Raw genomic sequence first — 70,169 nt, forward strand, 5'->3', positions numbered from 1 at the left:
GGCCTCCCCGTCAGCGTCTGGGCCGTTCAGTCTGCGGAGAGCCCCCGCCTCCCCTTCCTTGTAGCCTCAGCTTCTCTGCTGTACCCGGGACTCTGCCCCAGCACAGGCTGAGCTGCCCCTGGTGGCCCTGTCTGAGTACAGCCACTGCCTGCGGGGCGAGGGGTGGCCTCCAGCAGCCCACATCACCAACACCCCGGCGGTGCAGACAGAAATCTGTGGGCTTCTAGCTCGCCAGGAATGACGTGCTCTGTGCTCTCGCACAGCTGCACGGAAACACACCCTCACTCCTGTCGTGTCTCCACGAGTGGAGCTGACCAGCAGCGTGGACCGCGCCGGCACCAGTGTAAGCGGAAGGCACTCACTGGTGTTACTGGAGCACCGAGCCGACTAAGTCCTTCATGACTCTTGCTTATTGAGTGCCTGTTCCAGCTGGGCCAGTGTTACAAGGTGTCTGTGCTCCCTGACCTGCACAATGTGCAGGGCATGTGTGCACAGCAGGTGGGAAGTCCTAGGTGCTTAAACCCTGCTCGTTGTTGTTACAGCAAAGGCACCTGGAGAGGCCTGGATATCCAGGAGGGACCTCGTGAGCAGTTTTAGTTGAGTTCCCAACATTGTAGTCTGAGTCTCATTGTGTGTGGATGCTGCATCAGAAATACAGCCTTCGTCCTCTTTCCTGTGGGTGTCAGACGCCGTCCCTGGAAAGAGGCCTGGTTTGTAGAAACTCTGTGCCCTGCTCTAAAAGGCACCGACCACGGCACTGGCTCTTTGGCTGAATTCATCCACCTCAAACCCAGGGCAGTGTTTACACAACAGAAGATTTTCTCCTCCACGTCCTGTTCCTGCAGCTCATGGCCTCTTGCCCAGGACAGTGGTGCTGAGGGCAGGGAGGTGCTCGGAGCCGGGCTGGAGAAAGGACGGGCACTCCTGACACCCTGCTGGTCAGAGGGGCGGTGAGCTGGCGGGTGGCCCCTGAGACCTGGCCCTGGGGTGGAGGGTGTCCTTCTCTGCACCCTGGGACCCTAAGGAGGCTGCTGAGATGAGGATTTCCCAAAATCAAGGTGAGAGCTGGTCTGTAGAGGCCTTTCCCAGCCAAGTACAGGGCCAGCCTCTATGTGAGTTATTTCCGTAATTATTACAGCAGCCAAGGGCGTTAGTCCCTGTTTCCAGTAAGGACGTTGTGGTTTAGGGGTGTGAAGGGGCCTGCCCAAGGTCACCGGGTCATAAGAGCTGGGATGCAAACTCTGGAGTCGAGGCCTCAACTGGACCTTGGCCACAACTTTATTTTGCCTCTCATGGGACATTAGCTCTGGAAGGTTCTAGAAGGTTCCTCACGACTCAAGGTGTGGTCCCAGGACCAGTAGCACCCTCATCACCTGGGCGCTCATTAGAAATGCAGAGTCTCAGGCCCCACTCCAGATTTTCTTCACCAGAATCTGCATTTTAGCAAAATCCCAGGTGACTCACACACACCTCAAGTTTGGGAAGCGCTGACTTAGTCCAGTCTTCACACCTGATAGATGTGGAACCAGGCCCGGGAAGCTGGGCTAGAATTCTGGCCCCAACTCCTGCCTGGGTCCTGCCCGCTCTGACCTCCTGTCTGGCCCAAGCCACTGGCTTGGGTGCATCTTAAAAGGAAATTTAAAGTAATGCTTTGGGTTTGGAGCTAAATTTGATTAGACAGATATTTGTTTTGCTCTTAGAAAGATGAGTAAGGCACAGCTTCTGCCTGCACGGGGTTATAACTTGTATGTAAATAACAAATTACAAGGTACAAAATGCCAGAGTCCTAAGAGGGAACTCAGAGGGGAAATGGTGCCCAAGGCGGAGCCAGGACCCAGGAAGGCTCTCCTGACGTCATGACACTGGAAGATGGTGACGGGTGATGGAGGGAGGTGGGTGTGGGCCAGGAATCAGCAGAGCTGGACATGAGCAGGCCCGGGGCTCTGAGGGCGGGGCTGTGTGTGCAGGTGGGGGGCAGAGGGGTCAGGGAGAGTCTGGGGGCTTTGGGGATGAGGTGAGGAAGATGGCCACGTGCGGGGTCCCCTGGATGATGGGTGGGACGCGGTGCATGTGGGGATGCGGGGTTAGGAGGGAGGAGCCGGCACAGGTGAGCCATAGATTGGCATCTGGACAGTCTGGGGGGCTGGAAGGGCCGTGGGGAGGGGTGAGAGGCTGCACTGGGAAGGAGACTCCGGGCACACGTGGCCCCGCGGCTGGGGAGTTTGCCTTGACCGTTGGCTTAAGGTGGAGTTCAGAGGGCAGGTGCCCAGAGGGCAGGTGGAGGTTGTGTGAGAGGAGGGGACGGGACAGGGGAGGCTTTGCTGACTGTGAGTTTTGAGAATTTGGGAGGCTCGGGGACAGAAGCTGGGGCTGCGGGAGGCCAAGAGCAGGGGGCCCAGTGCAATGGAGGTGTAGGCTGCGGCTGTGAGGGCGCCCTCGACCTGGGTGCGAGCCCTGGGGATGGTGACCAGCAGATTCCAAGGCCCACCAAGCCGGGTTCAGCGGTCGGGGGCTTGCGTCTGTCACAGCATCACTGTGTCTGAGCGTTTCCGGTGGTGCCCACCCGTCTCATGGTCTGTATGGTGCCAGCTTCTCTGTGGGTGACACTGCCTGTCACACGTCCACGTGGCGGGAATTCTGGTCCCTGGGTGAGCTGCTCAGGCCGATGGCCTACCTGAGCACACAGTTGTATCTATGCCTCCACTACATCTGCATCTACATACATGATGTTTATTTCACCAGGTGCTTGAGAGCTTCCGACTCACCAGGATGCAGGTCTCAGAGGCTGTGGCTCTGGTGAGTGGCTGAAGCTGGAAGCTGTTTTTGCCCCCAGACGAGAATGAGGTGCAGTGACGGAAGAGGCTCTAAGCTGGTGGGTGCTCGTGCCCCTGGGGTGCTTCCCCGCCTCTCCCGGTCATGCTGGTCTCAGGCCTTCAAGGGCCTCGGGCCTCGGGCAAGTCTGGCACCACCGCCCGCCTGCCTGGCGCCCTGGGCAGGACCCTCCGGAGGACAGGAGAGGTTGCTGTTCCTGGGGTGGGAGTGGGGTTCTTGGTTTGCAAAAGCATGTTTATCATTAGGCATTATTCCGTATTGGGGAAAAAGGGCAAAAATCAACTTTTTCGAAGGAAACAACAAAAAGCTCTTGGCTGTTTTGAGATTTCCAGGAAATAGGGATCCCCAGGGCTCAGAGCAGAGCCTTCTGGGTTATCCTCACAGGCTTGTGCTCAGGGAAGAGACCCCGGCCTGGGAGGAGGACCCTCAAGTCTGATAGAGGTGAAACCCATGGGGACATCATTGCAAAACTGTACTTCCTGCAGTGAAGTCAGCCTCTAAGAGATGGGCTTTGCTGGTAATATTTCGCTGACCACACCTGTCTCTGCCGTCGGGCACCTCTGGCTGGGCCCCATACACACCGGGGGCAGCTACCCAGCAGGGAGCCCCTCATCACCATCCCCTCCCCAGCCACCTGCTTGCAGGGCTGTTGATGGCAGCTCCGCAGGCAGCCTGTGCTGGAGCCTGGTAGTCCCGGGTGGGCGGCCGTCTCCTGCTGACCAGGAGGACGGGAATTTGCCCCCGCTCTTAGCTTGTCTCGACCGTGCCTTTAAACCAAGTGTATTAATTGACGTCACAAAGCCAGTTTTTCCTCTAATTTGCCTGCAGACTCTTAAATAACTTGATTGCAAACACAACAGGTCCTATCTCAGGCCTCTCTGCTCACACAATACACCTTTCTCCCCGCTGCTGCTGCCGCCGGGGGGGGGGAATTTGGATCCTTCCGAGGCTGCCCTGGAATGCTTGCCCGGGGTGATGAGAGGGATCGGGGTCACTACAGCTGCCCCTTTCCGGGGGGCGGGGTAGAGAATAGGTAAGCCCAATCTGCATGCCCTCTAATCAGCAACAGCCCGGCTGCAGGGGCTGCGTAGATTTGTGCTGGGTTCCACATCTGTGTGCGCCCTGTAGGCCCCGGCCCCACCAGCCCTTCCGCTGACTCTCCCCGCCCTCGGCAGACCACTTGCCCCTCCAGTTGGAAGTCGCCGCGCTGTCATAGGAGCGCTTACGGGTTTTCCTGCAGGTCCAATAGGAGGCGTCTCCGAATACGGGTATGGAGCGTTTCATTGTCTCCGTGTGCCATCTCCTTCGACAGCTGAGGAGAGGATGTGTCCTCTGCACCCGGCTGGAGGCCAGACAGAGGGTGAAGTCAGCCCGGCCATCCTCTAGTTTTCTAGAGGTTTGATCTGTAGGTGGGTCTGGTGCTGTTTTGAAGGAGCCTCTCAATCCTCGGACAGATGCTTGGGTGGGCAGGGCTCCCGGTGCTTTTGCTTGAATCTTCATTACCTGAGTCCTCCCCTTGGCTGCTTGTGACCCGGGGCAAATCATTTGTGCCCTCCACTTCCTAACCGGTAGGATGACAGGTATGTGCTCCCTCGGGGCTGCTGCGCTAGTGAAACGAGGCCCTGGTTCCCAAAAGATAGTCCAAACGGGCCGTAGAGGTGTTAGATGTACGACTGGTCCCAGCACTTCAGGCTGAGGCAGTGATCAGTGGTCAAGTAGAGCCATTCGAATAAAAACGACCTTAAATTCCACTTTTCTAGAGCAAAGGAAAGGTGAGCAAGGGGGCGGGTGTGGGGCGGGGAGTGTGCCAGGGCGTCCGCCTCCGGATCTCCTCCTGCGGTACCGCCGGCGCGCGCTGCTCCTTCCAGGGTGTCGCGGGTGCTGCCCTGTCATCCCTGCAGCTGCGTGTGTGTCCCGATCCACCGGCTCCGACGGGAGCTGGGTCAGCAAGCAACAGCAGCAGGGAGCCCCGTCCCCGCTCTCGGCGTGTGGCGGCCACCTGACTCCCGCCCAGCGAGGCCCTCCGAGCGGGGTTGCTGCCCGGCAGCCAAGGTGGACACGCCGTCCCGACTCCAGGTCCAGGGCCCTTTCCCTTGGACCCTCCCCTCCGACCAAACCATGACCTCGGGGGCCCTGCAAGAGGAAACACTCAGGGCGCGGTTCTACGATAAAACCCACTGGGCTCCTGCCCTCCTGGAGGTGAGCGTCTTCCTTGCTAAGACAAGCGTGCAAACGGCAGTGCCGGGAGAGGCCAGGGGCTCACCACCTCCGCTGTGCAGGAGAGGGCACCGGGCCGTTGAGCGGTCAGCTGGAAGACCGACGGCACGTGGGTGGCCAGTCCGCGTGCCCGGTATCCGTCCACTGGTCTGGGCCATCCTGGCTGCGTACCTGGTGGGGTTAGCTCCAGCCCAGCGGTGCCCGGGAGCTCGCTAAGTAAGAAGCAGCAGCAAGTGTCCAATGGGGACACCAGGGCAGGGAAATAGAGTGGTCCAGCTCTGGCACTGGCTCACGCCCAAGGACCCCCTCACACTGCGGCCACCTGTGCTGTTCTCAGGTGAGGCGGCCGCTGCAGGGACCAGGGCCGGAGGACCAAGGCCCTGGGTGTGGTCAAGGCGCAGAGCCGGGGCCGGAGGGAGCACTGCCTGCTGGTGTTTGCGGTTGTGTGTGATGGAGCTGCAGGCTCGCGCTTGTTCCTTCTGCCCTGGGCGCACAGCCTACCATGGGGTGAATTAGCATCTCAGGTACCTTTGTGTGTGCACCCACCTTCGTCGGGGGTTAACTCTTCTTCAGATCCCTTTACTTTTGCTTTCTCAGGCTGGCTTAAGTTGTTTTTCTGTAACCCACAACCCAAACTCCCTAATTAACGCGCCATGTAATCTGTAACATGTTAACAAGTCTCCAGCACGATGGCTTTTTGCCGACTCTCAACGTCCTGGTCCTTCTTGGGCAGGACCTGTTTGTGACTATTACCTGCAGATAGAACACTATTTGCAGACCCTGCCCTGAGTGTACACAGAGGAGCTCCTTCACACCTACATGTATTTCCTGTCAATTCAAGCCTGTGGCCAGGGGCTGGGGATTCAGGAGCAGTCGGGTAGGCGGAGCGGGTGCCTGCTGCCCACTCCGCAGCACAGGTGGGCTGTGAAGAGGTACATTTTAGTTGGTCTTTATTTTTGTTTGCTCTCAGTGTGTGGTGACCTTACTGCACTGGGCACGGTTCTGGTATTGTTGCAGAGAAGATGGCACTCAGTATGACTTTTAACTACTGAAAAGCACAAGAAGAAGAGAAAAGTATGGATGTGAGGGACCAAAGATGGTGAGAAACCAGAGGGAAACAGCACTGCTGCGTGTATTGGGGTGGCTGGGGAGGGGCTGGGGGCAGGGCCGTTCGCCTTGGCTTCTCCCCAAATGGCCGGTGAACACCACTGCCTGTTTCCATTGCCTTGGAATTGGGCAGCTTACGCCTGGTGCTGTGGGGCTGTCAGTCACCTCTCCCCTCCCCACCTGCCCTCCTGAGTGGTACACGTGGCCCTGGAGGAGTACCTCCTGGCCGTGATGCTTCTGAGTTCAGAAGCCACGTCTCCACCCAGGGAGCTCCTTGGGGGACGGGCAGCCCAGGTGGTGGCTAAGCTGGACCCAGCCCCTCTCCTTTCTTTACCTCCTTGTTGGGGGCGTGGTCTACGGCTGGCCCTGGCTCTGCTCCAGCGGCTTCACCTGAAGGGTAGCCGATGCCCTTGAGGGAATATGAGGTCACAGGCCGAGAGAGCTGAACTCCCCACAAGCACAGCTACCAGGAAAGGATGCCAAGTTGAACAACACGTACATGTGGGACGCTGCCAGACAGACAGGCTCACAGTTAAAAAGCATGGGAGGGCTTCCCTGGTGGCGCAGTGGTTAAGAATCCACCTGCCAACGCAGGGGACACGGGTTCGAGCCCTGGTCCGGGAAGATCCCACATGCCGCAGAGCAACTAAGCCCGTGCACCACAACTCCTGAGCCTGCACTCTAGAGCCCGTGAGCCACAACTACTGAGCCCACGTGCCACAACTACTGAAGCCCACGCACCTAGAGCACATGCTTCACAACAGGAGAAGCCACCGCAATGAGGAGCCCACACACCGCAGCGAAGAGTAGTAGCCCCAGCTCACCACAACCAGAGAAAAGCCTGCGCACAGCAACCAAGACCCAACGCAGCCAAAAATAAAATAAATAAAATAAATAAATTTATTTTTAAAAAAAGCATAGGACCCTCCAGGAGGTAAGCAGTAAAATAAAGAGTAAATACCCTCAAAGAGGAAAGGAAAGATATAAGTGGAATGAAGTCATAAAAATGAATCAAGTAGAATCATTAGGGGTGAAATAATGGTAGTAAACGTGACAAAGACAGGAAATGGGATAAAGAGCAAAATACTCGAACGCTTGCTTAGAAAGTTAGTAGATGGAAGATCAAATCGAAGAACTCTCTGACATGGCAGCACAAAGAGAAAGACTTAGAAATGTGTGTGTGAGAGACAGAGGGAATTTTATATGTATACACACACACACACACATTGTGGAATACAGCTTAAGTTATACCTAGAAATGCATTGCTGTAAATACCTTTATCTGGAAACAGGCATGGTGGGAAAATATAAACTAAGCAATCAATTTTGAAAAAAAATCAGTAGAGCAAATCCAAAGGACAAGAAGGCAAGCAGTTAGTAAAGGTAAAAGAGAAACCAAAGAAATAGAGAACAGAGCAACAAAAACAATAGAAAAAGATTAATGAAAACAAGCCCTCTATTCTGTTCAGCTGATGTATGTCTGTTCTTTTGCCAGCACCACACTGTCGTGATTAGTGTGCATTTATAGTGAGTCTTGAGTTGGGCAGTGTAATCCTCCAGCTGTGTTCTTCTCCTTCACTACTGAAGTGTTGGTTAGTCTGGGTCTTCTGCCTCTTCATTTAAACTTTAGAATCAGTTTGTCAATATCCACAAAATAAATTGCTGGGATCTTGGTTTGGATTGCACTGAATTTAGAGATCAAGTTGAGAAGAACTGATGTCTTGAGAATATTGAGACTTCCTATCCACGAAAGGTCTTTCTCAGAGACATTACATCCCTCAATTTATAATAATTGAACAGCGAACCCAGCTAACAGTGGTGCAGCCCATGAGCAGTTTCAGAGCATGAGCTTTAAAGAGATGCAGCCCCACGCAGCAGGAAACACCTTAGCAAGCCCGGGGACCGTGGCTGACCTTGAAAACTCAACAGAGGCCAGAGGATATCACAGGCTGCTTTCTTTTCAAGAGTCGCTCTCCCCATGGGGCTTCCTCTCCAGTCACCGAGCTCTGTGGTTGACTGCAGGGCAGGTGGGTGAACATGGGGGCAGCAGTGCCGGTCTGACCAGAAGTTCCCCCATGTCCCCTCCCACACCATCTCTGTTCAACCCCCCTCGATTTGTTTCTCTCATAGATTCATCTTCTCTTGCAGTAATGTGGAAACGTAGCGTGAGTGGTCTTAGGTGTGAGAGCTCCACGTTGTTGCCGGCCGTGGCTGGCCGTCTTCACTGCCAGGCAGTGTCTGTTGCACGGACGTACCACAGCTTACCTTCGCAGAGAGATGGCCATAGGGGCTCTTTCCAGTTTGGGGCTACTATGAATAAAGCTGTTATAACGTCCTTCTACAAGTCTTTTTGTGGCCACGTATTTTTCTTTCTCTTGGGTAAACATCTCGGATTGGAATTGTGGGTCGTAGGGCAGGTGTGTCTTTATTTTGTAAGAAATCGCCGAGCTTTTCTTCAATGTACTTGTATCACATATGGTTCCACCAAGATGTGTGAGAGTTTCTGTTGCTCCACGTCGTTGCCAATATTTGGAATTGTTCACATTTACCTTTTTGAAGAACTGTACACACCTTACATCGGTGACCCTCCCTCACCCAACCTACTTCCGGAGCCACTGACCGATGGCCGAGTAGTCGGTGGCCGCGTTCCTGTCCCCGCCCCCCGGTCACGCTGGTCGGAGGCAAACCCTTCACTCGCACGGGGAGGAGGATGGCCGATCACAAGCTGGGGGCGTGAGACCCTCAAGGACAAACAAGCGGATCTGTGTTAGAGAATCCCGCGCAGGGACCAGTGTGGGCTCTGGAGTCGAGTCTTGCGAACCTGGATCCTGAGTCCTGCACTCGCTGGCCGGCGGTCTCTCTAGTCCTCACAGGAGGCCAGGGAAGGACGTGGAAGCGGGGGTTCGGCGGTTCGCGGCCTGGCGAGTTCGGTCCAGCGTCCGGCGCCAGCAGGGCTCAGCTGCCGGAAGCTGCCGTCTTCCTCTCACCAGGGCCCGCGGTGGGGAGGCCTGGCACGTCGGGGCGCGGGCCTTTCTGGGTGGCCTGGGGCCCCGAGGGCCTCGCCCTGGGACGTGGGGGCTGAGCTGAACGATTTTTGAGGGTTTTGAAAGTTTGAGGCGCCCTTGAGACGTCTGCAGGCCCCGGACGCCTTCGCGGCGCCGTCGCCTGCTCTCAAGAGACTCCCTCGTGCGGGTGCCGAGCCGCGGCTCCGCCGCCCGGCCCTGCAGGCCTCCCCGCGGCCCGGGCGGGAGCGCGGTCTGCACCCCGAGGCCGCGCCGCGTGGAGCCCAGGGCCCGCCCCTTGCGTGCGCGCTCCTCGCTCCTCGCTCCTCGGCCTGCGCGCGGCGGGCGCCTCCCGCCCCGGCGTGGGGACGGGCCCGGGCCCGGGCCCGGGCCGCCTGTCCGCCGGCGCCAGCGGCTGCTGAGCGGCTGCCGCGGGCTCCCCGGGACCCCTCCCCGGCCTCCCGCCGCGCCGCCGCGCCCCTCGGCTCCTCCCGTCGGCTTCCGAGGCCGCGCCCCCGGGCCGCGGGCTGGAGCTCCTCGGCGTCCGCGCCCTTCCGCTCCCCCTCCCGCCGGAGCGCGGGGGCCGGAGGACAGGGTTTTTGCGGTTCACACTCTTGTTTATTGACCCGGGAACAAAGGCAAAGGGCAGCCTGTGAACAATGGGATCAAAGCCGGTCCTTGACCCGAGAGTGGTCCCAGGGTCCCTGCATGCCCCACGTCCCTCCCCCAGCGTCTTCGTCCTTTCTCTCGATCCTCATGGAAACTCAGCTTTATCTCAGCATATCGTACTGTACTCTCTCAGCAATTATGCACGAAATTGGCTTTGTACATGATTTACATTTTTACTTCTTTCTGTGGCTGGTAAACCAGCTTTGCTGCTTTTGCGGCAACTCCCCCGCCTTTCATGCCCGTCCCAATCACTTAACACGTGCTTTTTGAGATTTCCTAGGTGTATGTCTTTCTCTTCAAGGAATTTACAATCTAAATGGGGAGTGAGAGCAATCATTAAATGAGGAAAGATGACATGTAATGAGGAGCGAAATTCAATGATTCCTGAATCCAAGTGCTCCAGCCATCAGGGCAGGGAGGACCAGGAGGGAGTTGGGTAGGGAAGCCACCAGCAGGCGGGCAAGCCACACGGGCGCTTCAGGAGTGGGCCGGACCTGGATGGTTGCAGAAGAGGAGGGAGGCGTTCCCATACTCCTTAGCGAAGGGTAACGAATGAAATGCATCAGTGATGGCGGGCAGAGGGGAGCTCTGAAGGGTTTTGAGAAGACAAACAAGGCGATACATCGATGTCGAACTTACGGAAGGTAAGTCCGGCCTGGACTCGCAGGGTGGGGTGGGTGAAGGAGGGGGCTCAGTGCCAGCGGCACAGGTGGGCGGGTGCCTGTGACCCCGACGTGACTTGAGATGGTCCGAAGTCAGCTGGTGACAGCCGACCGGAGGGACACTTTTACAGCAGAGTGAGCTGGATCAGCTAAGCGGGAGGAGGGCAGGTCTGCCGCAGTGTCAGGATGGGAGCAGGAGGGGCCGATGGACAGAGCAAGGGTGACAGTGGGGTGTGGACATCAGGGCCTCCCTTCTTGTCCCCTTCTTCCTCCCCCTCTTTCCTCAAACCCTTCACAGAAGTTACAGGGCGGTTGTAAGTTGTCTTAGTCAAATTCCGGGTGGTATTTCCACCACTTGTTAATATTCCTAGGATTTCTCAGTAAAGTACTTATTTTCCCCCCTTCTGTCTTCAGGGAAATGTCTCCTAAATTCTGGGGCTATGATTCTGTGATTAGCTAAAACTGTTGGCGCTTGGGCAATGAGCCGTTGGAAATGGAAGAACAATCTCGGCGTTTCTGTCCAGGAAGGCGGGCGACCGGCAGGGGAGCTCAGGAGACGCCGACCTTCTGCCGAGGCTACAGGCCAGCCGTGACCGTGCTTCTGAGGTCAGAACCCTGATGATGCCTGTCTCAGAGAACATAAGAAAAACTGGAAAAAGCAGGATTTCCTGAGTGACTACAGCGTAGTTGACAACTGTAACCAACTCTTTGTCGAGCTATTTCTTCAGGGTGGACCATGGAATCTGCCCACCAGCTGCAAAAGGGGGTGAGGTGCTCAGCTGCTTGGGGCCATCGCGGAGTCTTTGTGTGAGAACAACCTTCTGTCTTTGAAGACATTCACCTATTTACCTAGTTCTTCCAGAAATGATGCATTTTCTTATACTTTACTAGCATATACAATATAGATAAGCAAAAGATAAATGCTAGAAATCGCTACAAAACCCATTTCCCCAAATAATTACTGTTCTCATTTTGTTTTGTTTCCTGTGCTTGCATATACACTCCTCTCTCTCCTCTCTCCAAAGTGGAAACCTGTTGTATAAACTTGTAACCTATTTTTTTTACTTCAGAGTATATTTTTATTACTTTTCCAGGCTGTTAAACACACTTCTACAATATGCTTTTTAATGACATATATGTGTCTAAGAGTTCATCGCGAGGGCACAACTGAGTTCCTTTAACCACACAGCACCCTTTGCTGTGCCTTCAGATCATTTCCCATTTCACTACAGTGCTGAAAACAACAATCTGATGAGCATCTTGGTGTTGACAGACAGTTCTCGGTGGGTCTTGCGAGCAGAAGCTCTGACTGCCTTTCTTTTCAAGGAAGTTGTGTAATGAACAGGCTTGGCAGGCGTGTTTCTCCCTGGGGAGAAGGGGACGGGACAAGTGTGTTATAAAGGACCCAGCTTCCTTACAGGTATGTATGTGCAGGTGTGGCCTCTGCATCGTTGATGGGGACAGGGCTTGGGGAAGCCCGACAAGTAAAGGCCAACCTCTCAGCACGAGGATTCTTTGTATCTGACCCGGACTCTTGAGCTCTCCACCGACATCCACGGGGCCATGGCAGCCCCTCCAGTTTTCGAGGAGGGTGGAAACTCGTAGAGACGCCTGATGTTCCAGGACGGGTGGGAAGAGCCAGAGGGGCCCCAGATCCCCACTGATGCCTCTGAGTGAGACCCTGCATGCTGTGGGTGAGACCCTGCATGCTGTGGGTGAGACCCTGCATGCTCTGGGTGAGACCCTGCGTGCTCTGGGTGAGAAGACCCTGCATGCTCTGGGTGAGACCCTGTATGCTCTGGGTGAGACCCTCCATGCTCTGGGTGAGACCCTCCGTGCTCTGGGTGAGACCCTGCATGCTCTGGGTGAGAAGACCCTCCGTGCTCTGGGTGAGAAGACCCTGCATGCTCTGGGTGAGACCCTGCGTGCTCTGGGTGAGACCCTGCGTGCTCTGGGTGAGAAGACCCTGCGTGCTCTGGGTGAGACCCTGCATGCTCTGGGTGAGACCCTCCGTGCTCTGGGTGAGACCCTCCATGCTCTGGGTGAGAAGACCCTGCATGCTCTGGGTGAGACCCTGCGTGCTCTGGGTGAGACCCTGCATGCTCTGGGTGAGACCCTCCGTGCTCTGGGTGAGACCCTCCATGCTCTGGGTGAGAAGACCCTGCATGCTCTGGGTGAGACCCTGCGTGCTCTGGGTGAGAAGACCCTGCATGCTCTGGGTGAGACCCTCCATGCTCTGGGTGAGAAGACCCTGCATGTTCTGGGTGAGACCCTCCGTGCTCTGGGTGAGACCCTGCGTGCTCTGGGTGAGACCCTCCGTGCTCTGGGTGAGAAGACCCTGCATGCTCTGGGTGAGACCCTCCGTGCTCTGGGTGAGACCCTGCATGCTCTGGGTGAGAAGACCCTCTGTGCTCTGGGTGAGAAGACCCTGCATGCTCTGGGTGAGACCCTGCATGCTCTGGGTGAGACCCTCCGTGCTCTGGGTGAGACCCTCCGTGCTCTGGGTGAGACCCTGCGTGCTCTGGGTAAGAAGACCCTGCATGCTCTGGGTGAGACCCTGCATGCTCTGGGTGAGACCCTGCATGCTCTGGGTGAGACCCTCCGTGCTCTGGGTGAGACCCTCCGTGCTCTGGGTGAGACCCTCCGTGCTCTGCGTGAGAAGACCCTGCATGCTCTGGGTGAGACCCTGCATGCTCTGGGTGAGACCCTGCGTGCTGTGGGTGAGACCCTGCATGCTCTGGGTGAGACCCTGCATGCTCTGGGTGAGACCCTGCGTGCTGTGGGTGAGACCCTGCATGCTCTGGGTGAGACCCTCCATGCTCCTGAAGGCCTTCTCCGTGGGGCTGGCAGGCAGCCTGATCCCCGGCAGCCAGTGGGGAGCCGGTGCAGCGGGAGGAAGGGCAGCAGCCCCAGGCCTACCTCCCGCCCGCTGCTCCAGGTGGGCCCGGGGCCTCTCCCAGGGCTTCCTCTGCGTTGCCGGGAAGGTGCAGACCCCGCTGAAGCTGACTCCTGAGCAGACTGAGTCACTTGCTCTGAGTCAGCATTTGCGCTGCTTCCTGGAAAAATATCAGGTGTCAGGCATCACTCAAAGCTGCCGTGAGCAAGAAGAAAACGTGCCCCGAGGACGGACGTGTGTGCCCTTTACGTCAGGAGGTTCACACTCACCTGCTCTCACTTCCATGGCACATGCTCCAGGAGGGGGTGGGGACTTTGTGCGGGACACTCTGACCCTCCACCCCACTTCAGGGCCACAGAGCCCCGGCCCTGCCCTCAGGGAGCTCACGCTCCAGCAGGCCACATGCACCTCGAGTGGCAGAGGGTCCCCTCACATTTTCTGTGGGGGACCGAGGCCCAAAAAGGTCCAGCGTCTGCCCAGGTGTCCTCTGTCGGCTGGTCTTGAGGAGCTGGCCCTCCGCCTCATCTAGGCGACTGTAGGACTCTTGTCTCCTTGTCTGGATTGCCAACGAGACTCGTTCCCAGGCAGGAAGGGGTTAAGTGGCCAGCAGGGATGCGGGGCTCTGGGAAGAGACACCGCCTGGGGTGGGGGAAGCATTCCAAGTGCAGTGTTTTCTGTTCTAAATATGGACTCGGGAGACAGTTATTTTGGGAGCAAACGGTAATGATTAGGGTTTTAAGATTTAAGTAGTCATTTAGTCATAAGAGCTGAGTCCACGTGCTACAGAAAAGTAGTCTTTTCCTCTGGTTGATGATAGGGTTCCTTCAAGTGCAATAATTGTTCATCTTCTTACTAGTGCGCAGCAGACAAGGGCCTGTGACTGGCCTGCACCCCGGGCTCACTTTGGAAGAAGAGGGAGATGGCTGGAGATGGCTCGTGCTGACAAGGAAGGTGCTGAACCCACAGCCAAAGGCACACACCCCCTCCCGGGCCTCTGTCGCATGATCTGTGTGAGCGTGCAGCCGCCTCACCCAGTGGACAAGGAGGTGGTGTGTCTCAGAGGCTCTGGCTGGAGGTGTACGGAGGCCTCCCTGCCCACGTGCTCGGCTGACCTGACCGCAGGGGGACGCCTGGTGCTAAGCTGCCAGGTACAATTGAGGACTGTTGAAGGGGAACCGCGGTGATGGTCAGAAATCACAGCCCAGGCTTCCTGGTGAAAACCCTGCAGGAGCAAGGCCTGTCCCTGGAGTCAAAGGAGAGCCGACAGCCGGGCAGGCTAATGGGAGGAGCAGAGCCTGGGGGTGGGGCCTGCCCTCCTCGAGGCTCCAGGGGGGTGGGAGAGGAGGGCTGGGGAGCTGGGGAGGGTGCCAGGCTCTGGGTGCCCCCCGAAGTGCCTGCAGTTTCCCCAGATTATCACAAGCAACACGCTGTGGGCATTTCATTCAGTTTAGCCCCTGGCGCCTGTTTTATTCTGAATGAGGTTTAATTCACTCTTGCGTGTTGCTTACCGAACAGATCCTGTATGTGTGAGATATCTTGTCATCACCAGAAAGGCAGGATTCTCATAAATGATGTGCTGACAGCCATGAACACTTCAGGGAAGACTGTACCCTTTCATACTCTCTTGCCTGTGACGGTCAGAGCTGGGGGCGACACTGACTAAACCAAAGGGTCACGGCACAGGACAGAGATCCGGAAGCGGGTGACCTCTTTCAGACAGGTTTCCACGCAGCTGAGCCTCACCTCCACGTGAGGACCAAGGACAGGGTCACGAGCTGGCAGGGGCCTTAGTCTCGGGGGCAGCATTGGTGAAGGCCTGCTAACCATCTGAGCAACGACTACAGGCCTGAGAAGCCTGGCCTTCAGGAAGGTCAGGGTAGGCTCCCTCCACCCAACCCAGGCACAGCCCAGAGACACCAGGACCTCTTGAGTTCTGGGATGAAGGCCTCCTTCTAGAAAGATCAGGTTCAAGAGGGGAGGGGGCTGAGGGCCGCAGGAGGGACGCCCTAAGGCTGGGTGGAGGAGATGGGCAAGGAGGCAGCCCCCAGGGGGGAGCATAAGAGAGGGACGGTGATGCCTCATCACAATCAGGACAGTGACCCAGACAGTGGGAGCCCCCTCTCCCTGGGGGCCCTCACCCGGGGTCACCCCAGAGCCCCCCTCCCTCGGAGCCCTCCCCCTGGGTCACCCCAGAACGCCCCTCCCTCGGAGCCCTCCCCCTGGGTCACCCCAGAGCCCCCCTCCCTCGGAGCCCTCCCCCTGGGTCACCCCAGAACGCCCCTCCCTCGGGGCCCTCCCCCTGGGTCACCCCAGAACGCCCCTCCCTCGGGGCCCTCCCCCGGGTCACCCCAGAATGCCCCTCCCTCGGGGCCCTCCCCCTGGGTCACCCCAGAGCCCCCCTCCCTCAGAACCCTCCCCCTGGGTCACCCCAGAGCCCCCCTCCCTCGGAGCCCTCCCCCTGGGTCACCCCAGAACGCCCCTCCCTCGGGGCCCTCCCCCTGGGTCACCCCAGAACTGCCCACCCCCTCACACCCCCATCAGGCAGTGATTGACCAAGCTTGGCCAGGCCTGTCTTAAGCTCAGCGCTGCGTCTTGCAGGGCTGAGCTTTTCGGGAGAGGGAGGAGGGTGGGTGCTTTGAGCAGCTGAGGAGTGTGGGCAGTGCTGACGGGGCCTGGGGGCATTGCACTGAGCCCCCAGCCGGGGGCCCCTGCTCCCTAACCCTCCCTTCATCACCTGCGGCTCACTTAAGATCGTCCTTTCCTGTTGCGTTACAGTGATTCTTGTTTTCTATCAAATGTCTTTAAACCCGACTATTTTATTATTACTAATTATTAATATTCTTTAACATTATATTAAAACATAATATTGTCTGAATATCATTCAGTTCTCTTAGGAGCTACTAGATTGAGGGCAGTGGTGTCGGCCCCTCCCAGGCCATCGAAACGCCAGGGACAGTCCCTGGGGTTACAGGGTCGTGTAATTCAGGTGCTCAGGCTGCTAAGGCTGCCGAATCTCCTCGGGCTCTAAACTGCAGTGGTTCTATCACCGCCGTTCCGTTTCCGGGAGGGCCTGCAGGAGGGTCATGGCGGCGCGGTTGGTAACGGTACTGAAAGGTTCGCGTTCCTGGTGTTTTCAGGCGGGACGTCCGCCGCTCCAGCCGGGCCCGCGGCGTCTCCAGGCAGACGGGGTGCCCCGGCCTCATGCAGGCCCACCGTTGGCCTCCCCCAAGCCCCCTCCCCGGACCCCCAGCTGCCCTGGCCCTGCCTGTCGCCCGGGCAGGGTGCCCACCGGTGGTCTGTGCAGCGAAGGCCAGGACTCTGGAGGGAGACGGGCGCTCCGGGAGGGGGTTCCCACAGCGCATCACCGCGACGTGCTTGAAGCCGCGGAGCTGCACACGGCACAGACTTGGCTGCGGGCTCGGCCCCCAGGTCCCTGCATCTGCGACGTCAGTCATGACGGTGACCAGACCACCCCCCAAGGCCGATTCAGCTCACAGACAGCCAGGCACGGCCGCGCTTCCTCCACGTCTGCCAGGGAAAAACCTGTATGGCTGTTGAGAAAAACGCGGGACAGGCAGGGCGGCAGTCCAGCACAGATGGACGGCAGCAGAGAGGGAAAGTCCCGAAGTGCAGGGGGTCCAGACGGGTGGTGAGCGGGGTCCCCGCAGCCACAGAGCGTCCGGGGAAGCAGGCGGAAGGAGGGGCGAGGCTGCCCCGCACACGTCCCCTCAAAACAACTCTCAGAGGTGCTTCCCGACAGCGGAAGGGGAAGAGCAGGGTGTTGGAAGCTGATCCGACCTCGGGGAAGGGGACAGCGGTCCCGGAGCTGCTCCCAGAGCTCCCGGGTCAGGCAGAGCCCCGGGCCGCTCTTTGCAGGGCTGTGCCCTTCGTCCCATCCACCGTGCTCTCTTGCTTGAAGAAGGAAGCCTTTTCCCCAGGCTCTCTTTGGAAAGGAACGGCGAGCAGGTGCAGTGACAGGGGTGAGGCCGGGAGCACCGGGGGCGGGGGGTCAGGGCACCCACAGCGCGGGCCCCGAGCCGATGGGGCGGGCTCCTGAGACCCCACGGCTGATTATCAGGCGAGGAGCCTGGTTGTCAGGGCGGCCGGTGGCCTTTCCGAGGCCTCTCCCCTGGCCGCAGTAGCACCCGAGCCCTCCCCTCAGGTCCAGAGAAGGTCCTCAATCACGCATCTCGAGGTGGAGAAGAGCCCCCTGCCTTGAGTGGGCAGCCTGGGCACAGGTCAGCGCTGGGAGCGGGAGGGCCGTTCCTGAGGCCCGACCCCGGGACTCGGAGCCACGCGCTGAGCCGCTGGGCCTCACACCGCCGAGGGCAGCGCCGCTGTCCCTGTACCGCCCACTCTCCGCTGAGCAGCCGGGCGCCCTCGCTGTCCCGCAGCCAGCGGGCCCCACCCGGCCCGGCCCTCCCCTGCCGTGGGTCCCGCAGCCCCCGCTCCTGTCCGTGCCGCTTAGGCCTCCGGAAACTGACGCCCGCCCTGCCTCAGGGTCTCCCGCAGAGTCCGGTGGGGCTAGTTACAGGCGGCCGGCTGCCCGCTCCAACAAAGGGGCTTCTGGGGGACTGGCTGGATCTCGGGGGGCGCGGGAGGGAAAGACCTAAGGGAGTTCTCAGTGTGGCTTCGTCATCCTGGGCTGTGTCAGGGCTGCCTGCGTCTGCGGTTTTAGAGCAGGACGGGACGGCCCTTTCCCAGAACAGGCGGAACCCGGAGCGAGGCAGACGGGGTCGGCAGCCTAAGTCTGGCCCTCGGCCTTGCACTGACCCCGAGGGACGTCCTCCGGCTTTCGGGGCCTCATCCAGAAACGAGGCAGCTAACACCTGCATTTGTAATACCCATTGATGGTGAGTTGATTGATGATGAAATGACACAATGTGCGTGGGGTGACCAGCACACAGTGTGTCCCCAAGGTGCTCGGCTTTATCTCTTTGTGCACCAGCAGAGCCCCCTGAGCCCTTCAACCCCAGGAGCTCCACTGGAACCTGGGGAACACCAGGGCCCCTAAACTGAAATTATTTGCTGGATTTAGCCCCAAATAGTGTCCCCATCCTCCCTCTCCTCAGTGGTATTCTGTTCATCTAGTGACAAGCTATAGGAACGCCCTCTGGGTCTGTCACCTCCGGGGATTCTGTAGGATTTGTGCAGACCTGGCTGCAGCAGCAAGGGGCAGATGTGAGTCGCCGGGGAGGCTGCTTCTGGGGGGTGGGGGGAGCAGTGCCTGGGCGGGAGGGGGAAAGAGGATGTGCTCCTTCCAGAGACCAGCTTCCCACAGCTAATCTGACCTGAGCCAAGGGGAAACGGAAGGCTGATTGCAGAGGAAAGTAGGGGACGGGCTCTCCAAGCTGCCAATTCACAGGTTATTGTTTAGGATTAGTTAGGATCCCCAGAGCAAATCATGCATTTCCCTGACCCTCTAAGCGCTCAGGGTAAATCCTGAGCCCTCAGCCAAAGCTGGGATCAGGTGACACCTACAAATGCTGCAGAGACCATGAGGCCAGTACTTCGTGCCAGTACTGCCAGCACACCAGCAGTCAGAGGGGCCTGAAGGGTAAGGCCCGTCTCTCCTCTCCTGGGGTAACCCTGCAGCAGGCTGGCTGGGACCTTCCACTGTCTGTGCTCAGTAGCACAGGCCAAACGCACCCACCGGCACTGTCTGCTCGGCCCGGCCCAGCCCAACCTTGCTCGGGGGCCCCGCTCAGCCCATAGCCAGCAGTGGGATTCAGGATCATGGCTCCCAGCAGGTCGGAAAGAGAAGCCCCAGCGTGACCCGGGTATAAAGTCAGAAGAAAACTTTGTTTTGCTGCCGCGCATGCAGAATCGTGAGAGATGTGTGTTTTTTGTTGCTTCGTCAGAACTGGTTAAATATTGGTCAGTGAGATGCACTTACCACCCGTGAAACGTTGAAGGCCAAGTGATTCGGGCTCCTGGGCTTAGCAGTGTGAGTTGTCTTTTTCATGGAACCATCTGGAAAGCCACCAAACCTATTCAAGGCTCAGATTTCTGTAAAATGTCACGAGTCTCACAGGCATTCAAGGAGCTTAGCCCCGAGCCTGGACTAAAGCAGGTGCTCAATAGTTTTGAGACAGTCTGAGGCCTGAGGCCTGGGACCCTCCACCAGAGTGCTTGCACCTAGACAAAGGTCTCCTTGAGCAACAGAATACAGAGAAACTATGAGGGTGGTGTGGCCACAAGCTCAGGGACACCTGGAGCCCCCAGCAGCTGGAGGAGCAGGAAGGACCCCCGCCTCAGAGGGAGCGCGGCCCTGCCCGCCCCTCGATCAGACGGCTGCTCTCCAGGACTGGGAGAGGGCAGACGGCTGGTGTTTAAGCTGCTGGGTTGGTAGTCCTTTGTTACCCACCTCCTGGAAGTGCAGACGGCAGGCTGAACACTGGACACGGGCTGGGGTGCCAGGGCAGGGGCAGCCAGCCTCTGGGGAGTGGCCAAGGGGCATCGGGCAGGTGGGCAGAGCGTGGAGCCCAGCGGTAGCAGGCAGGCAGGCCGTGAGGCGTCCGGTCCTGACAGCTCTTGGGAAGGACAGTCTGCTGGGAGTGAGCGGTCCCGCCGTTTTCAGGCAGGGAGTTGTACACAGCGCTGAGGTGCGGACCGGCCTGCTGTGTTACCTGGCCAGGTGGGTGAGGCTTCTTCAGCCTCTGTATCTAAGGCAGGATCCATCCCCGTCTGCGACAGCTAGGAGTGAGGCGTGTGCAGGGCATCCGACCTGGAGTCGGGAAGGGCAAGGTCCAGGGCAAACCCTGGCTCTGGTCTCCACCCCCATGTGATTCTGGGCAGGCCACTCGGCCATCTGAGCCTGTCTCCTTGTTAGTAAAATAGTCCTCAGCGGGAACTGTGGTGTTAAATGAAATACACAAATATTGTATTGGGGCACTGGGTAAATACCGGTTAGTCTGAATGTAGTTGCATCTTCATTAAAGGTTAAAGGGGTCAGGTGCTGGGTTAAAGCTGAGCCCTGCCCAGGCTCACCCTCTCCTCAGATGCTCCCCTCCCCCCGCAGGACGGCCCTGCTGTCCAGAGCACAGCCCACCAGGACAGGCTGGAGGGGGATGGAAGGTGCGAGAAGAGCTAGCTGAACAGTGGCCTCTCCCTCTGAGTAGAAAGAGGAGCTGCAGACGCACAAGGGGAGAGGTTCCGGCCCGGAGGGCGCACGTCGGGACGCACAAGGGGAGGGGTTCTGGCCCGGAGGGCGCACGTCGGGCGCCGTGTGGCAGGAGCACGGCCTTCTGCTTGGCCCGTGCTGCAGGTTCCCCGGGTTTTGTGACGTGCGGTGATGAACGTGTGATCACTGAGCGGGACACGGCAGGGGCCTGGCGTCCCGCCGAGGCTGCATTCCCGGGGCTGGGCCGGGGAGGGCTCGCTCCACGGTGGACCACGGCGGCGGTGGGGGGGCCAGGCCGACCGGGGAGGTGCAGGCAGGGGGAGGGCCTCGCTCCAGAACCCAGGAGGAGGCTGGGCTGCCCTCGGCGCCACCGGCCCCCGCTGTGGGCAGCGTGCAGGAGGCAAGGCCTGGCCTCCTTCTGAGACTCGGAGCCCGTGGGCCCCCGGGATGCAGAGCGCCGGGCCGGGAGGGAGGCTGTGTGAGCACCGCCCTCCCTGAGGCAGGGGCCCTGCCCGGGGGCCTCGCACTTTCCTGACTTCTGTGGGAAATGGCAGCCTTCTCCCTGCCTGTTCATGGCCTGCTTTCTGGAAGAACTGAGGGTCCACCACCCAGGTCTGGGCCGGGGTTAGGGGATGGCGGTCCCTAGGCTCGGATCCTCGTCCCACAGGCAGGACCCCCCCGCCCCGGTTCCAGGACGTCGACTTCTCCGCGTGCGCTTGGCAAGCTCGGGCTCCGGGAGGGCACGAGAGCCTGTTCCTGGGGAGCCGGGGCTCAGCTGCAGCCTTGAGGGCACAGCCCGGCAGCAGCGCTGCAGGCAGGTGGGGAGGAGCCCGGGTGGGAAGGACCGTGGCGTGTCTGCCTTGAAGGCTCAGCGCCCTGTCCCACCCCAGCCCCACCTCTGTTTTCACAGGCGCCGCGCCCCACGCGTGTCTCGTGCTCCCGTCTCCCCTGCGATGTCGGCTCCCTGGGGAGCCCCCGTGGCAGAGCGCCCTGTGGCGGGCGGTCACCGCCCAGCCCACAGGCAGGGCTTTTATCCGATGGTCGGTGTTTTGAGAAGTGGCTCTGGTCAGCCAGAAAGGAGCGTCCCGAGTCACCGCACCGGCACAGAGACAGGGCTGAAGCGGAGAAGGTCAGGAGCAAGCCAAGAAGCAGCGGTTAGAACACACACTTCCCAGCTCGCAAGTGCCAAGAAGAGAAAGGAGGGAACTAGACCATCGTAATATTTTTACAAGGAAGGACGGATGTGTGGAGTAGAAAATGAAGAAGGTGTGTTTTTTCAGACTGTTTGATGTTAAAGGTTGCAATTAACTTTGTAACGGCAGGGCAGTGGGATGTAGTCAACTTTGTTCAGAACAGGAAAAAGCCCAGTGTGATGGCAAAGCCGATAATGGAAGAGCAAGAAAGTCTATTTCCTGTTCAGGACAATCAGCATAGGCGGCAGAGCTGGAAAAAAACACACTCCAAAGGCAGGACAGTCACGATAAGAACGCCAGGCGACCAGGCAGCAGAATTAATGTTTGAACCCGAAGAACGTCCACGGAGAAATGGTGATGGGCAGGAAGTGCCGAGAGGGGGAACCTACAAGTGGCTGCGATTACAGGACGGGTTAGGGAGGTGCGGCTGGGACGGCCTGGCAGTGGGAGAGGGCGGGGTGGCGCGGGGCCGGCACAGCGTGGAGCCTCCGTGTGGCTTGCAGGGAGCTCGCCGGGAGCGGCCGGAGGGGACGGTGGTCCTAGGGTAGGAACAGAAACAGGCAAGTTCAGGCTGGGCCCACAAGTAAGAGATCAGGAGAAAGCTCTCTTTTTGTAGTTTCTGAGAACGCCGAAGAAACCCTGGAAGACTGGAGTTTCCACTGCGATTTCTGTTCAGAAGGAAGAATTAAGGATTTAGAGCAAATTCATTGCCTCTTGGGCAGCTGTAGACATTCTGTCCATTATTAAACCGGATGGCAGATTCAGTCGCACCCCAGGGCTTCTGGTGTGGAAACCGCACTGGGCCAGCATCCTGCAGGCATGAGACCGGGCCTCCAGGGCCAGCCCTCTGCCCTGTCCACTCCAGATCTGCTTTCCTCGTGGAGACCCAGGTGGTCTCCCCCGAGCCCAGCTCCTGGTGTGACCCCCTCACCGAGAGCGTGGGCCGGCCCGGGGCTCCTCCCGCCCTCAGGACCACGGTCGGGGCTGGCAAGGTGGCCTCCAGGGGCCGCCAGCTCCAGCCAGCGAGGATCCAGGCTCCTCGTCCTACAGCTGCAACCTGAGGCGCCCGGAAGGTGTCCTTCTGTACCCGAGCCTCCTGACGAGACCCCTGCTGCCGACAGCCACCCCTGCAGCCTTGGGAGCAAAGGCCCAGCTGAGCCCTGCCCAGACTCCCAGCCCGCAGAAATGCCACTGAGTGGGTGGCAGCTTGTTACGCAGACGTGGAAAACTAATGCAGGTGTATGAGCCGTGCTGAATAAACCCCAAAGAACCCCAGTTCCTTAAACACCCGTCGTATTTCTGTCATTCTCGGATTTACAGAGTTATTTTCAGTAGAGGACTAAGGACGCGGTCCGTCTGCAGGCAGCTGTGAGCGCTTGTGATCTCTGATGCAAACCAAGTCCCCATCCGTCCTCTCCGGGAGGATTTAGACTTTCGTTTTAGCTGCCATCTGCTAAGCCCCAGATCCTGACAGACTCACAGGGAGCTTTTCCTGTCTGCAGTGAAACGTCCTCGGTCGGTTGTCTGTCAGGTCCCGGGGCTGATCCCCCTGCCCAGTTCTGTCGAGTCCCCAAACTGCGGAAGAGCTGGGCGTGGAGGGGCCTCTCCCGGGGCTCGTTCTCGGTGGGCAGTGGGGCAGCCTGGACCAAGCGGTCACGCCTCCAGCGCTTGGGCCACTGCGGGGTTTGAGGTGGGGCCTGGCCATTTGGTGCCAAGTGCGTAATTGGAAGGGTGGCCTGGCGGTTTTAGCGGGAAAGGGCGATCCAGGGTGAGGGCCTGGTTTGTGGAGGCTCCTGTGAGCCGGGGCCTTAGGTGGGATGCAGTGGGACGTGGGCGAGCTTGCAAACAGCCACTCTGGCCCCAGGGCTGGGGACCACGAGGCCCGTTGGGAGGGGTGAGTGGGGAACTGGCCGGGGGTGGGGCTGGCCACCTGTGGCCGGAACAGGGCCTCCAGCAGAAGGTAAGTTCCTGGAAGCAGCCAGGGCCTCTGCGGTCACATTCAGTGGGGCTGTGATTCTGCGTTGAGCAGAGCTGTCATACAGGAACCCCAGTGGGAATCTCAGGAGTCTGGCCACCCCTCCGGCCAGGCCACAAGGCAGGTGTCCTGCTCCAAACGTGGCTCGAGCTGCCTATGGACAAGGCACGAGGACAGAGGGGCTCAGACCATGACTCGTGCAGCAGGCCCAGAGGGGCCACGGGGAAGAAGCAGAGGCTCCCGAGCGCGGTGCGGGGGAGGGGTCTGCCCGGCGCGGCCTCAGGAGGGGGAGGGAATGCAGAGTGTCGGGCTCTCCCTGCAGCAGCCCGACGCCCGCCTGACCCAGAGCCCGTGAGGGCCGGCCAGCAGGTCGCGCCTAGGCGGGAGCCGGGAGCAGGGCGGGGTCGCCTCTCACTCTCAGCAGAGGACGCCTGGGGTGGCTGGAGCGGCCCCTTGCTGCCCCCCACCCCTGGCAGGGGCAGGGAGCCACTGCCCGTTCTGCAGACCAGGAGGGTCAGCGATGGGTGTGATATGAGCTCCTAGTTCACAGACTAGTTGGTCCAAAAGAGACAGCAAAATCAACATGAAGCACACCTGGGGGGTGGTGGGATGAACTGGGAGATTGAGATTGACGTATATACACTAATACGTACAAAATAGATGACTAGTGAGAACCCGCTGTAGAGCACAGGGAACTCCACTTCGCTGTACAGTAGAAATTAACATGACATTGTAAAACGGTTATACCCCAATTAAAAAAATAAGACAACCCACTGGGAGACAGAAAAAAAAAAAAGAAACACCACTGGAAAACAGTGCCAGGGTCAGTCTGCAGTGGCCCCAACTCAGCGTGACCTCGTGGGAGCCCGCAGTGCAGCCGTGGGCACGGGGTGGTGGTCGAGGGCCGGAGCCCAGGGACACCCATCAGGGGAGAGCCCTGGGGAGACCAGGCAGGTGCCACCAGGCAGGGGCCATGGCGGGCAGGTGGCAGGTGACCTACAGAAAGCACTGAGGACAGTTTGCCCCGAGCGCCACTCGGTGCCTTTCAGGACGCGGACTCCAGGCTGGTTCAGGGGCTGCTCCCCCAGCACCAGGGACGCCCCCTCCCGCCACTCTTGTGACCTGACTCTGTCTGCGCCCCCTGGGGGTGGGGACCGGGAGAAGACTTGGTGCCCAGGGAGACCCTCAGGGCGCTTCCTCTGGGGGCAGAAGGGGCCCTCGGGCTGCCTCTGGGCACTGGCATTCTCTTCACTCCAGTGACTTTCTCTGAGGGGCGGACGGGTCAGAGCTCGCTGCCCCCTTGGGGAGAATGTGGAAGCCCCACCACCTGAAACGCCCTCGTCACCTCCAAGAGCCCCTTCCCCTGGGAAGGGCTGGGGGCCCTTGTGCTCAGCCTCACGAGGGAGGGGTCACGGTGCGTGTGTGACCTGCGCGAGCAGGGTGAGGAAATGCAGGACCCCGGCCTGCGTCCTTGAGGGGCAACGCGGGTGTGGAAACTCAGGTGGACTGCCACGGGGGTCTAGCCAGCGAGTGGGCAGGACGGCAGGCGGCTGGGGACGCGGAAGATGGCATAAATGGTGTTCTTGAGGCAGACTGGCTGCAAGGAGGGGCAGCCCCCCAGGTGCCACCCCAGAGGATGGGGCTTTTCCAGACGGCACAGAGGAGTTTGTAGCCCCAAACCCCCAACTATACAAAATTAAATTCCACAGAGGGGAAAGACCTAAGCAGAGAAAACAAGAATTCAAAAGCAATAGAAAAAAAGGAGAGTATTTTCGTAATCTAGGGGGTAGGGAACACCTTAAACGGCACAGAAAAATCCAATGGAATAAAGGAAAACCTAGTGAACCCGGCTGTGTGGATAGCATAAGCTTGAATGAGCTCAGCAAGGTGGACAAGAGACAAAGGGTGAGACTCGAGGATCCATGAAATACCTGTGTTAGGAGAAGGAAGACTTCCTACACCATAAAGAGAAAGCACGCACAGCTAAGAAGAAAATGGCCAAATCAACACAAACAATTTACAAAGCCAGAAATTCGAAGAACCAGTAGACGTCTAAAAATTGCCCCATCTCACAAGAGATCAGGGAACGTGATACAGTTTCCCCTCTCAGATTAAAAGAAAAGAAAGTGTTTGATATCAATACTTTTAGGAGGTGCGTGCCTTGGAACAGGTATCCCAGGGCCTTTCGGCGGCACTCCCTGCAGTTGAGCTGAGCCTGCCCTGGTCCCCCAGGTCCTTTGTTCAGGGTTTGCCCTGCGGGAGCGGGGACCAGACCCCGGAGGCTCGCAGGCACCTGCCCACTGGAGAAGCATACCGGAGCAAGCGACGTGTCGCCTATGGGGTGAAGCTGCCCTTCGCCGCGGCCTGGACTCAGCGCACAATGCAAACAGCAGATCGGGAACCTTGGTTTGTGCCGTGTCCTTCCCAGAGCTCAGCACCACGGAGAGAAAGCGCCTCAGTCTGACCACAGGGAGAATTTGGGAAGAGGACCGGAGCGTGAGCGGGAGTCAATAGCTTTTATCTGCTGTGCGTTGTTTTCTAGGCAGGATCGTATTGAGATGAGAGCTCAAGGGCTGAAATGCACGAGCAGATGAAACGAGATTTCCAGGTGGAGTGGGCAGTGATGTGGCCTGAGGAGTAGGCCGTGGGGGAGGGCAGGGGGTGGGAGGAGGGGCCCGGGCAGCGGGGTCAGGCTGTCCAGGACGAGGGGCTGGAGAGCAGCTCTGTCTTGGGTGTCGTCGAGGGTCCCTGTGTCCTCAGAGCGGCCACACCTTCTCAACAGAAGTCAACGCGATTATTCAGAGACCCACTTGAAATAAGAAGGATTATTTTTAACAATCACTCCCTGAAAATGACACTGGAACCCATAATGACTAGAGAAAGATACGTCAACTTTGTTTTCAAAGGAGGAGGGGAGGTGGTGAAAAATAAACACCTGTTACAGCTGGTTTTTTAATCGAGTTATTTTACTTGTAAACAAAATTCAGTTTTTTGAGTGTAAAACTTGTATATCTGCATTAAACCAAATTTAGAAAATTACACTAAAACAGAAGGAGAAAAGACAACCATAATGTACCACCCAGAAAACTAACATTGCTTTTACTGCCAGCTATTTTCTATATATAGGTTTTGGTTTGGTTTATTTCACATAATTGCAGAATACATTCAACTCAGTATCCTACTGTTTTTTTACTTGCTTTTTATCAATTTCTTGTGTTTTCTCCTTGTTTAGAAGTCCCGTCTTGGAACTGCCTTCAGAGTTTCCTGGCAGTTTCTCATCTTCACTGGTGTCAATAAAGTTTTGTTCTTTAGAGGATGTTTTTCAGTTTTGCAAACAGTTATTAAGAGCCAGCTCTGAAATATTTTTTTAAATATTTTTATTTTATTATTTATTTATTTATTTATTTATTTTGGCTGTGCTGGTCTTAGTTGTGGCATGCGGGATCTTTAGTTGCTGCATGTGGACTCTTAGTTGTGGCATGCATTCGGGATCTAGTTCCCTGACCAGGGATCGAACCCTGGCCCCCTGCAGTGAGAGCTTGGAGTCTTACCCACTGGACCACCAGGGAAGTCCTATCTCTGAAGAATTTATCCCAACCTTGGTTTAGAATGAAGAATGAGTAAAATGTTTTCGTATATGGGTCTTTAAGGGTCTTTAAATTGACTCAGAAATTAATCAAAACCAATTTCATCCAAATGTTTGGGCACATGATAGATGTACTTTTAAGTCCTTTAAAAAACATACACTATGATATTTTTAGTATTAAAACAATTGTATGTAATCAATTTTCTTATTTAGTCTTCTTGGCTAAAATTTTCTTGCGTTGGGTGAGGAATTAAATATTATAAATAGTAATTCCTAATGTTGCTTTAAACAATTTACTGATATTATGATTTTTGTTTGTAGATGGTGTAGGTAAGAGGCAGGAGGCGATTTGGGGGTAGGCACACACCCATAGAGACTTGCCCTGAATCTGCACAATCACTTTCCAGCTTTTCTGCACGATCAGAGTATTTATGACAAAAGTGTGAAGCACACATTTCAACTGTTCATAGTAATATTTTCTTTCAAAAGTTTTGTTTCTTCCCTTTCACCTTGGATTCAGTTCCTGATTTTTTTGGCCCTGGGGGCACACTTGCCTGATTTCTTAGCCACTCATCCGGTAGGGACACCCCATTGGCTCCCAGGCAGTGACCAGATCCCCAGGCTGGGAGAGGGAAGGGGTGGCTGGTGGCCGCTGTCCAATTCCTACGAGCCCCGCGTGCCCCTGGTGGTCTCTCTGGGCCCCAGGCCCCCCGAGCAGCACGTGCACCTCTCCATAGCTGATGTTTTTCACAGTTTTAGAGTTCTCCTTTTTAATACAACTGCAGGAAGTAGAAAGGGATGGAGAGGAGGATGGCACTTGCCACTTGAGTGCTGGGCACGGTTTAGCCGTGACTGTGCCTGCCTCAGTAGAAACCTTGCTAACAGACCAGAAGGAGCAAGACAGCGCCCGTGGCCAGGATGCTCTCAGATCTGCACGAGGAAGGTGACGCACGGCCAGCTGAGGGGTGCCCGGTGCCACCCACGCCCCCCCGGAGAGGAGCCCATGAAAAGTCACTCCAGACGTGCAGCCCCGCGGGGACAGTCCGGGCCGGCCCAGAGCTGTGGTTGTCAGGATGCCAGACCCGAGACGGAACGGCCGGCAGGATGTGCCTGGAGCTCGGGGGAGGCCAGGGAGGCACCCTGCCTCTGGCCTCCGTCGGGGACGTGTGGGCCTCCCCCTGGACGGAGGCCCCATCCCTGAGGGTCTCCTCTCCTGCTTCTGGCTGGGGCGCCCCCAGGCCCTGGGGGGCCCCTCCTCCCGCGCTCCAATGCCCTTTTGCTGGCGGGGGGTCACACGCACGCCCCAGCTCCGGGGTCTGCACCGAGGCCCCCTACGCAGCAACCTCCGCCCCGTGTCTCCACTGGCTCCGTTACTCCCCTCTTTTGCTTAAAGTTCTCCCCGACTTCTCCAAACCCACTGCTCCCATGTTCCTGGCCTCTGTGGCGGCACCGTTTTCCCCAGGCCCCGCCAGACCCCGCATCCGTGCTGTCAGTGCGCTTTGCCCAGACCGCGCCCCAACACAGGCCTCCCCAGTCCCGTCTGCCCGACCTTGCCCCCGGGGTCTGCATCCCTCCCCCTCCCCGGGAAAGCCTCCTGACGACTCTGCTGCCCGCCACGCCCTTTCTGGACAACTCCACACCTTTTAAGGTTCGTCTTGTGCAAGTGAGCGCTGAGCGGTGTGTCACCTGCACTGTCCCCGCCTGTTCACTGGGTTTTCGTCTCGTCTTTCAGACTAGCTTGTAAGCTCGCTGAGGGTTAGGAAACGCACACTATGCTTTTGTGGTCTTTCTAACGGCACTTGGAGGAGCCCTAGGCCTGAGGTGGGGGTGCAGTGCAGCTCTCGCGGAGCCGGTGAGCGAGGTGGCCCAGGGTCGGTGGTGGGTGCACGTCACAGAGCTCATTCTCCCCAGAAGCCCACGCCCTGGATCGAGGTTGCCCGGTCGTCCTCGCGAAGGCAACGGTGGCCCCTCTGCTCCAACCTGCAGGGCCGCGCTCGTGTCCACGTCACATGGCCTTGCTCTCGCCACGCCGGCCTGGGTCCCTCGCCCTGGCATCCTGGCTGCTCTTTGCAGTGCCCCACGCGTGGCCGGCGTGCTTTTGTGGTTTTCTATGTGAAATGCACCCTCTTGATCTTCTGCAAATATAAGTCATTAGTATAAAGACAGTTGGAAACACGCAATTGAAAAACGCAAGTGAGATTAATGATATGGCCCCAGTCATCAGCAATTTCTTAAACATTTTATTTAAGTAGGATTCTATTTTCAGCAAATGGAAAGATTAATGCACGGCCGTGTCACTACAATAGCCTCTATAGCCTTCAGTCTCAGGCCTGGGGAGAAAAAGTAGGTCATCCAAACCCAGCACAATGATCTTGCAAGAGGGCAGGAATGGAAAAATTCAGAAACATTTTAATCCACATGGCTTTTATTCTTGGATTAAAAAAAAAGGTTTCATAAGAAGACAAGGAGGGGGCATGGAGTCATTACTTAATTCTTTTGTTCGACACACATTTACTGGACGCACTTGCCGTGCCAGGCGCTGTGCAAGGCTTGCGCATTAGCAGGATCCTGGCTCTTGAGCGCATCAGGCTCTGGTCGGGAGACGGGACAGGAAGAGAACAGAGACAGTAGATATCGTGTTAAAGGGACTCAGAAGGTGGCGGGAGCCCAGAGGACGGACCCGCTGGCTCGGGAGGTGGTCTCGACGGCTGGGCAGGGTGGCGGGTTGGAGTGGTCGCCCGGTGTGGGGGTGGGGTTGGAGGGGTCGCCCTGCAGTGGAGGAGGGCCTGGGGGCGGCAGCGCCACAGCCGAGGAATGAGGCGGGGAGAAGCGGGGCTCTGGGCATTGCCCTCCTGGCTCTCCCCTTGCCTCTGAACAGAGGTCGCCCGTTTACAGGCAGGGACTGTCCGGTGCCATGGTTCCTCTCAGACTATTTACCCCGAGTGTTTGGAAGCAGAGCGGGGGCTGCCTGTGCCGCCTTCCCCAAAATAGTCCTTTTGTTTCGAGGACAGGCCAAATACAGCAGCCTATGATTTGGGCTGTCTTCGCTGCAGAAAGAGGCCACAAAAACATGTTTTACTTTTAAACACTCAGCGGAGAAAGGAATCAAGACACTTCGGGAAATCGGCTAGCGTGCCTGGTAAACGCCAGACCTTAGCTCAGGAAAGAGCAAAAAACTCTGGAGAATCTGACCACGTGTCGGAGTCGGCGCTGGCGTCCGCACCAGGAGGGGAACAGACGCCCAGAGCCCTGATCAGTGAACCTTCCCGCAAACTGTTGGAAATGTGGCAGAGTGGGGTATCATGCTTTCCCAGAACCCCCGGGACTGTTGGAAATACTGAACTCTTCCCACAGAGTTATTTTAAGGTGTGTAATTAACTGAAAACACCACATAATACAAGCATTAGGTCTGGGGACGTTCTTTGAACATGGAGGATTTCTGGGGTACTCACTGCAAAACCTGTTCGCTCTCCTAAGACGGTCTGGGCTTCCCTTCTCGCTGGGGAGTCCTCGTTCCCAAGGGCCACCTCCTCCCTGGGTCCAGAGCCTGCAGGCGCCACCCTTCCTCTGTCCCCAGTGGAAGGCCTCCCTCCTTTCTGCTGGGTCTTCCCCCAGCCTGAGCTCTCATCACCCCCACCTCCGGGAGAGCCCCCTGCACGTCCCCCCCACTTGACCCCATGGGGCCCCATCCTGTCTCTCCTTCTCCCTGGTTGCTTTTCTCCTGTTGCTTGGAGACTTGCCTCCTACATTGTTCACATCCATCTACACACCGAGGGGTGACCCTTCGCCTGGCGGTGAAGGGCCAGGCCCCAGCCCCGAGTCCCGGCTCCTCCCGAGGGCTGCCTCACCGGAGCTCTTCACATGTGGGGAGATGACGGGACCCGCCTCCCAGGGCTCTGGGGATAGACAGGGTTCACGTGCACGATCCGTAGATGGTGCCGGGCCCACAGGGATTGAAACGCCTCGCGACCCAGGTAATCCAAGTGCTTACTTGCAGCGTGCTTCCAATACACTAAGGAATTCAGTAAAAAGTGGTTTTGTTGCGTTTATGTGCTGGACATGGCGGCAGGTGTGAGGACACAGAATGCCTCCTCTGCTCCTTTTCTAGCGGCTGGGCATCAAGGGATGCGCTAGAGGCTCTGAAGTTCAGGCTGCCTGCACGTCCGTCTGCAGCCCCTTGGCCTTACAAGCCCCAGTCCTGAATGGATCGGTCAGTCCACAACCTCACTGCCATTCACAGACGTGTGCACTTTACTCTTAAATTGACCCTGAGAATTCTGTGGCCTGATATTAAGCCACACAATTCATAACTTATTTAAGCTTTATTTTGTGGGAGGAAATGTCTCTTCAGAGCCAGCCCTCAAACCAGAGGATTGCAGGCCGCCAGCCCGGCTCCTGCTATGCTCTGGGTCCAGGACAACTGCCCGCCCTGGAAACTGTCAAATAAACAGGCCCCACGAACGTCCGGCCCCAAACTGTCTCCACAAAGACCCACGAAGCAAACACCGCTGCTGCGTGAGGTCGGTGCCAGCTGCTTGGCTCTTTACAGAGAGACTCACCACACCTGTGAGAACGTCACTGCTCTGGTGCCTGATGGTTTCCTCTCCCACTTGTGACGCAGACGTGGAAGAGGTGCCCGCCTAACCCGGCAGGGCCCACCGTCCTGCTGCAGGTGGCCTGAGGCCTCCAGGGTCCTACACGAGATGGATTTAGATGTGAAGCAAACAGACCTGTCTATCGACTGAAGAAGGGGCGTGAGTCTGGTGAAGATGCTGAGTGCCAGGACGCGGGGCCGGCCCCGTGGGGAGGGGGCCCTCTGCCCCAGGCCCTGCGGCCAGCAGAGGGGCTCTTGGCTGGTCACCCCCAGCCTCCCTGGCCAGCCGCTCACCTCTGATGACCCGGCAGAGAAACCAGTGCCCGAGTCTCAGGGATACCAGCGCGGCCAGCGTGCGTTCTCCACGGAGCCCCGCACAGCTGCGCCGGCCCGGCTCACGCCAGCGTCCCGGCCGCCGTCCACTCCTGACGCACGGGTTTTGACTCTTATTCAGAGGAAGCCGTGGGCGACTGGTCAGTGCCGGTCACGGGTGGACTGCAGGGGAAGCAGCGCAAGTGGAGCCTTCCCTCGCCGGGGTCACCCGGAGCCTGAGCTCGGGGTGGGGGGCTGTGGGCAGCCCCGGCGGCTCTGAGTCACATGGACACTCCTGAGCTCAGAAGGAAGCCGGGCTGCGTCCTGTCGGGCCTCCTGGAGGCCAGGGTCCTGGAGTCACTCGGCTGCCCTGGGCCCAACCCCCAGAGCCCGGCCTCCTGTGCAGCCCGGCCCGTTTCAGGGTCAGCAGTCCCTCCAGCACCGGCGGCTCAGGCTCCGAAAGGCTCCCCGGTGACCGGAGGTCAGAGGCTTCGATCTTTTTCCACTTTCCATAACTTCAGCACTGGGCTTTCCCCGCAAGGACCTGAGACCCTGATGGGGCCCGCGCTCCCCAGCCCCGCGGCCGCTGCCCCTGGCCAGAGGGGCTCCAGCACTTGCCCTGGGGAGACTCCCCACGTGTGACGTCCCCTTCCTTTGGCAGGTGTGAGGTACGGGCTTTGGAAAGCAGCTTCCAGCCTGGCCTGGAGCCGCAGGGCCCGGGGAGGCTGCTCCCTCCCCCGCCCCCTCCTCCCAGGCGCCAGCAGCAGCCCCCGGAGAGGCTGGGACGTGGGGGGAAGGGTCCCCTGAGCTGGAGGAACAAACTCTGTGGACCTGTCTGGCCCAGAGGTCAGGAGGTCACTGCGGGTGGGAGGGGCCTGGGCAGCAGATTGGGAGCCCCCTGCCCCTCCAGCATCATTTAGACAAACAAGCAGATGGCAGGTGTCAGGGGGACAAAGAGCCATCTGTGCAGCGAGGCCTCCCCTGTTCTCTCACAGGAGCTCCGTGAAAGCCACGCCTGGAGATAGCGCTGCCCCTCAGCCAGCGGGCCTCCTCGCTGGGCCTATGAGTGTCCCCCACCACGGCTGCCAGGCCGGCTATGGCACAGGGTGCTGGGCTGCTGGGCTCGGAGGGCGCGTCCCCGCCGGCCACGGACGGCAGTGGCTGGATCAGAGGGCTCCCCTCCCTCCTTCCTTCCTTCCTCCCTCCCTCCCTTCCTTCATTCCTCCCTCCCTCCTTCCCTCCTTCCCTTCCTTCCTTCCTTCCTTCCTCCCTCCCTCCTTCCCTCCTTCCTTCCTCCCTCCTTCCCTCCCTCCCTCCTTCCTCCCTTCTCCCTCCCTCCTTCCTCCCTCCCTCCTTCCCTCCCTCCCTTCCTTCCTTCCTTCCTTCCTCCCTCCCTCCTTCCCTCCCTCCCTCCCTTCCTTCATTCCTCCCTCCCTCCCTCCCTCCCTTCCTTCATTCCTCCCTCCCTCCTTCCCTCCTTCCCTTCCTTCCTTCCTTCATTCCTCCCTCCCTCCTTCCCTCCTTCTTTCCTCCCTCCTTCCCTCCCTCCCTCCTTCCTCCCTTCCTTCATTCCTCCCTCCTTCCCTCCCTCCCTTCCTTCCTTCCTCCCTCCCTCCCTCCCTTCATTCCTCCCTCCCTCCTTCCCTCCTTCCCTTCCTTCCTTCCTTCATTCCTCCCTCCCTCCTTTCCTCCTTCCTTCCTCCCTCCTTCCCTCCCTCCCTCCTTCCTCCCTTCCTTCATTCCTCCCTCCCTCCTTCCCTCCTTCCCTTCCTTCCTTCCTTCATTCCTCCTTCCCTCCTTCCCTTCCTTCCTTCCTTCATTCCTCCCTCCCTCCTTCCTTCCTCCCTCCTTCCCTCCCTCCCTCCTTCCTCCCTTCTCCCTCCCTCCTTCCATCCCTCCCTTCCTTCCTTCCTTCCTTCCTTCTTCCCTCCTTCCCTCCCTCCCTCCTTCCCCCCCTTCCCTCCATCCCTCCCTCCTCCCTCCTTCCTTCCTTCCTTCCCTCTCTCCCCATCTCCCTCCCTCCCTCCCTCTCTCCCTGCTGCAGCGTCCATAATCATTCCCCAGGTAAGGCCCGTATGTCCCTGGAAGGTGGCCTAAGTTAGAAAAGCAGCAGCTCTGCCCCCAGCCCCCGGCCCCCGCTGAGCAAGCCTACTTCTGGGGCTCAGGCCTCAGGCAGGTGATGGGGTTTTGTACATGGCGACCAGGCAGCATCCTGCAGGTTCTGTCTGGGGCGGCCCCATGGGAGGTTTCGCCTTCCCATGTGGCCGCAGGACTGGACCCAGATGAGGGAAGGTGGCCGCAGGTCTCCCCTTGGCCAGAGGCCCTGTGGTCGCTCAGGCCACAGAGGAGTCCTGGAGACGCCGCGGAGGCGCCTGCCCTCACTTCCCAGGCGTAGGTCCCAGAGCGGTGCCCGGCCGGCCGCACGTTCATCCCCTCAGCTCCAGAACAAGAGCCGGAGGCCCTGGGCTTCCTCCCAGCTGGCAGCCGGGGCCCAGACCGCTGCTCACCGCGGGCCTCAGACTTCCCTTCCTCCGCCAGAGCCCCCTGCACGACAACCACCACCTCCTGCGAGGAAGGCCGAATGTTTCCGTTTCCCGTCGGTTGATACTGGTGTAAAACATGACAAGAATTAGTTACTGCAGAAATAAAAATACAGACACTTGAAAATACAACAAGTATTACAAATTTTTTTGTAATACAAATTTTATTATTATATTCCACAGACATGAAATTGTTTCAAACAGTAAAATCAAAACAAAAGTAAAAATAGGAAAATAGAAAAGAATTTGCATAAACTCTCTGGGGCGGTCACTGGAAGTGTGAACTCGCTTCTCGTTCCTTTGCTCATCCCACAACCACAGGGAAACAGAATGGCCTGCGGGAAGCTGCGTGAGCTGCCTCTGTGTGCGCCCAGTGACCCTGCGCTGAGCTGGCACTTTTAGGAGACCAGCGAGCTTCTCTTTGCTTCCCTGCCTGGCGACGCCACTGTGGGCAGGGATACTGGACGTCCCCTGGTCCTGTTTCGCTTTAGTAGCAGCTGTAGTAGACAGGACGGTCTCATTGACGTGCTGATGGGATGGAAGGAGAGAGTTTTAAAACAATTTCAGACACCTAGGATGGTCACACTTTTATCCAAAGTGAAGCAATAGACTTTCTATTTTCAAGTTGATCTCAATCCTTTATCTGTAGCCAGTTCCAATGATTTCTATTCAAGTTTACAGTTAAGTCTAAACTAACTGACAGAAAGATGTGGGTTCCAGGTTCTATGAACTTGGGGCTGCCATCGGGGGTGGGTGCTGGTCCTGCTGGGCGGGCACCCGCCCGATCACGTCCGGGTGGCCCTGCGGGCTCGGCGGGGAGAGGGTGGAGGCCTGGGAGCCGCAGACGGACATGACGGGCAGCGTCCTCTTGTCCACACGGCACACGGGCAGCGCTCAAGGTGTGGGCCGAGGAGACGGGGTGCTGGGTGGAGGTGGCGCTTGCACGGCCTTGCTCACCGTCCGCAGCTGGCCCTGTGGCGGCCGTGGCGCAGGGCTAGGAACCCAGGAGGAAGCAGGCAGGGACCATCCTTCTTTCAACGGGGAAGGCTGGCCCTGGGTGTGACTGTCACTTTCAGGACCAGCCTCTGAGCCCCGGTTTCCTCATCTCCAGGCTGGGGACAACCACCCGGACTTCACGGGCAGCTTGTAGACTGAGCAGGGCATCCGCCAGGGCCTCCAGCCTCCCCGTGGCTCTGCGAAGCAGGGACAGGGGGCTTCTGCACAAGCCCAGGCTGAGGGGACCTCTGGGTGGGGCTTGGGGACCCCCCCTCCATCTCACTGTGACCCAGAGTCACTGGGGCCGCACGTGCCGGACCGGGTCCTGCTGGCTGCCCACTGCACTGGCCCTTCTCAAGACGCCTTTGGGACACTCGGGACGAATGGTTTCTAAGTGTCCTCATGGGCGCTTATGAAAGAGTTTATTTCAAAACAGGAAGTTGAGTTTTGTTTTCTCTTGAGAATAAACCAGATCAGACTCTAAAATATTCCTGACGGGTCCAGATTTCAAAACCCAGGAGGCTTTACCAGTTCTAAAATAGTCCCAGATACTTCCTCAGAGGGAGTCGTGAGAAACAGACCGGCACGTCCAGGCAGGACCCAGAAACCCCAGCCTCGCCCCCTGACCCCCGGCCAGAAGGGCACAAGCGAATGGTTGGTTCTGAGGTTGAGGGATGTTTCATTTCGTTTTGTTCCGGGAGTTTGCTGGCTCTTCCGGCCTCGGGAGGGTCTAAGCCGTGGGCCTCCTTCTCCCGCGAGGCCGCCCTGCACTCGGCTCCATTTCCTCTAGGCTGACCTCTGACCCTCGACCCTGCGCCTCCCACCCACGCCTCCTCCCTCGGCCTGGCCTCTTCCCTGGGGGTCAGCCTCAGCCCAGGGTCCACATGGGGGACTCCCCGCCATGTCTGCCCGAGGGGCCTGTCCTGCCTTTGCCCTCAGTAGGGGAGGTGGCCGTCCTGAGTGGACTGTTAGGGCGACCGCCCCCCGTGCTGCCCCCCGGCTGCCCCCCGGGCCGCCCCCTGCAGCGATGTCCCCAGCTCTCATCCTCCCCGCCCCCACCCCCTCCCCCCAGGCTCCCTCGCTGAGAGCCCTGGGACGTCACATTCCCGGCCCTGCTTCCCTCGTCCCGTGTCCCCCAAGTCCACGTGCCGGTGTTTGGAGGTGGTGCCCTCACCTCGAGAGGCTCTGGACCTGGGCCCTGGAGCCTCCGCCTGCCGGTGCCCTCCCCCTTGGTGCCCGGGTGCCGCCTCTCCCCGACGTGGCCTACAGACCCGTGCCCTGGGTGCAGACGGCACGTCTGTGATCTCTGCTGTTGAGGGCTGGGCCCCCTCCACAATCTTCCAGGACGCTGACCGCACAGTGAGGGCCCTGACCGCGTCACCTAATGCCGTCCCGGCATGCTACCAACCTCAGGCATTTAGGATAAGGTGAGAGTTACACAGAGGCCTTTGGAGTATAAACCCTCTTCCTTAAAATGAAGGTGCGGACACCCACGAAGTGAATCTCAAGGACAATCCACAGTCTTGGGTCAGCCAGGGCCTTAAACCCCTAATTCCACATGTTGTGTGGACATCAGTCCTTCCACTCAGCAGAGATGGTTTAAGTGTCTGTGATACACTGAGGATGGCTCGGATCAGAAAAATAAGTGAGCTCTGGTCCCTGACTTTGATGGACTCACAAACTAAAGGTGAAAACAGACAGATAACAATGACGGTGATGATAAAAATGGCGTGGTCAGTGTTGTGACGGGGCATTGCCAGACGCTGAGGGCACTAGGGGCCCAGTGTCTGACTTGGGAGGAGGCGCATTTGAGGGAAGCGGGGGACGGTCAAGAGCTCCTGGGTGCGAGGGCCTCGGGGCAGGAGCGGAGCCCGGCGGGCAGGCGCCCGGCCACAGGAGCAGCCAGTGCGGGGCCCGGGGCTTGGAGCCTGGTCCGGGCTGGGAGGCCCCGGGAGGGTTGCGACTGAGGGAGGGCCCGCTCCGCTTGCTCGGGTGCAGGTGGAGGGAATGCGGGAACGTGGGCTGTTGGCGGGAGCAGTGCCCTGTCTCTGGGCACGTTGACAGCACCCGGTAGTGGGTCTGCCTTTCTCCTAGGTCCCTTTAGAGATGTCAGCGCGTGTTTTCCTTCCCTCAGTACATGCGCTCTGGCTTGCAGCTGCTGGTGAAGGACACGCATCTGGTGACCTTCTGGGCAACGTCCCTTCCTTTTCCCTCTGATAGTATCCTGGCCCCAGTTCTGACCAGAAAGTGGGGGCCTTTAGGAGACAGAGTGGGGGGATAAACGCAGCGGACGATCCGGAAACGAGAGAGCCTGCAACCGAACCGTCAGTTCTGTGTTTCTTCCTCCCCAGGACATGATTTCCCGTTTGCAAAATCGAGCCAGAACAAGATGCTCAGGTGGGCATTCCTCCATCCTTACTCACCAGAGGCAGGTCAGTTCTGAACCAAAAAGCTCTCCAGATAATTCTGTGTGTTTCATCAGCTGACTGTCCTGAAAGGTGTTGAGCGGGTGTGGCCTGAGCGCTAGAGCCGTCACTCAGTCACCACGGGGTTTGAGATGTTCGACAGGGAACTTGCACCCTGGGGCTCCATCTCCTACCCTATAAAGTGCCAGGACACCGGCGCCCTCTTCTTGGAATTTATTGAGACGAGTAAATAAAATAATGCATACCAAATTATTAAAAGAGTATTTAGCCCAAGGCAGATGTTCAATAAAAAGCTATTTTAACTAGGAACAAGTTATTCTGTCTACATGTCTGGGGTTGTTTTAGGTTCTTGTGTGTGTGTACGTGTGCGTGTGTGTTTAAGAATGTATCTGTGTGCGTATGGTATGTGGTATGTTTAAACATGTGTTTGTGTGGTGTATGTAAATATATGTGGTAAGTGGGATGTGTAAACGTGTGTGTAAAAGTGTATGGTGTATAAATGTGTGTGGCATGTGTGGGTCTGTGTGGTGTGTGTGGTATGTGTGTGGTATATGTGGTGCATGTGAATGTGTGTGGTGTGTGTGAATGTGTGTGGTGTGTGTGAATGTGTGTGGTGTGTGTGAATGTGTGTGGTGTAGGTGGTACGTGTGAATGTGTGTGCTGTGTGAATGTGTGTGCTGTGTGTGTCTGGGGAGCTGTGTGGTGTTGACCTGGGGGTCAGGCCCCTGAAGTGAGCGGTCTGTGACAGGGACCAGGAGGTGGAGGGGGGAGTCCCTTCTTGGACCCTCCTTGAGATTCTGAAACACACGCCTGTTATGTTAGACATTTGATCTCCAACAACATGGCCCAGGGGATGGACACCCAAGGAGCCCAGGTCTTCCCTTCCCCAGTGCCTCCCCAGGATTCTGACAGTCCAAACTGGGAGTCTGCCACTGAAGGGCAGTGACGCTGGTCACTTGGACGTGGCATCCACTGCCCTTTGTACGATGCTCTGAGACCTTCCCGACAGCCAACGCGGCCCGGGCCCTGGGAGGCCAGGCAGGGGCAGAGCGAGAGGGAGCTGGATGCCAGTTCCCAGTGCCACTCCTCCAAAGGGACATGCATGTGTTGCATTTTAATTTAGTAGGATAGCTATTATACTGCTCAATTAATACTAGTTACTTGTAAGAAACACATTTCTTGAGGTTTTTCCTGCAAAAGATATATATCTAGTTGCACAGTGGCCAGTCCTCAGTGCGTATGTTTTTAATAACCAATTGGTCTGCACTGAACAATGGCCTCAGAGGCCTTTACAACTAAATGAGAAGCGCGTTTAGGAGCAGCTACTGAAAGGGGACCAGATTAACTCTGGGGGCTGCCTCTCCTCCCACCTGTTGGATGCCCCGGGGGCTGACTTGAGGCCACGTGGACCTCAAAGCCCTGGAAAGGGCCACAGGGCGTTCTCCTGAAGGATGAGCTGGGCTCTCCCCTGGAGGACAGGAGAGGCTGGAGGTGCCAGGCCTCAGGCACCGTCACTGAGACGGCAGCAGAGCTTCCCAGGAGGAAGAGAGGAGGCTGGGAGGGCCTGTAAGTGCTCTCTCCAGTCTCCTCTAGGTTCCTTAGTGTTTCTGTGAATGTTTCGAGGCTGCTCTGTGCCAGGCACGGCCCTGCGCTCATGGAGGTGCCATCTGAGTGAGGAAGGAGCAGACGTGGCCTGTACGTGCGGGTGGGAGCGGTGCTTCCGATAAAGAGCACGGTGCAGGGCGAGGGCACAACAGCCTTCAAATAAAGACATATTTTTATGGGAAGCACTCGCTACCAAAGGAGTATTTGGTCCACGAGGGTCTGAGTAAGAAAAAGAGGACAAATGTTATGTCCCTGAGATGGGCCAGTGGGGACGCCCCCGAGTGGCAAAGCCGAGGGGCCATAGCAGGGCGTGAGGGAGGGAGGAGAAGGAACTGCGTTCGCGGTAGATCAGCCCAGAGCTGGCGAACCTGTGTAAACACAATGAAAACTCTTTCACTTTACAGGTAAAAATCTATTACAACAACTTCATCGAGGCAAAATCCACACCCCGTACAATCTGGTTAATGTATGTAACTCAGTGGTTTTTAGTACATTCACAGAGTTGTGAAACCACCACGGCAATCTAATTTCACAGAGTTTTCATTATCCGTAAGGAAACCCTGTATCCACTGCCCATCCCTCGCCATTTCCTCCCCAAATCCCAGCCCTAGAGAATGAGCAATCTATTTTCTGCCTGTATGAATTTTCATATTCTACACATTCCATGTAAATGGGATCACGTGACACATGGCCTTTGTGACTGGCTTCTTTCACTTAGCGTAATGTTGTCAAGGGTCACCGGTGTTGTGTCAGTGCTTCATTACTTTTTATTGCCAAATTAATTCTATTGTTTGGATACACCTTATTTTATTTATCCATTCATCAGTTGATGGCCATTTGGGTTGTTCCACTTTTAGCTCTTGTAAATAATGCTGCTAATATTGCTAAAAATGCTGCGTTGTGTATTCGTTTTTGTGTGAATGTATGTTTTCATTTCTCTTGGGTATGTACCTACACATGGAACTTGAGGGCCACTGGTACCTACATTTTGGGAGTTGTAAGACGGTTATGATAGAATTTTAAGCAGGGGTATAATGTAATATGATTTACAGTCTTTTTAAAACAACCACCATGATTCTGTGCAGGAAACTGGACAGGGCATGGCAGGGGACGGTTTGCTCCATCACGTTCGGGAAGGTCTCCTCAGCTGAGAAGACTCCGGTGACTGAGGGTTGGCATTACCTTAAAGTCTCTTTGTTCATAAGTCTGGGCTTGCCTGGGATGACTCAGAGTGCAGGACCTGCTGGGGCTGTTGTCTGGAGCCCCTATGCCGGGCCTCCCCCTGCACGTGGCCTCCCCCTGCGCATGGCATCCCCCTGCACGTGGGCTCCCCACGTGGCTTGGGCTTCCTCGCGGCCTGGTGGCCTTGGACTTGCCGGACTTCTGACACAATAACTCAGGGTTCTAAGCGGCAGTGCTCCCTGGTTTATGCTTTGTGAGGTGCACTCTGGGTGCTGTGAGAAGAGTGTGGAGGTTAAGTGGAAACGCAGGGTGGGACGTGAGGAAAGGGTGAGACGTGACCAGAGTTGGAATCTGACCTGAGCGGGAGCCAGCAGGTCTGCTCGTGGCTCACACCGGGGGCAGCGAGGCTGAGTCTCAGGCTTGGGCATTAACAGGTGGGCGTGTGTCGGCACTTTCCTTTACCTGGGAGGGAGCGGCTGGGAGAGGATGCGAGCAGGACGGAGGCAGATGCCACCTGAAGACACTGGAAGACAAATTAAATTCACAGTAAGCAGAATAAAGAAATAAAAAAGAGAAGGGTAGAAATTAGTGAAACTGAAAGACAAAAAGAATAGAAAAAACCAATAAACCCCAAAGCTGGTTATTTGAAAATAATAAATTTGATTAACCTCTGTCAGACTAATGAGGGAAAAAAGAAAGAAGACACAAGTCACCAACACCAGGAATCACAAAGGTGACATCACTACAGATTCCACAGATAGCACGAGGATAATAAGGGAATATTATGAGCAACTCAGTATTAGGCAAAGTAGATTTCAAAGCAAAAATTATTACCTGGGATAAAGATGACAAAACATTTGTTAAGTAAAAAATTCAACAACCTGGGGCTTCCCTGGTGGCGCAGTGGTTGAGAGTCTGCCTGCTAATGCAGGGGACACGGGTTCGAGCCCTGGTCTGGGAGGATCCCACATGCCACAGAGCAACTAGGCCCGTGAGCTACAACTACTGAGCCTGCGCGTCTGGAGCCTGTGCTCCGCAACGAGAGAGGCCGCGATAGTGAGAGGCCCGCGCACCACGATGGAGAGTGGCCCCCGCTTGCCACAACTAGAGAAAGCCCTCACACAGAAACGAAGACCCAACACAGCCAAAAATAAATAAATAAATTAATTAATTAATTTTTAAAAATTCAACAACCTAGTTAAAATGGACAAATTCCTTGAAAGACAAAAGCCACCAAACCTCATTTAAAAAGAGATATCATGAATATCCCTTATCTATTAAGGGAATTTAATGCCAAAACCACACATGGACATTATAAGAAATAAAACTATACACCAAAATCTTTATTAACATAGATGCAAATTCTTAACAAAATTTTATAAAATAAAATCAATATATAAAAGTAATAATATAGCATGACCAAGTGAGGTTTATCTCAAGAATGCAATTTAATTAAGATTAATCAGTGTAGTTCAACATATTAAAAAGGAAAAATCATATGATTAGCTCATATGCAGGAAAAACATTTGAAGAAATCCAACATGTATTCCTGATAAAAATAGTCAGCAACCTGATAAAGGGCATCTGTGAAAAACCTATAGGTAACATCGTACTTAATCGTAAAGACTGGAAGTTTTCCCCCTAAGATCAGGGCAAGGCAAGGATGTCCATTCTCATCACTTCTACTCATGTCTCAGTGGAGGTTCTAGCTGGTGCAAGACAGCAAGAAAAGGACATAAAAGATATCTACATTGGATGGGAGAGAGTAAAACTGTTTTTATTTGCCAGGGACATGATGGTCTACATAGACAATCTGATGAAGCCTACAAAAAGTTACTAGAACCAATAAATGAGTTTATCAAGTTTGCAGGATAAAAGAGACTAATATCTAAAAATCAATTTTATTTCTATGTACTTGCAATAAATAATCAGAAATTTAAATTAGAATCACAATATCATTTACAATAGCATAAAAATGCAAAATACTTAAGGGTAAATCTGATAAAAGATGTGAAATACATACAATGAAAATGACAAAACATTGCTGAGAAAAATTAAAGATATTCTAAATAAATGCAGAGATACATTGTGTTTATGGGCCAGAAGACAATTATCCTCAAATTAATTTATAGATTAAATGCAACCCTTATGAAATCTCAGCAGGCTTTTTTGTGGAAAGTGACACGCTGAGTCTAAAATTCACAAGGAAAGGCAAAGGGTCTAGGATAGTCAAAACAACTTTGAAAATAAGAAGGAAATGGGAGGACTCACATAGCCCAATGTTAAGACTTACTAGAAGCTTATAGTAATTAAGACAGTGTGGTATTGGCACCCTGATAGACAAATGAGTCAATGGAATAGAATTGAGAGTCCAGGAATAATTTTTTTTTAATAAATTTATTTATTTTTTTATTTTTGGCTGCGTTGGGTCTTTGTTGCTGCGCTCAGGCTTTCTCTAGTTGTGGCGAGCAGGGGCTACTCTTCATTGCGGTGCGCGGGCTTCTCATTGCAGCAGCTTCTCTTGTTGCAGAGCACGGGCTCTAGGCGCGCAGGCTCAGTAGTTGTGGCTCTCAGGCTTAGCTGCTCCGCGGCATGTGGGATCTTCCCGGACCAGGGCTCGAACCCATGTCCCCTGCATTGGCAGGGGGATTCTTAACCACTGTGCCACCAGGGAAGCCCTAGGAATAATTTTGACAAAGTTTCAAAGGCATTTCAATGAAGTAAGGTTAGTCTTGCCAACAAAAGATGCTGGAAAAATTGGATATCCATATTTGAAAAAAGAACATCAATTCAATACCTTACACCATGTACATAAATGAACTCAAAGTGGATCATAGACTTAAATGTAAAACCTGAAACTATAGAACTTCCAAAAGAAAACACAGGAGAAAATTTTGTGACTTTAGGCAAAGATTTCTCAGATACAACACCAAAAGCCTGACTTATAAGCGAAACATGATGAATTACAGTTCTTTAAATTAAGAACTGCTCTGTGAAAAACACTATCAAGAAAATAAAAGGCTACCGATTGGGAGAAAACATCAGCAAATCATACATTTGATAAAAGCCTTGTGTACAGAATGTATAAAAAATGTATAGCCTTACAATTCAATTATAAGAAAACAAACAACTCAGTAAAAGTTGGCAAAAAGTGTGACTTGGCACAGTACTAAAGTGGATACACACATGTCAAAGGAGCACGTAAAAGGTGCTGAGCGCCCTCCGCCTCTGGGGACGTGCAGGTAAAGCCAGTGTGCGCGTTGGAACGTGCGGTGAGGGGCACTGTACCCAGGCTGGTGGGGGGTGGGGGCTCTGGGGCCTTATTCACTGTCGGGCACAAAGTGATGCGAACACTTGCCTGCGTCTTGAAAAGTTAAACCCGTGTCTCCCATGTGACCCAGTCATCTCTTCCCTGTATTTACCCAAGAGAAACTGAAGTATTTGTCAATGAAAAGATTTGTATGTGAATGCTCATAGCAACTTCATTTGTAGTAACTAAACCCCGAGAAAACCCAAATGTTCACCCACAAGTGAAGGGGTGAACAGTGTGGGGTAAACTCAGTATACGGAGGAATCAACTATTGACAAGTGGTAATAGCATCGGTGAATCTCAAAATCACTCTGAGTGAAGGAAACCAGATGAAGAGAGTGTGTACGTATGATTCCACCTGCATTCAGTTCTATGAAATGCAGAGTCATTTATCGTGACGGAAAGATTGGTGGTTGCCTGGGATGAGTGTGGGGAAGGAGGGCAGGACAGAGGTATCACAAAGGGGAACTCTGTGAGTAATGGGTTTGTTCAATCTCTTCATTGTGGTGATGGATTCATAGGCATTTACGGCTGTCAAAACTCATCAAATTACACACTTTACATATGTCTGGTTTATAGTATGTCACGTTAAACTGCTTTTAAAAATGAATATCATGAAACCGAGACTCAGAGAGGTTGAGCTGCTTACTGAGGGTCACACAGCAGGCACTGGGTGGAGCTCGGTTGAAATCCAGAGAGTTCCTCCAGCTTCTAGCTCCACACTGTGTTCCCGCAGCCATCGGGTCCTGGAGCTTCTAAACTCCCAAGGAAATCCCGGAGCTAAGTAACCTTCATGCCTGCGGCAGGTCAGGTCTCACTGTGGACCTGTCTCTGTGTTCCCTCTGTGGGGTCCATTACGGGCCAACCCACAGAGGGGACCTCACAGACGAGCATCCCTGGACGGGGCAGAACAGGGTCCCGGGCTCCCTCAATACAGCCCACGAGCAGGGGTCCCAGCAGCTGTGAAACAGGAGACGGTTCCAGGGCCTGTCTCGGAGGCGAAGAGAAAGCATGCGTGGGGCTGTGTTAGTTCCCACGGCTGCTGTAACAAACTCCACAGACCGAGGGGTTTAAGCAACAGGAATTTCTTCTCTCAGTTCTGACCCATGTCCTCCGCTGGCCTCGGTGACTGCCAGCAAGCCGTGCTGTTCTTTGGCTTTGGGTGCATCTAAGCGGTCCCCTGGCCCCTCCCTGGTATCTGTATCTCCCCTCTTGTAAGGACACCAGTCCTTGGATTGGGCCCAGACTACCTGGGATGGCTCGCCTCAACTGATCACATCCAGGTGAGGCTGCAGGCTGGGGTTCTGGGGGACGAGCTGAGCTTGGGGGGTGCTGAGGGCTGCAGAGCAGTGGGCCCTGTTTTTCCTTGGGGTCCCCTTTTCCTTTGCAGTTCCCTGGTGGCCCGTGTTGAGGTAGTGAGCAGGCCAGACTCGGCCGGTGACCAGCAGGTTGTCGGGTGCAGGCGGCCAGGCAGCGGCTGGGGAGACGCCCTGCAGCAGGGTGGGCCGGGGAGATGGGAGCGGACACCCACTCAGCCTCAGCTGAGGTCAGCGAGGTCTGCGTCCTCAGACGGGGCAGCGCGGCGCAGAGCCAGGCCTTGCTGTGTCTGGGACAAAAGCCACAGCGCGGGCTTTGCCTGGGTGGGGCAGGGGGGAGGCGCTCAGGCGGAGCCCACCCAGAGGGCAGGGCGTGTAAACGCACGGAGGCCGTTTCTTCCCGGGGCCCCCAGACTCGGATCTAGGACTCGGTTCCCAGAGCCGGGTTCCTGACGGAGCCTCTCCATTTGCAGTGGGATGGGGTGATGAGGCATGAGATGCGACCTTTGGGGAAAATAAATGCTTCCAAGCTGGCAAAGAGCTGTGGAGCCGAAAAAGAAAACGGACTGGCGCCCCTTAGCTCCCAGTACGGCGTCGTGCTAATGAGCTCCTGCGATGCCGTTTATGGAGAGACATCTGAACCAGGCTCCCCCGTTTCCAGGTGGGCCTCTGTCCAGACACAAATCACGCTGGCCGAGGGACGCCGTCCACCGAGCAGAACTGCGGCTCCTGGACCCTGGGGCGTCGGCAGACGCAGGAACGGCACTGTCCCAGGGGTGGTCTCCACGTGCCATTAATGGGGACAGCGGGGCGCTGTCCTCTGTGTGGCCTGTGGTGGTGGTGTCCGGCCGAGGAGGAGGCCTCTATTTAGGGGCTGGGCCAGCCAGGGGAGCCCCTCCGCCCCGGGGCTGCTGGTCTTGGCTTGGCCCTGTCCCTCCTCGTGTGTGCCAAGGTCAGTCACCGGCAAGTCCCTCACCGGACGGGAGAGGCGGCTCGCAGGACAGTGGAGCTGTGTGTGCCCCTAGCAGAGGACCAGCCGTGACAAAAAGCCTCTCCAGGGTTCAGAGGAGGGTTTAAGGTCAAAGGAAAGAGTCTCACAAAGGGCAAAGTCCCGGAGAGTACGGGGCACAGGAGTGTGGACCAGGCTGCTTTGGCCGGTCCTCTCAGAGGGGCCCCTGAGCCGTTTTCTCCTCTGGCGGGGGGCCCCTGCGGCGAGTGTGTGCAGGACGGAGGTGGGACCCGGGAGGCTGAGGTGGTCGGGTGCAGCGACCTAAGCGACGAAGCCCTCAGGGGCCTGGAGCTCGGCCCAGAGAGAACCGGTCACACTTCCCCTGGAGCTCCAGCCACGGCCAGCCCTGCGCCGTCCTTCCCCTCGGTGCAGCCTGAGGCCCGGCTCCCCGTTCCCAGCGCAGCCCCCCAGCCGTGCGGTCTTCTGTTCCTGTGGCTCGCACGGGGCGGCCTGGCTGCACGGCTCCGGCCGGGTCCCGCCTTTCCGCTGACCCGCTTTCCGACCTGTGCAAGGGGACACGCTGCTGAGCGTCACAGAGGCCGGAAACACTCCCAGAGACGCTGAATTTCCAGCCTGAGTCGGGCCAGGAGGGAGACGGGCCGCCTCGTGCAGGGAGGCCCGGGTCTGCTCTCGCTGCAGCATCTGGCCAGTCCTGGCCCCAGGCCTGAGACTCTTGTTCGCCCGCATCTGCCAACCTGGACCCGCTTATTCGTAAAGGGGGACAACTAAAACCCACTTCAATGCCGCGAGTGCCGTCTGCGGGGAGCGGCGGCACACAGCAGGTGCCCAGCACAGGGCTCCCTCCTGCCTCGCACTCCCGTGCGTCCGGGTCCCAGTGAGCCAGATTCCGGGGAGGGACACCCCCCAACCCCACGGCCGGCCACAGCCCGGCCACAGGGCCACGAGGCCTCGGGGGTGAAGGGTCCGTGACTTGGCAAAACAGGCGGCACAGGGGCCGTGAGGGTGGGACTGAGGCCAACCAGCACACTGGCAGCTGGCGGAGGAGGGGCTCCTCCCATCAGTTAGAGGCGATGACACCCAGGTGGCGGCTCAAACAGAAGCCCAGCCGAGCGGGCTGAGGGGCCCCCGCCTCCCGCTGCTGACACTTAAGGACCCGCCTCGTGCTGGTGCTCCGCTGGGCCCTCATGGACAGGGCTCTTTACCCTGGGTTCGGGGGCAGGTGGGGCGCCCCGGCCTGCAGACAGGAGTGTCTTGGTGGGGCACTGACGCCGCCTGGTTCCAGCCTGGCTCCAGGTCGGCTCTGGAGGCGCCCGCACACACTGGGGGGCTACCACACCCGCCCTTCTGTGTAAGCCTCCCGTGCTGGCTGGAAAAGAGACCTGGGGTCTCGAGGGAGGGGCCACGGCTCTGGGCAGCTTCTTCCTGTGTGGTCTTGGCTGGTGATGGCACCACCGGCCAACTCCAAATGTTCACGCGTCAGAACAACACAGCAACACCCCTAAGGACCCCGGGAGTAAAGCAGGGGCAGAAAGTGTCTCAGCTGTAAACACACTCAAGCGCGCTCAGGCACACACACACACGCACACACACACACACACACACGCACACACACACACACACACGCGCGCGACTAGGAAACCGGGGCAAGCTGACTCGGGCATCTGGTGCTCGGTGCACACCCACACACGTTCATCATTCGGGTGAGGGTTGCCTGGGGCCTCCGCACCTCTGGCTTCCGGGAAGGCCACACCTGGGACAGATTTCAGGGCTTGAAGTGTCTACGGCTTGTTTTGTCAGAAGCTGAGCCAGAGGGATGGGGCCATGTGTCCTCCTGCAGGTCTGGGGCTGGATCCAGGCTCTGCCCCCTGAGCCCCTCCCCATGCCCCGTCCAGAAAGCCCCACAGAGCCTCCAGAGCCAGGTACACCGTTCGGGTGGGCGTGTCTCCTGGTCAAGTCCTGGCTTCTCCCCCGGGCTCCCTCCGCTCTGCAGGCTTGCACAGGCCCCTTGCCCAGCAGGGCCAAGGCCTCCGATCTGCTCCCAACTGCAGACCTTCTTCAGGGACCAGCTTGGGGCACAGAGGATGGGAGACTCGGAGTGTCCCGGGCCCAGCGGCGCTGCGAGGGGGGCTGTCCCCTCCCTACGCCGCCTGCAGCACCAGAGCCCAGGCAACCTCCTGCCCTGCTCGCCGCTGCAGTGGGCGGGGCCTTGTGTTCCCCGAGGGGAGGCGCCGCCGTGGTTTTCGCTGGCCCTGCTGACCAGCGAGAAGGAGCCATGAAGAAGGTGCAGTGAACAGAGTGGACGCTGGCAGAGCTGACCTCTGCTCCACACAGGCCGCTTGTCTGCTGGGCACCTCGCCATCCTTGCAGGTCTCAGGAGCCAGGAGTGGCCCGGGGTGCAGCCGCTGGGCTGGGTGGCCGAGAACCTGCCACGCGCTCCCTCGGGGCCTCCAGGCCCAGCAGGGGCTCGTCCGTGGACGGAGGCCGGCCTGGCCTGGAGGTCTGTGTGCTGCAGCGTCGCCGTGGAACACGGTCCTTCCTGGGCAGAGAAGGGTCCCGGGGTCCGCCTGCCGCTGGCTCTGAACCAGGAAGCTGAGGCCTGGGGACCCGCTTGTGGCCTCGCTGCCTGGCCTCCGCCTGGTGCCCGCAAGGAGACTCCCCAACAGGGAGAGGGGCCCCGGAGGGCAGCCCGAGGGCCGCGTGGGGCTTGGTTTCAGGGTGTCTGGGCTCTGGTGGGCCCTGGGTGTCTGCTCAGCTGCGGCAGCCACGGCGTCTGGGGATCAAGGCTCGCCTGGGAGCCGGGCACAGACCATTAAACACCGCAGGGCACCTGCCCTTCCCCGGGCTCTTCATGGGCCTCACAGTGGCCCCGCGAGGCCACACGAGCTGCCTGCTGTGAAGTGCCCCGGCCCCCGGCCCTCAGCCTGCTGTCGGCAGCCGGCAGCTTTACGAGGGCGGCCAGGGAGGCGGAGGGTCTCTGCAGTGGGCGGCCCGGCTGAGCGCGTTGCCGAGGGACGGCAGGGGGCCTCTCCTGTCCTCCTCCCCCAGGCTCCGTTTTCCTTCGGGAGCTCTGGCTTTGGGAAGTGGCCGTGGTCTGTGGGCCCCTGTCCCGTCTTCCCCGGCCGAGTCGGCAGTGGCTGTGCCGGCGAGGCTCCAGGAAGGCTGTGCTGCCTCGGCCAGAGCAGCTCCTGCACACCTGTGGCCACGTGCCCGCACGCCAGCGTCTCCACCGACACGCTTGCTGTCTCTCTGTCGCCTCTCGGCTGGCTCTGCCCCCGCGCTCAGGGTGGGCTCACGCCTGAGAAAGTGCCGCCTGGATTTTGGCAGCCCCGGCAGCCCGACTCCCGCTCTGTCTGCCTCCCGCCCACCTGCCCACATGTCCCCTCACAGCTCTGCGCCAGAGGCTGCGACGGCAGATTCAGGAAAACACCGGGCTGGGCTTCTGGCCCTGAAGCCTAGAGGGCCCCGCGGTTTCCACGCCTGGACCTACCTCCAGGGCTTGTATTGTGGCAGCGTTGCCCACAGCCTGCAAGTCAGAGCGTCTGGGGACTGAGGGCCGTTCCCTTCGCTGGCAGGAGTTCCCACAGTAAACGGGGACCCGGGCGCCCACCGCGCAGGTTGGCGTCAGCATCGGAGACTCCGTGACGGCTTAGACGGCGGGAGCCCGGGGGCCGGCTCCTCCACGGCTGACCCGGCTCCCTCCACAGACCGCTGGCCGCCCAGATCAGGAGGCTTTTGGCCGCCCTCACGGCCTCCTTTCCCCACGAGAGTGAGTTGTGTCGTGACAACAGAGAAAGAAAAGACGGGTGAAAACACAGAGAAAATGGAAACTTAGAAAGCAGCCTGAGGGGGTGATGGGCGGAGTGAGGCCGGGCGCCGCCGGCGGGCAGGGCAGGGGGTGCCTGTCCTGGGTGGAGCGTCCCAGGCTGAACCCACGCGAGCACCGACGATTCTGTCCAGCAGGGTGGGCACATCAAACTAGTTTTGGCAGCTTAAACATTTGTCTTATTTTAAGTAACTTATGCTTGGTTTCTATATTATACAAGTACATAAATTGGCATGAAAAAAGCAAAAGTAATTCCAAAAGGTTTAAAATAGAAAGTAGGCGTTCCACACCGGGCACCCTCTCGGGCAAGGTCATGGCCGTCCCGGGGACGGGGCAGGGGGCAGGCGCACCTCCACCTCCCCACCTGCACGGGGCCAGCTGGATGCCCCGTCGTCCTTCCGGGCCCTGGAGATGTCAGGTTACTTCTGGTTAGGTTCTGACAGTCCCCACGCGGCTGGGCACCCACGCGTCTCTCAGCACTTTTCTTGGCTGTTGCGGCAGTTCCAGAATAGGAATCGCGGGATCTAAGGGCTCCAGATTCCCGTGCGCATTGTCAGACCTCCCGTCTCTGTGGCTCTGTGGCCCTGCGGCCAGTGGACAAGTCAGGGTCTACCTGTGTCCTTGGCCAAAACTCCTGGGAGGTTCTGAGCTCGGGTGTGGTGGAAGGATGCTCTGGCCCAGGGGAGGGGAGACGGGGGTGGGGGGAAGCGGCCCGGACCTGCACTGACCTGTAGACAAATATCCTCCAATTCTCCATTGTGCCCAAGGATGGGGGACCCTGGGGAGGTCACACCTACCTGCCTCCCCATGTGGACCACAGTAGAAAGTTTACAGAATTACAGCTTCCATAGGAGGGCTGGACACTTAGCTGCTGCAACTGAAGGCCAGTTCCCACCCAAACCCAAACTTTTAGTTTGTTTGCAAACAGGATGCAAACTCCCCAGGTTGGAGCTCACTTCACTGCAGGAAGAATAAGTGGAGAAGCTCCTTTGCACGAGGGTGGGGCTGCCAGCCAGCCTGAGAGGGTTTGGCGCTCGGGGCTGGGGCGTGAGATTGCAGGGAGACCCTGCAGGCGGAGGGTCCTCCGTCCAGGACGGATTCGGTAAATCCCACGCGGTTACAAGGGAAGGCTCCGTCTGCGTCTCAAGAAGACAGGGTCAGGAAGCAGTTAATGGGGGCCCGTGGCTTCCCCTCCAGTAACGCCCTCCACGCTCCACACCACCTGGTGGGTAAACAGCTGTCTCCAGGGCCTGGAAGGCAGTCCTCAGAACTCACACAACCCTGGCCAAGCGAGCTCTGGGCGCGAATCAAGAAAAGATGGAGGGAGGCCCTTGCTGCTCAGGCTCTGGGAGCTGCGTCGCCGCCTGGCGTCATTCTGCCTCCGACTTTGTTAGAAGGGAAGCAGAGCAGCCACTCTCATGGGAGGGGACAGGCACTGAGGTCCCGCCCTGCCCCCTGGGCGCCGTGGTGATGACGGGTCCTCAGCCGCCCCCCAACACTGCCCGCCCAGCCTCCGGCCCCGAGTCTCGCCCAGAGGACGGAAGACTGAGGGGGGGCCAGGGGGATGCAAGAGGGGCACCTGCCGCCCTGCTGGGGCTGTGGGACGAGGGCAACGCCCAGGGCGCAGCCCATGGACGGGGGTGCAGCGGCCTCGCCTCGCCCCCTGGGGACAGAGCGCCCCCTCGACACTGCCCCTCCAAGCGTGCTTTTCCCCGTGCAGCCGAGCGCGCGGTGTCTCGCACGCCGGGGTGTAGAGGGTGGGTCCACACTGCCTGACGTGCGTGGGGACAGACCACGGACCGGGTGGGCGTCTGTGTGGCGCTAACGGGGCACAGCCTCGTCACGTTCCCGCCTGACTCTGCGCTGAAAGGTGCAGCCTGGTTGAAGGTCTCCTTGGAGAGAAAAAGGGACTTGCTTTTCAGGGAAGTGTGGCCTCTAGAATGAGAACGGGTGCCAAGAGTTCCCCCAAACACGCGTCTACGCTTCTGTTAACGGAGTTGGGGGGCATGTTGGCCGCTGCCTGGAGTGGGAGGGTCTCCGTCCCCTCTGGGAAGCAGCTGGTCAGCACTGATCGCAAGCTCTCAAGAGCACAGCGACCTTCGGTCTAGTGGATTAACCGCTGGATTTGGGAGAAATCATTTAGTTTGCAGACAAACATTGGGCTGTAAGATGTTCTTTGCACTGTGCTTTATAATAGGGAAAACACTGAAACAAGAAAAATAAATGTTTAAATAAATTATGGCATATCAACATGATGAAATACTCCAGAGTCACTAAATGCTATAAAGTGCCCAGAGAAGGAGTCTAGGCTCCAGAGGCTGGAGCCGACGGCCTGGGTTCAAGTTCCAGCCCCACCACTTAATTCCAAGGGACCCTGGCCAGGCCATATAACCCCCCCGTGCCCCACCCCTCGTGGCGAAGCGGGATCGTGATAGCACCTCGGAGGTAGCGACTGTTCAGTAAACAGGGAGCACGTACGACGGGGCCTGGCTCACACCGGGCCCTGCCACTCCTGCCTGGCGAAGGGACGGCAGTTCTTGATGTTACACGTGCAATTTTCTGTTTTTAAAATGACACACTCGTTAGAAGACTGTGTGTGTATATATATATATATATATAAATCATATCTATAGATGATAGATAGATGTAGATAGACATACAGAAAATGTCTAGAAAGATATTTACAATGGCCACTTCGTAATGGGTGGTAAGGTTATGGGACTTTTTAATTCTCTTCATTATTGATCTGTATCTTTTTTGTTTTTCTGCAATGGACATGGTGTGCTTTTGTAATAGTAAAAAGTCAGAATTAGTTAACGTGAAGAATGTAAACTGCACCCAGATGACCTCCATGCCAGTAGGCAGCCCTCCTTCCAGGAAATCCTCTTTCAGAATCCCAGGATTTCGTCGGTGCTGGTCTGCAGCTCTTCCTCTTCCTTCTGAGTTAACCCACGACCTGCCAGATGTTTGTCAGTAGCTTCAGTTTAAGATTATTCCCCGTGAGTCACTTTAATACTTGTAAGCAACTCAGAAAAGTATTCTTTTCCTTCTTTTTCTTTTTGTTCCTCATCTGTTTCTTTCTTTCTCTCCCTCCCTTCCTTTCGACTATGGGCCATTTCTTTTGTATCATAAAATTGTGATGGGAAAGGGACCCATAAAACATTGCTTTTTCTCTGATCTTGCAACAGGGGAGCAATGGTGAATAAACACATGGTTACAATTTCAAGACGGAGCTAGTGAATCATACATTTGTAATAGTAACTTTTGCAAGATCTCAAATTAGAAGCGTCCAGGATTTGCATATCGTCTGTGGCTCATCTGTGGAGCCGTAACAGGGCTTCCCGCTCGTGGAATCCTCCTCACTTGCAGCCACCGTGCAGACTGCGGCCATAGAAACTTCACGAGGAGCAGACTTGCCCCCCAGGCGCTCGCTCGGGCGCTTCCTGTGGGATCCCCTGCGCTGGCCCCAGCCTGCTCCCAGGTCTCAGGCCCCTGAGCTTCCCTGAAGTGACGGGAGCTGCGTGAGTAACCTCCCTTTTCTCTGTGGGAACATGGCATCGATGCAGGACTCTGGCCATGTCCTCCAGAGGCTGCACTCGCCCCTCAGACACTGTGACGGTGTTTTTCTGGGTCCCTGGCATTTGGGCTCTCCAATCATTTTTCTACATTTTCACCTGTCGATAAATACATCTGATTTTGCACCCTGGTTTCTCTCTGCTTGGCTGTCCTGCACTTGTTACGCAGCTGGTCAGCCTCTCCTCTTTTGCTGCCTGGCTGATCAATCGTCCTCATTTCCTTCCTCATATTTTGGACTCGAAGGCCCCTCAGGACCCAGAGTTCCATTCCCAGCAGGAGCCACCCAGGTGACCTGGAGGGAAAAGAGCCAGCTGGACATTAGTCCCTGAAGTGCTTGTTTAACCTGCACTTTTTGCCCTAAGAATCTAGGCTGGGCTGTCCCAGGCTGAGCTTGAACTTCTAGCGCCTCCCTGGTATTTTTGCAATTCTCCTGGCTCCAGCCATGGCAGGACATCATGATACAAAACGATGAAGTGGCCCCATTTGTGTATTTGTTCCTTTGTCCATTACCGCCACCTCAACTCCAACTCACTGAACCAAACATCCACCAACTACACTTCAACTTCACCCCACCTCACCCTACCTCACCTCACCTCACCTCACCGCTTTCACATGTAAAGCCTACACTCCGGCCTCGCAGGAGTGAGGTTACACCCCTCTGGCTACACCCCTAACCCTTTATGGCTGTTTCCCCCACTTCTCACTCCTTTCTCCCTCCAGAAATGTATCCGTTACCTCTATGGACTGTTGCCATGAAACAGGGCAGAAATCAATGATCATCTTTCCTGGAGACATCAGCCCCTTGTCTTTTCTGCTTTGACTTTACTCAAAAAGCCATCCACACACACACACACCCGGCAGTGGACGTGACCTCCAGACTTGGTGGAGGTTGGACAACAGCTATTTATCTTGCCTGTTGTGCAAGCAGCTTTCTCACCTGCATCCACTCGGGAGGCCGCTCCCAGACCCTGCCCTCACCCCTTCCCCAGCCATGGCCACCTGGTGGTTGCTTTGGCTCAGAGGGCCCAGCATGAAGGGCCTCACTGAGGAAGGTCCCTCCTCGGCCTCCCTCCCTGGACACCCGGGGACCAAGGCAGCATTCATTCGTCACTGTTTTCTGGGGAAGCAACGGCCGGCATTTCTTGGACTTCTTGGGTACCAGGGGCAGAGCTAAGCAGTTCACGGGCCATCTTCAAGCCACTGTGTGGGGGACCCATCACCTGCCTTCTCTCTGGGATGACGGTCCTGGGACAGGTCCCTGGAGATGCAGGGTTCATCCTAGAGCTCTCGCTCCTGTCCTTGGGGCAAGTCTGGGCCACTCGATTCTCTCCCACCAGGGTGTTCTCATCAACATGGAAGGCAGCCTAGCCACAAGGACGAGGCCACTGCTGGGACCAGTCACTGTGAGGACCTTCCCTTTGTGGCTTTGTCGCGAGAGGGCGTGGCTTCTTGTGAGGGTCATCCACACCCCACTTCTGCATCCTCCCAAGGGGTCAGGCAGTGACCCGTGGAGGGGCTGTCCAGACATGCGGGCGAGGTTGGGGGAAAGGTACAAAGGGCAGAAGCGAAAACATGGTGGAGACAGAGGCCGTCCTGGAAGCTTGCAGCTTTGGGGGGTGAGGGTGCCGTGGCCGAGGGGAACACTCATCTTCCATCCTCTGTTTGTTCCATGACACCTTCTCAAAGACCTGGAGGATTCGAGAAAGTGCTAGAAAAGGAGATCAGCACACACTTCACAGTAAAGGTGGAGGTTACGTCTGCCGTTCCAGCACCAGGACAGATGGAAGCGTCTGACCAGACGGTGTCTCAGTGCCTTCAGGCCACAGCGGTGACACACCCCATGCTGGGGGCCTCGTAACAGCAGGCACAGACTCTCAGGGCTCTGGAGGCAGGACGTCCATGACCAAGGCAGGTTCCGTGTCTGGTGAGGCTGTCCTCAGGTGGCAGATGGGGAGAGGCAGCCGTGCGGGGTCCCTGTTGTCAGGGGACCGATCCCATCAAGGGGGTCCCCCCTCGTGACCTCATCACCCCAACACCACCGCATGGGGTTTACCCCTTCACAGCATGGATTTGGGGGACACAAGCGTTCGGTCTGTGGCACTGCAAGTCTCTGAAGGTGGTCAGAGGGGGGCTGGTTCATCACATCCCCACCAGCTAAGAGGCTGCCTTGCACACAGTGAATCAGACTGAACTGAACCAAATTCTTATGGATTTCAAGTAAGATTTTTAGTTGTACCAAGTGAAGTCTAAAATTCACAGACGATGAAAAGGGAATTATTTCATCTAAATTTCTTGGCTGACTATATGTCAAAATAATGCAGCCTGAAGGGGCAAAGCCACGCAGTGGGAATGAGCTCCCAGAGTCGGTGGGTGAGGAATCAGCCTGGGTCAGCACACCTAATGCACGCTGGCCGTGCTGTTGCTTCAGGGGGTAGCCGGCTGGTCTTGGCTGAAGCCCCAGTTCCGCTTATTAACAAGCAAGTTCAAACTGAAGTCTTTCAAGCCCCAATTTTGTCTGAAAAAGAAGGAATAACACAGCACATGCGTAGGTTATCGTGAAGCTGAGGGCAGGTGTGAAGGGCCTGGACTTCCAGCTCACGTGGCTCCCGGGCGGCTCCCTTACTCTGTGAGCCCTTCCTCCGGAATCAAGTTGCCCAGTGCAGTTCAGCAGGGGAATGCACTCCACATTTGGAAACCTGACCTTTCCTTCAAACCTGCCGGTGGAACAGAGCTGCTCTGGGCAGTAAATGGTCTAGAACAGGTCTGGCTGACTCCACCTGCCCTTCCGTGTAAGTAGAGTTTTATTGGAAAACAGTCCTCTCCATGGCTTTACTTGCTGCCCATGCGGCCTGCACCCTGTTTCCTCCCTCCTCCCTCCCTGCTTCCTCCCTGCTCCCTCCCTCCTCCCTCCCTGCTTCCTCCCTCCTTCTTCCCTCCTACATCCTTCCTCCCAGCTTCCTCCCTTCTTCCTCCCTCCTTCCTCTCTCCTTCCTCCCTTCTTCCTCCCTCCTTCCTCCCTCCTTCCCCACTGCTTCCTCACTGCTTCCTCCCTCCTCCCTCCCTGCTTCCTCCCTGCTCCCTCTCTCCTCCCTCCTTCCTCCCTGCTTCCTCCCTGCTCCCTCCCTGCTTCCTCCCTCCTTCCTCCCTCCTCCCTCCTTCCTCCCTGCTTCCTCCCTGCTCCCTCCCTGCTTCCTCCCTGCTCCCTCCCTGCTTCCTCCCTGCTTCCTCCCTCCTCCCTCCCTGCTTCCTCCCTGCTCCCTCCCTCCTCCCTCCTTCCTCCCTGCTTCTTCCCTGCTCCCTCCCTGCTTCCTCCCTCCTTCCTCCCTCCTCCCTCCTTCCTCCCTGCTTCCTCCCTGCTCCCTCCCTGCTTCCTCCCTGCTCCCTCCCTGCTCCCTCCCTGCTTCCTCCCTCCTTCCCCACTGCTTCCTCACTGCGTCCTCCCTCTCCCCTTCCTCCCTCCCTGCTCCCTCCCTTCTTCCTCCGTCCTCCCTCCCCCCTTCCTCCCTCCCTGCTCCCTCCCTTCTTCCTCCCTCCTTCCTCCCTGCTTCCTCCCTCCTTCCTCCCTGCTTCCTCCCTCCTTCCTCCCTGCTTCCTCCCTCCTTCCTCCCTGCTTCCTTCCTCCCTCCTTCTTCCCTCCTTCCTCCTTCCTTCCTCCCTCCTTCCTCCCTGCTTCCTCTCTCCTTCCTCCCTCCTTCCCCACTGCTTCCTCACTGCTTCCTCCCTCCCCCCTTCCTCCCTCCTTCCTCTCACCTTGCAGACTGCAGCGGCAGAGCAGCGTCTGTGGCGGCTGAGCTCGAGGAGCTGGTGGCCGTGGTGAAGGTGGCGCATGTCGAGGTAGACTGTGCACACGGCTTTCTTCGCCCATCCCCCTAATGGCAGGTTGATTCCCAAGCCGGGGGTGGGCCTGGGACCCTGGCGGCAGGCTGCCTGGCTGAGGACTCCCGGCTCTGCTGACAGGAGAGCCCGTCCCACCACCTGGGTCCCCACGGAATCCCTGGGAACTTCCTGTGGTGGAGAGAGCAGGGGGCGTGCTGATGAGTTAGAGCGAAGGCGATCACAGCCTGGGATGAGCGTCCCATCTCTCTCTCCTCCCGAAGGCCGCGCTGTGCCGGGGCCGAGGCCTTCAGCTCCACCCCCAGAGCCTCTGCTCCTCGTCTCTCCGCGCAGAACTGAAGCCTCTCCACCGCGGCTTCCCTTCCTCCGGGGTGATTCTTCCTGCACAGACTTCCCCTGCGGTCCCGACCTGGGACCCTGTCAACACGCGGAGTTGAGCAATGTTTTAACTTACTTGTTTATAGGTGCCGTGTTCAGTAACGATCCGGTGCACACGCCTGGCACACCAGCCGTCCCCACAACCCACACGACCAGGACCCGAGGCCTCGGGGTGTCCGGCCACCGCCCCCTCCGAGCTCACTACCTTGTGGCTTTCTGATGAAGCCCTGTCCTCGCGGGGGGTGGAGGTGGCTGGGTCTCTCCTCATACCTGTGGAGGTGTTTAACCTAAGCTCTCACGCCTGCGCACCCACCTGGGCCACTAGCTCTGTAACCTCACGTGGAGAAACCTGGAGGGAACGGCCTTCAGGAGGGAGGAGGCCAGCCTTGCAGAGATGAACTGTGTGGAGGCCGTGAGCCCCTCGACCTGAGCACGGGACGGAGACAAAGAAGGCCCTTCCCCAGGCCGACGGTGAGGAAACGCCAGACGGACCCCAGATGCGGAGACTGCACAAGACACGTCATTACTGCTCTTCCAAAGGGCCAGGTGGTGAGGGGAAAGGAGAGTCCGACGGCGATCTCAGACTGGAGGAGGCGGGCACGGCGTGGGGCCGAGGGGGTGGGAACCGTGGGCCTCAGCAGGTAGTGAGTTTCCTGATCCTGGGGCCGCCCTCTGGCCGGGGGAGCTCCTCACCCCAGCGCAATGCTCTGTGAGGCTAAATTTAGTTCAAAATAAAAAGTTAGGAAAAAAAATACCTGTCTGACATCATTCGAAATTGTTTGCCCGTCAACGGGAAACAGAAGGAAACGTACAGGGCATATAACTCCCTGCACCTTTTAAAGGTTAACCTCATTCATCAAAGACCGAATTTACAGAACACCGACGCGAGTGTTTCCGTCCTGGACCATCTGTTGACAGGAAGGATGGCGGAGCCTCCCGGGCAGGTCCCCGAGCCTCTCCTGGGCCTCCCCTCGGGGGCGCGAAGCAACCTACTCTTGTAAGTTTCTCAAGGTGACGCAAGGAAGCAGACACCTGTCTTATGAAATGTGCTGTAACCCTTCGAGAAAATTCACTAAAGAATTAAAATATGACTTTAATTTCAAGATGGTAGTTTCCACGCCCATTTCCGGGGTGTGATGATCAAGCCTCCATGACGCTGGAGATGAGTGAGGCCCCCACCCCAGCGTGCGCCCGGGGGGAGGCAGGAGGGGGGCGCTGGGTGGGGGGCGCCTCCCTCGGTCCTCATGCCCGTCACCCGTCATCCGGGAGCAGGCCCTGTCCCCGCTGAGCCCCGCCTGGTCCCCCTGTCCCGGGCACCGCGGCCTCATGCACAGGCCCCCGATTGCACCTCTGGGGAAGGCGCTCTTCCTCCAGCTTCTGTGAAGCTCGCTCTCCTGGTTTCTCCTCCCCCGAGACCTTTGGGTTCCCTTTCCACTGCTGCCCTTGACCCCAGGGTCCCAGCCCGGGCCCCCCGTTGTGTCTTTGTCTCATCACAGGTGACCACTGCCCACCGCTCCAGCCCTTCCCGTCTGTGTGTCAGAAGCGCTGGGACATTGCCTCGGCCTGTCTGAGGCGGCGCCCACTCCCTGCCCCAGGACAGCACCCACGAGGAACCCTGGGGCGCTGCTTGTTCCTTTCTCAGCGCAGCCCCCATGACGGCCCAGGAACCACACTCCGCCCGCGCTCTCCTGGGAGATGTCTCCCGGCTCCGGGTCACGCACGTGCCTGGCCCCCCGGGACGGTTCCCGGCAGCGCCAGCTCTCAGAGGCCGGATGCGGGTGGCCTGAGGGTCCCCCCCTCGGGGGCCAGCGTGGGGAGAACCCTGTGGGCTGTCCCTCCCCTGTGAGAAGCTTGCTCAGTTCACACAGGGACAGCCTGGGCTCATTTGTCACCTCCTAACAGTGACAAAGTGGCAGGAAGCAGCTCCTTGGTGGCTCTTGAGAAGAAGCTGTTTCATGCAACCACGAAGGTGCCAAACTCGGGGTCATGTTTTTGGAATGGAATGTTTTAATTGGGATATTTGGCTAAGACAAGTAAGACTTTTCACAATGTCTCATTTGCTGAAAAATGAGGAGATTGGAGAACTTGGGAGGAGTAGCAGTGACAGAAATCACAGCACTGGAAAGAAACGTCCACCAGGAGCTGGATAGAGTGGGCACAGAGGAGCAGCTCAGTGCAGAGACGCTTCCTCCCCAGGTGGGGAAGGCCAAAAGGGTTTGACCCTGAAGAGCTGAAGGTGGTGAATCGGTGTCAAGCCCAGAGGAAGGGACGAGCTGAAAGGAGGGCCGAAGGTGTGGGCGGCGTGGAATTCTGCTGGGGAGGCCTGAGGATGGAGAGTTGGGCAGGCGGGTGGGCCCGCAAGCACCCCCCCGCCCCACTCTCACGAGGCCCACGTGTCAACATCAGAGCTGTGCTCTAATCAAACGTAAAAAAGGACGTGCGTGTAAAGCCCCAGGAGAGCAGGAACCGGGCTGATGAACCCATGCTCGGGGGTCAAGGTGCTAAAGGAAAGAAAAATGACTGTTTCACTCTCCACTTAAAAATCAAGAAACAACCATTTAAAAATATAGTTTCCTTTTTAAAGAGGCCCGTTTGAGAGCCTTCAAGGGCAGAAGTTCTTGGGGACCTGGTGCGTGTGGGGGTTGTTCGTGCAGGGGGCCACCATGGCCACAGGATCATCTTCTCTTTTACTCAGTTCTAGGGCGTTTCCATGATAATCATACATTATTTGACTTAAATTGATAGCGGTTATTTAGGAAGCATAAGAACAGCTGACGGGCATTTGAAAAAATTGTAGCAGTTCTGGAAATGAACCTCAGGATGATCATGAGGGGCATCCACATACCAAAATCCCGGTACAACAGACATGTCAGGGTGTTTAAAGATGCAGGGGGACTTCCTCCCGTTCCAACGGGACAAAAGGAGAATGCAAGGACCCTTGTCACCGAGTCACCGATTCCACTTTTCATTTGTTGTTAGCACAGGTCCTCACACCGTCAACATGCTGTTCGCAAAGAGGAGCTTCCAGGACTATCCGCAGGCCCTTGTGTCGTTTGGGAGCAAAACATGACCCATAGAGAAGCAGGTCTTCTGGGTTTTTTGAAGCTTGAAAAGAAGAAAATTCTAAATTTTGGATCATAGTTTGAGGGTATAATACGTGAAAGTAATTCCATATTTTAATATACATCCAGTCCCTCAATACACCCAATAATTTACCTTAAATTTATTGATGAATCATGGGTTTTTCTTACATTACTAACTGAATGCAAAGAAAATATATATTACTTGCTAAGTGAGTAACTCACAATTATTATTGAAGTTCATGTTTAAATGAACTTTATAATACATAACTTTAACAGTGCATAAATTTAAAGAAATTATTTATTACTTAAGAGCTGTTTTTACCACTCAAAATTGATGGAATTTTGTGATAAATCCTAGGAGATCATATACTACTATAAAGAGTCCCTGAGTAAAAAAGAGGGGCAAGGTGTGTCAGGTTCGACCCTGCTCACCAAGAATCTAAAACAGCAAATGCCTTTTGCAGAGGTAGCCAGTGAAACCCCTCTGATCCAGGAAAGCATTAGCAGCTAAGACGCTTATTAGACATGTTTGTTTAAACTTGTCTCTGCCCACTAGGCCGAGATTGCTGAGGGCAGCCCAGGCCTCCCAGACAGGCCAGTCCGGACGGGAGCCGCTGAGCCCCGGCGCTGGCATGCTGTTGGGTGCTGGTTATACGCTTGGGAACGTGGTCCCACGCAACCTCAATTTTGATTCAATGGGATCACTTCCTGGGGTGTAAAGGGCTCTGAGCCACGTTGGTGCCAAGTGGGAGCAGAGCGGGGAGGGGGAGTTGGGCGCAGCAGGAGGGCTGGGCCTCCGCCACGAGTTTGCTTTGCAGTCTTGGATGCAAAGATGGGGCTCGAGCTCCTTGTCCGTAAAACGGGGGGGCGAGGCGGGGGCTCGAGACCCTTCCAACCAGCACCCTCTGCCACGCACCCCACATGCAGTGCACAGCACGGCACGGCACGTGCTTCACTCCTGGAAAGGCGTATCCGTGTGCATCAAGCCCCTGGTTTCTCGTAAGTGCTCCTCTGAGGTTTCCTTACTGTTATGTCCCTTTGTTGTTCATGGGATGCAATCTTCGTGCGGCAAGCCCCCAGGAAGCTCCCCACCTTCCCCAAAGGAGGCCACGCCAATGGCGGTTTGCAAAGCTGCAGTTCCTTTTCTTCAGCTGTATTTTAACATGTTGTCTTATTCTGTATTTCTGCCACCATCCTGCCCTGATTATTTCTGTACTCTCCGGGAAGACAGAAGCTTTCTCACCAGCTCTCTTCTTTTCTTTCTGAGTCTTCACCAAAATCGCCTCTAATGTCCATATTTCTAACATGCACCTCAAAACTCCTCCGGCCTCGACCATCACCCAGACCCGAGGCTGCTCCCACTTTGTTGGTGTTGGTTACAGCAGTACTTGGCTTCTTGGTACTAAATCGGTCTGAGGCAGCTCAGGTCGACACGACAACAGACTACAGGCTGGGGCTTGAACAACAGAGAGGTGTTTCCTCGCGGTCAGGGGCTGGGAGTTGAAGGTGGTTGGAGCGCGCTTGGGTCCTGGTGAGAGCTCTCTTCCTGGCTTGCGGACAGCCGCCTCCTTGCTGTGTCTGCACATGGCCTTTCCTGGGTGTGCACGCGAGTGAGGAGATCTTGTCCCTTCTCACAAGGCACTGTCCTGTCAGATTACGTCTCACCTATGGCCCCACTTAAACTTCATCATCTCCTGTATCCATCAGGGTTCCCCAGCGAAGCAGAACCAACAGTATACACGGATGCATCATTAAGTGCGTTACTGGGGGGGTCTGCTCCCACGGTTTTGGGGGCTCCTGCAGGCTGGCGGCCAGTTGTGCAAGCCCTTGGGCCTGAGAACCAGAGCGCCAACCTTGGAGGAAAGGGGGCCTGGGCGTCCTTCCTCCAGCTTTGTGTGCAGACCATCACAATAAGGAGAACATCGCAGTCAAGCAAGTCGCGGCAAGTTTTTGGATTCCCGGCGCATGTGAAAGTAATGTCTACACTGAGCTGTAGCTATTAAGTGTGCAGTAGCATTATGTTTAAAAAACAGTGTGCACACCTTCTTTAAAAACAGTTATTCTAGAATTCACTAACCATCAACTGAACCTTCAGTGTTATGATTCACAGATCATCATAACACATGCAACAGTAATGAAAAAGCCTAAATGTTGCATGTTACCGAAGTGTGACACAGACACCAAGTGAGTAAATGCTGTTGGAAAAATGGCGCTGATAGACTTGCTCGATGCAGGCTTGCCACCGACCTTCAATCTGTAGAAACAGAATATCCGTGAGGTGCACATTGAGAGGTCTGCCTGTGGTCGGCGGGGACTCTGGTGGCAGCAGGCATGGGCACCGCGTCCTGGCTCAGGATGGCTGCAAACAGGCTGGCTGGCAGCACCTGGCCCTAGAGTCCCCTGCACGGCGCTCAGCCTCCTCGAGCCTCCCTCCGGCCTGGGAGATGGAGCTGCACAGACTCCACAGCTCACGGGGAAGCCGAGAGGCCCAGGGGCGTGGAGAGGCCTCCGCTGGGACAGGGTGCCAGCCGGCCACCCTTGCCAAACGCAGGACCTCTGCAGTCAGTGCCCAGAGAGGGAGGTCTGAGGCCCACTGCCCAGCACTAGGAGGGCACTGCATGCTCTAGAGCTTTCTAGAAGGCACTTCCCACTCCTGCCCCGCCCCGTGATGCAGTCTGCCTCGCTGGGCTGCGATCTCCTCTCCCAACTGTCCAGCATTCTCTAGCGAGGGTGTCCTGCATGGAAGCCACCAGCCAGGACCTCCAGAAGCTTTCAGAACAGCCCACACGCTGCGCTTTGAACGTGGCTGCGGACCCTGACCCCGACCACCTGGTGATGCGAGCCCACGGCTGCCCTCGGTACTGGGAGTGTGGGTCAGGCACAGGCGGGGTGCTCCCCTGGCACGGGGACGGCCCCTGGGTGCCAAGCACAGAAACTCTGCTCATTTGCACTTGGAGGCTGCGGGCCTCACACTCGACCAGCCAGAGGACGAGACTCAGAGAAGGAGGCGAGCAGGGGCGCCCACGGGGCTGGCTACGGACAGCTCAGGCCCTGGGTGAGGCCCGGGGGTGGGAGAGGGGGAGGGTCAGCTTCCAGACTCCATGGGGGTGGGTGGGAAGGTCGGTGGAGGCCTGTTTGGGGGAGGTGGGGCAGGAGGGAGAATTTGGTAACCGTTAGAGTTGCCTGAAATTAACAAGCTCTTGCATTCGGTTAAATGGTTATGGGACTGCTTCAACCACGTGCACCTCAAGACAGCAGGGACCGGACCGCGGGCGGGGGCAGCTGAGTCCCGATCGCGCTGTCACTGCTGGGACAAAGAGTACCCAGCGCCATGCAGGGACCGGCGGGTATGGGCAGGGCTGGTGGACGGTCATTCCAGGTGCCGAGCTGCTCGGGCAAAGGGCCGGGAGGGAAATCGGGGCCAGTCTGTCCAGGTTGTGAGGGTCTCGGGGGAGGTGGGTCAGGTTCCCCGCAGGCAGAGCTGAGTGCCTGGGCGCGTCTGGGAGCCATCACTGGTGACCTGTGAAGAGGGACCGAGTGGCATCCCCAGGGGTTGGGGCATGGGGACACCTTGGTGCCGGGGGCAGGTGGAAAGAGGGAACACAGGTGTGTCCAGGAGATAATTAGGAGAAAGCAGTGAGGTGCCTCAGGGAGCACCAGCGGGGAGCCTGGGGGAGGTCAGAGCAGGTGTTGGAGTTGGAGGGCGCAGGACGGGAGAGGGTGGGACCCAGGAGACGTACAGAAGTCGCCTGCTGCCCCGCTGCGGACGAGGTTCTTGCCCGGGAGCCACCCCACCCCAGGGCCTGGCCGTGAGGAGGCCGCTGGGAGCAGGGAGAAGCCGTCGGTTGGGGCGACGGGGTGACGGTTGGGCCCTCAGCTGTAGAGCCTGGGGCTTCCTGAAGGGAGGGGGTCAATGGGACAGACATTTCCTTCTTTCTCCCCTTTCCCTGGGCACTCAAGGGCCGGCCTGGAAATCGGCCGAGCCTCCGCCCTGCCGGTCCTGCCTGTTTCTCCCCCCGACCCAGGTGGGCCTGGGTGCCTCTCGGGCCCCAGGTCTGGTGTGCAGGACAGAGGGCGGGGCTTGCTTCCAGCTCCTCGCTGGCCCTGCGGTCACTCCCGCTTCTGGTCCCCTGGGTGTCGGAGGGTGTCCCTCCTCCCCCGACCACCAAGTGGGTGAGATGCTTCCTCCCTGATGGCTGCAGGCCTGTGGGCGCTGGACCCTTGCCTGTGCTCTCCAGGGCAGGGGCAGACAGCCCACAGGGGACGGCCACTCGCTCCTCTGGGACCCCTGACCCAAAAGCCCCCCCTGCGAATCTGGTGCCAACTCTGCCATTTTCCTCCCCGCAGAAGCAGCTGCCATCAGCACAAACTGCTTCTTCTGCTTCTGCAAATGTCGGGTCTCCCGCAAGCGCTGGACACCCTGAGCCACACCCCACAGGGCAGATGAGCCCTGGACGCCCTCCTCTGTGCCCTTCGGGTCTCGGTGGCTAGGTGTGGCCCTCAGAGGACGCCCAGCTCGCAGGTGGCTGTTTCCGTCCTTCCTCCAGGACACCCCAGTGACACGGGTCGGCATTGCCCTCCATGATGGTCGACGCTCTCTGCCTTTGGACTCACCGCTTTGGGCCGAGCGCTTGTGGGCGCACATGTCAGTACCGCACACCCCAAAAGCACACTTCTACACACAAAGCTTCAGGGAGGGACACCGGGGGCGTCCCTGGAGCTTGGCCCGCAAGGGGACTGGGGTCTCATTCCCCTCACTCTGGGTGATGCGCTTGGGGCCGCCGTGGCTCAGGGCACCGTGTGGAGGTGGCACCTGTCCCTCTGGACAAGGACGCAGACCTTGAGACCTGGTGTTGGGCTGCTGGGCCGGCGGTGGGTGAGGGGAGGGGCCGACTTAGTTAACGGGGTAAAAGCAAAGTATGTTCAGAAGCAGGACAGTGAACAAGGAGGTGGCGGGACCCCACGGGGCTTCGGGCGCCTCACCCTCACGGACGGGGACTGAGGACGGGGATTGCTTTCTGTTTGGCTGAGATGTTTCGTTTGCAGAGAACAAGCAGAGCACCCAGCGCCCTCCACGCAGAGCCTTGGGGCCCAGCCCTGCCCGTTGGAAGGGCGTCCTCGCCGCTGGGCTGCCCCCCTCCCCCGTCCACTTCCAGCAGGCCAGCTGCACCCAGGCGAGTGCCTCTCAGCTGCTCTGTAAATATTTACTGGGCGTCCAGGATGCAGGATTGGAGGCTGTTGCCACATCAAAAAACAAGCAAGTTCCCGAAAATTAAGCGTCAGAGGAGGGCAGGGGTCTGGTGGACGAGGCCCTGCTCTGGCCCTGACTCCTGGCTGCAAGGGGCGAGGCGCTGGGGCTGCCCTGGCCAAGAGGAGTGCAGGCCTCCTGGGAGGGGAGAGTGGGGCCTGGGCCGGCGCTAGTGCGTCTGGGGCGGGGGTCCACCCCACCCCAGCCCCATCGGAAGGCGTGGCTCTGGTGGCTTATTAGGCCTCCTAAGGGTCCTCTTCAGAAAAGGAGAGGCAGGAAGCCAGCCGTCCACTGACACCCGGGCCTACAACCCAGGAGCCGCCCCCAGGGAGCCCGGGATCAGACCTGAGGGGCTCAGGGAGGGGCTGCAGGCCGGTCGCTGCCCCACGGGGCACAGGCCGCTCCGCTTAGGGGTTTACACGTGGCTGCAGGGAGGCCCCACCCTCAGGTGTCCGCGACGAGGGCGACTCGGCGGCGGTGGTGTGCGTGCATATGCGAGAACACAGCGTGCATAGGCGTGCCTGTGTGAGCACTGTGAGCCTGTGCTCGTGTGCCCATGTGTGTGCGTGAACATACGCGTGCGTCTTGCAGAGGACCGTGCTCTGGAACTTGGGAGGGGCACTCTCCCTGGCCTGCTGTGTGATGGGCCGGGGGCGGTGAGCGGGGTCTGCGGGCCACGGGCCTGCTGGCTGCTGTGGGCCACCTGCCGTCCTCAGGACAGTCCAGTGCTCCCGCACGGATGAAGCCAGGTCTCAAAGACCGTCCGGGGGGCTTTCACCCATGGTCGGCACTGTCTGCGGGGAGGCCAGCCTCACCAGTCACCTCCGTGAGCCTGGGCGGTGGGCGGACCCTGAGCCCCGTCCAGGCTGCCGCCGGGCTTCCTTGCACCCTTCCCTGAGGGCCGCCTCCCGTGCCCTCCTCCCTTCCTCTTCACCCAAACCCACCACGTAGCCCCTAAAAACACTCCTGGTCTCCACAGCCTCTGCGTTTGGTGCTTTCTTGGTCCGTGCAGCACAGGAAGAGTCTGTGAAGGTTGCCCGCTGGAGACGGGACTCAAGTGAGGACCAGCTAGAGAGATGCCCACGTCCGCCCCACCGCTGCCGTGGAGCCTGTATGAGAAGAGGGAGAGTCTGGGGGCAGAGGACTGGCAGGGAGCACCGCCCAGCCCTACTCACTGCGGCACAGGCGACACCCCCAGGAGGGGCTAGTCCTGGCAGGGGACCCCCTCCACCCAGGAGGACAGACCCGCAGCTCAGGGCAGGAAATGCCCAGGGCAGCGCACCCCAGTTCAGGAGTGGAGTTTGGCAGAACGAAGACGTGTCGCTGGGCGAGGGGGAGCCCAGCCAGGAGCACGAGGCCAGCGCGAGGCCCCGTTTCCGTGGTCGGGTCAGAGCAGCGGCAAGGTGAGCTGCCCCCAGAGGGCAGTGAGCTGCCCCCAGGCCCCTGGGCTGCCCGAGGCTGGGCTGGCCGTAGAGCCTGGACGCCCAGGTCAGCGGGCCACCTGGGGCCGGCGGAGCCAGAGGCTGCCCATCTGCCGGAGAGAAGACCAGGTGCCCCGCGTCTGGAGTCAGGAAACCTCGGTCTGTCTCTCCACGTGTGGGCTGAGTGGCTTGAGCATCCGTCTCCCGGTCCGCGAGGTGGGAAGAAAAGTGCCCATCTGATCAGACACTGGCTCGTTCAAGGGTTGAAGTCTCTGAGGCAAAGTGATTCTTTTACCGGGAGCTCCTGGTAAACCCTAGACTTTCGTGCTCAGTGAACCGCATTAAATTGTCAATATTCAGCTGCTTTGATCTACAAAATGACAGTCTTGTGCGATTGACCTCTGCGAGCGTTATTTTGTGGAAAACAAAGGGCAGAGAAGCACCAGCCGTCCATGGGGGCTCCTCCTGCAGGTGCCACTGGAGGCTCGGCCGCCAGCACTGCCGGTTTCAGAGACACCTGCTCTCCATCCGTGCAGCTGCTCAGCCCCGAGGGAGCCCGCAGGCGGAGGTGGACGCGGGCGGCATCACTCCGAGCGTCCGGCTCGTGGCCCCAGCGGGTCCTGCCCCAGCCGTGTCCTCTACACGTGCAGGGCTCTTTGCATGAGTTTGCGCACAGCAGCTCCTGGGAAAATGCCAGCACAGGGGCTAGACTTAAAGCTTCCAAACAACCACCGGCACCGTTCCCTTGTGCTCAACCCCCTCATTCCTCCTCCAGCTACGACCAGTGCATGGAGGCTGTGCCTCCACCTTTGAGAAGGTTGTGGGAAGGGAGGGAGTCCAGGCAGAGCAGGGAGGGAAGGCGCGGGGAGAGGGCCGCGCCTGCAGCCAGGCGGCGGGCTGTGCTCTCTTACTTCTGAGGCTTCCAATCACCTGGAGGGACAGGTTGTCCTTCAGGTCACATCCTAGTTGCCCCATCTGAACCAGAAGGGCTCCCCCGATCTCCCTCTGCAGAGATCTGTGGTGCCCGGCACAGCCCCGTCAGAGCAGAATGGCCTGCATCCTCCCTGCTCTGGGATGTGAGTTCTGAGGATGGAGAAGTTCTCCTCTGTGTCCTCAGCAGCCAGACCTGCTCATGGAAAATGCCCTGTAAGTCTGTGTTGCACGGATTGACGGATACATGGATGGGTAGGTGGACACATGGATGGGTGGGTGGACGTACAGAAGCCTAGATGGCCACATGGCTGGGTAGACGGATGAGCAGTGGACGTAGGGACGGATAGGCGAGGTGGATTGTTTGTGTTGGCTCAGGGATGGCACAGACACCACTGCAGGCAGATCTGCTGTCCCCTCAGGCATGTTTGAAGCGGGTGATCACGAGCCCTATGCAGGCTGCCTGTGCCCCAGCCCTGTGCACGCAGAACTAGTCTCAGATTCTGCACCATTTGGGCCATTCCAGATTCACTAGAGACATGCAATTGGTTCCATAAATCTTCCCACAAAACCTGTGCAACGTTCCTGTTTTGCTGACTGAACTGCAGACAGGCTTGAATCTCTTTCCCAAATGGAGGTGCTTTGCAAACAGACAGGAGGAAAGCCACACGCTCAGCAGTGAGTGAGGGAACCTCGACCCCAGCACGCATTCCCCGGCTCCGTGGTCGCCTGCCCACGGTTGGTGCTTCACTGCATCTATGCAGCCGGCTGCCCCACCCACCCCACCAGGCTCTCAGGCCCACCTCCCCAAAACACACATTCCCTTTGGACCCATCGTGCACCCACGGTGGGCAGAGGCCATGCCTGGGGCGGGGGGCTGTGCCTGCCCCACCTGACCCTCAGCTGGGTGGCGGGAGAGCCTGGGCGCTGTGCGGGGAGCCGCGTAAACCTGCTGGACTCGGCTCCTCCCGGGCGGAGACCACCCACCCCTCCGACCCAGGGCCTCTCCAGGGGTGGGAGTGGGCTGGGGGTGGCAGTGCCCTTTAGCCTGGGCCTAAGCCAAGTAAAGACACTCAGATTTTGATTTTCAATGTTATTTCCCAGTGTGCCCTCACCAATTATCACAAAAATACAGTAACACGGTTGAGAGGTGACATTTTTATTCTCTGGGTTTCTATTAAGGTACATACGTTTTTAAACATGTGTCTCATTATCAGACCACCCTGCCAATAAAATAGTAGGAATTGATACATTTCTAAATCATACAATTATCTTGTGAATGTCATAATTATATATAAAAGCATTAATTTGCTAAATGCAAAAATTTAAAACGGGTCATAACTGTTAAAAATCTGTTGAGAGGC

Source organism: Eschrichtius robustus, chromosome 9 (genome assembly GCF_028021215.1).
Source record: "Eschrichtius robustus isolate mEscRob2 chromosome 9, mEscRob2.pri, whole genome shotgun sequence".
In the NCBI taxonomy this organism is placed as follows: Eukaryota; Metazoa; Chordata; class Mammalia; order Artiodactyla; family Eschrichtiidae; genus Eschrichtius; species Eschrichtius robustus.